The sequence below is a fragment of the Pseudophryne corroboree genome, chromosome 3 (genome assembly GCF_028390025.1).
Source record: "Pseudophryne corroboree isolate aPseCor3 chromosome 3, aPseCor3.hap2, whole genome shotgun sequence".
In the NCBI taxonomy this organism is placed as follows: domain Eukaryota; kingdom Metazoa; phylum Chordata; class Amphibia; order Anura; family Myobatrachidae; genus Pseudophryne; species Pseudophryne corroboree.
Window position 1 is genome coordinate 141,798,589 of NC_086446.1, and position 70,946 is coordinate 141,869,534.

The window sequence follows — 70,946 nt, forward strand, 5'->3', positions numbered from 1 at the left end:
ACGTTTTAGATGAATGCTTATTAGCCTTTGTCAGTATGTACTTTTGCAAAGTGTCTCTGAGGCGCAATCAGTTAGTGTGTACGGCTATAAACCAAAAGGTTGGTGGTTCAATCCCACCCAGGGACGTAATTGACCTTGTTATCAGATTTTGGTGATCTTTAAGTAGACAAGTCAAAATTTCAAACCCCCTCTTATGGTGTAGGGTACCTGGCCTTCTCTGATGTAATCAGAGTTAGATTTGATTCAGTGATTTTATAAAAACAGCTAGGAAGCACAATTTAGCAGTGAGTTGCAGAGAAAAAGAAATATGCTGGCAAAAAAATCCAATTGAGTGATTAAACAGCTCTTAATTTTCTGGCTTTATTTTTATGCTAACAAATTTGTTCTCTGAAAAGTGTCGACAAAGCCAAGTCTCTGATTAACACCTTTGTAGGGATGGTTTTTCACCTATTACTAAATTAAACTTGCTTCATTGGAAAGGCAGCAAGATGCATCCTCATTTCAATGTCTACTGAAATAATACGGGTTGATACCAGGAAACATTAATGCCACTGCATCCTTGCTGATTTCTCATGTGGAAGTCTGTTTAATGTGAAAACAAGGTGATATCTAATTAGCACACAGGTAAGGAATTAAGAAAATCTTTATTTAAGGGTGAAGATGTTTCTCACAAAATCGTTGCCCCAATGCATCATTGAAATTCAAGCTGGAAAGATGATTTTAATATATCACTTGTACATTTTGTATTGCTCTTCTGGTGACAATGTAGTTTGTTTTTGTCAATTACCATTTTAATAATAGGGTAAAGAAAATTAAGTGGCTTTTTAAAAGAAAACAATACTTTCAATATACTATTAAAACAAATTAAAATGGTAAAAGTTATTGTACTTTAATGAAAAATAAAAGAGCAAAAATATCAATCCCAGTTTTGGATTACTTTAATTAACAAAAAAAAATGCATATAGCAGAGGATAGTTTTAATCTGCCTACCTCTGGGTTATGGGCCCAGCATGCTTCCATTGCAGTACTCTGCTGCACATGTAAGTGCAAGAGATCCTGAAGCACTCACTCATCATGGGAAAGTACCAATGTGTTTCTTCGTTGGTGGATGGAAGAAACATCTTACAAAAACTCTCCAGATTACTGACTTTTTAAAGTTTTTCTAGGAAACGTTTTAGATGAATGCTTATTAGCCTTTGTCAGTATCCACTTTTGCAAAGTGTCTCTGTGGTGCAATCAGTTAGTGTGTTTGGCTACTAACCAAAAGGTTGGTGGTTCAATCCCACCCAGGGATGTAAGTGACCTTGTGATCAGGTTTTGGTGATCTTTAAGTGGACAAGTCAAAATTTCAAACCCCCTGTTATGATGTAAGGTACCTGGCCTTCTCTGATGTAATCAGAGTTAGATTTGATTAAGTGATTTTATAAAAAACAGCTAGGAAGCACAATTTAGCAGTGGGTTGCAGAGAAAAAAAATATGCTGGCAGAAAAATCCAATTGAGTGATTAAACAGCTCTTCATTTTCTGGCTTTATTTTTATGCTAACAAATTTGTTCTCTGAAAAGTGTCCACAAAGCCAAGTCTCTGATGAACACCTATGTAAGGATGGTTTTTCACCTATTACTAAATTAAACTTGCTTCATTGGAAAGGCAGCAAGATGCATCCTCATTTCAATGTCTACTGAAATAATACAGGTTGACACCAGGAAACATTAACGCCACTGCATCCTTGCTGCTTTCTCATGTAGAAGTCTGTTTAATGTGAAAACAAGGTGATATCTAATTAGCACACAGGTAAGGAATTAAGAAAATCTTTATTTAAGGGTGAAGATGTTTCTCACAAAATCGTTGCCCCAATGCATCATTGAAATTCAAGCTGGAAAGATGATTTTAATATATCACTTGTACATTTTGTATTGCTCTTCTGGTGACAATGTAGTTTGTTTTTGTCAATTACCATTTTAATAATAGGGTAAAGAAAATTAAGTGGATTTTTGAAAGAAAACAATACTGTCAATATACTATTAAAACAAATTAAAATGGTAAAAGTTATTGTACTTTAAGTAAACATAAAATAGCTAACATCAATCCCAGTTTTGGATTACTTTAATTAACAAAAAAAATGCATATAGCAGAGGATATTTTCAATCTGCCTACCTCTGGGTAATGGGCCCAGCATGCTTCCATTGCAGTACTCTGCTGCACATGTAAGTGCAAGAGATCCTGAAGCACTCACTCATCATGGGAAAGTACCAATGTGTTTCTTCGTTGGTTGATTTAAGAAAATTCTTACAAAAACTCTCCAGATTATTGACTTTTTAAAGTTTTTCTAGGAAACGTTCTAGATGAATGCTTATTAGCCTTTGTCAGTATGTAATTTTTGCAAAGTGTCTCTGTGGCGCAATCGGTTAGTGTGTCTGGCTACTAACCAAAAGGTTGGTGGTTCAATCCCACCCAGGGACATAATTGACCTTGTGATCAGGTTTTGGTGATCTTTAAGTAGACAAGTCAAAATTTCAAACCCCATTTTATGGTGTAGGGTACCTGGCCTTCTCTGATGTAATCAGAGTTAGATTTGATTCAGTGATTTTATAAAAAACAGCTAGGAAGCACAATTTAGCAATGGATTGCAGAGAAAAAAAATATGCTGGCAGAAAAATCCAATTGAGTGATTAAACAGCTCTTCATTTTCTGGCTTTATTTTTATGCTAACAAATTTGTTCTCTAAAAGTGTCCACAAAGCCAAGTCTCTGATTAACACCTTTGTAGGGATGGTTTTTCACCTATAACTAAATTAAACTTGCTTCATTGGAAAGGCAGCAAGATGCATCCTCATTTCAATGTCTACTGAAATAATACAGGTTGACACCAGGAAACATTAACGCCACTGCATCCTTGCTGCTTTCTCATGTAGAAGTCTGTTTAATGTGAAAACAAGGTGATATCTAATTAGCACACAGGTAAGGAATTAAGAAAATCTTTATTTAAGGGTGAAGATGTTTCTCACAAAATTGTTGCCCCAATGCATCATTGAAATTCAAGCTGGAAAGATGATTTTAATATATCACTTGTACATTTTGTATTGCTCTTCTGGTGACAATGTAGTTTGTTTTTGTCAATTACCCTTTTAATAATAGGGTAAAGAAAATTAAGTGGATTTTTTTAAGAAAACTATAATGTCAATACACTATTAAAACAAATTAAAATGGTAAAAGTTATTGTACTTTAAGTAAAAATAAAAGAGCTAAAATATCAATCCCAGTTTTGGATTACTTTAATTAAAAAAAAATGCATATAGCAGAGGATAGTTTTAATCTGCCTACCTCTGGGTTATGGGCCCAGCATGCTTCCATTGCAGTACTCTGCTGCACATGTAAGTGCAAGAGATCCTGAAGCACTCACTCATCATGGGAAAGTACCAATGTGTTTCTTCGTTGGTTGATCTAAGAAACATCTTACAAAAACTCTCCAGATTATTGACTTTTTAAAGTTTTTCTAGGAAACGTTCTAGATGAATGCTTATTAGCCTTTGTCAGTATCCACTTTTGCAAAGTGTCTCTGTGGTGCAATCAGTTAGTGTGTTTGGCTACTAACCAAAAGGTTGGTGGTTCAATCCCACCCAGGGACATAATTGACCTTGTGATCAGGTTTTGGTGATCTTTAAGTAGACAAGTCAAAATTTCAAACCCCCTTTTATGTTGTAGGGTACCTGGCCTTCTCTGATGTAATCAGAGTTAGATTTGATTCAGTGATTTTATAAAAAACAGCTAGGAAGCACAATTTAGCAGTGGGTTGCAGAGAAAAAGAAATATGCTGGCAAAAAAAATCCAATTGAGTGATTAAACAGCTCTTAATTTTCTGGCTTTATTTTTATGCTAACAAATTTGTTCTCTGAAAAGTGTCCACAAAGCCAAGTCTCTGATTAACACCTTTGTATGGATGGTTTTTAACCTATTACTAAATTAAACTTGCTTCATTGGAAAGGCAGCAAGATGCATCCTCATTTCAATGTCTACTGAAATAATACAGGTTGACACCAGGAAACATTAACGCCACTGCATCCTTGCTGCTTTCTCATGTGGAAGTCTGTTTAATGTGAAAACAAGGTGATATCTAATTAGCACACAGGTAAGGAATTAAGAAAATCTTTATTTAAGGGTGAAAATGTTTCTCACAAAATCGTTGCCCCAATGCATCATTGAAATTCAAGCTGGAAAGATGATTTTAATATATCACTTGTACATTTTGTATTGCTCTTCTGGTGACAATGTAGTTTGTTTTTGTCAATTACCATTTTAATAATAGGGTAAAGAAAATTAAGTGGATTTTTGAAAGAAAACTATACTGTCAATATACTATTAAAACAAATTAAAATGGTAAAAGTTATTGTACTTTAAGTAAAAATAAAAGAGCAAAAATATCAATCCCAGTTTTGATTACTTAAATTAACAAAAAAAAATGCATATAGCAAAGGATAGTTTCAATCTGCCTACCTCTGGGTTATGGGCCCAGCATGCTTCCATTGCAGTACTCTGCTGCACATGTAAGTGCAAGAGATCCTGAAGCACTCACTCATCATGGGAAAGTACCAATGTGTTTCTTGGTTGGTTGATGGGAGAAACATCTTACAAAAACTCTCCAGATTATTGACTTTTTAAAGTTTTTCTAGGAAACGTTCTAGATGTATGCTTATTAGCCTTTGTCAGGATGTACTTTTTACAAAGTGTCTCTGTGGCGCAATCGGTTAGTGTGTCTGGCTACTAACCAAAAGGTTGGTGGTTCAATCCCACCCAGGGACGTAATTGACGTTGTTATCAGATTTTGGTGATCTTTAAGTAGACAAGTCAAAATTTCAAACCCCCTGTTATGGTGTAGGGTACCTGGCCTTCTCTGATGTAATCAGAGTTAGATTTGATTCAGTGATTTTATAAAAACAGATAGGAAGCACAATTTAGCAGTGGGTTGCAGAGAAAAAGAAATATGCTGGCAAAAAAAATCCAATTGAGTGATTAAACAGCTCTTCATTTTCTGGCTTTATTTTTATGCTAACAAATTTGTTCTCTGAAAAGTGTCCACAAAGCCAAGTCTCTGATTAACACCTTTGTAGGGATCGTTTTTCACCTATTACTAAATTAAACTTGCTTCATTGGAAAGGCAGCAAGATGCATCCTCATTTCAATTTCTACTGAAATAATACAGGTTGACACCAGGAAACATTAACGCCACTGCATCCTTGCTGCTTTCTCATGTGGAAGTCTGTTTAATGTGAAAACAAGGTGATATCTAATTAGCACACAGGTAAGGAATTAAGAAAATCTTTATTTAAGGGTGAAGATGTTTCTCACAAAATCGTTGCCCCAATGCATCATTGAAATTCAAGCTGGAAAGATGATTTTAATATATCACTTGTACATTTTGTATTGCTCTTCTGGTGACAATGTAGTTTGTTTTTGTCAATTACCCTTTTAATAATAGGGTAAAGAAAATTAAGTGGATTTTTTAAAGAAAACTATACTGTCAATATACTATTCAAACAAATTAAAATGGTAAAAGTTATTGTACTTTAAGTAAAAATAAAAGAGCCAAAATATCAATCCCAGTTTTGGATTACTTTAACAAAAAAAAATGCATATAGCAGAGGATAGTTTCAATCTGCCTACCGTTGGGTTATGGGCCCAGCATGCTTCCATTGCTGTACTCTGCTGCACATGTAAGTGCAAGAGATCCTGAAGCACTCACTCATCATGGGAAAGTACCAATGTGTTTCTTCGTTGGTTGATGGAAGAAACATCTTACAAAAACTCTCCAGATTATTGACTTTTTAAAGTTTTTCTAGGAAACGTTTTAGATGAATGCTTATTAGCCTTTGTCAGTATGGACTTTTGCAAAGTGTCTCTGTGGCGCAATCAGTTAGTGTGCATGGCTATTAACCAAAAGGTTGGTGGTTCAATCCCACCCAGGGACGTATTTGACCTTGTTATCAGATTTTGGTGATCTTTAAGTAGACAAGTCAAAATTTCAAACCCCCTGTTCTGGTGTAGGGTACGTGGCCTTCTCTGATGGAGTTAGATTTGATTCAGTGATTTTAGAAAAACAGCTAGGAAGCACAATTTAGCAGTGGGTTGCAGAGAAAAAGAAATATGCTGGCAAAAAAAATCCAATTGAGTGATTAAACAGCTCTTAATTTTCTGGCTTTATTTTTATGCTAACAAATTTGTTCTCTGAAAAGTGTCCACAAAGCCAAGTCTCTGATTAACACCTTTGTAAGGATGGTTTTTAACCTATTACTAAATTAAACTTGCTTCATTGGAAAGGCAGCAAGATGCATCCTCATTTCAATGTCTACTGAAATAATACAGGTTGACACCAGGAAACATTAACGCCACTGCATCCTTGCTGCTTTCTCATGTGGAAGTCTGTTTAATGTGAAAACAAGGTGATATCTAATTAGCACACAGGTAAGGAATTAAGAAAATCTTTATTTAAGGGTGAAGATGTTTCTCACAAAATCGTTGCCCCAATGCATCATTGAAATTCAAGCTGGAAAGATGATTTTAATATATCACTTGTACATTTTGTATTGCTCTTCTGGTGACAATGTAGTTTGTTTTTGTCAATTACCCTTTTAATAATAGGGTAAAGAAAATTAAGTGGATTTTTTAAAGAAAACTATAATGTCAATACACTATTAAAACAAATTAAAATGGTAAAAGTTATTGTACTTTAAGTAAAAATAAAAGAGCTAAAATATCAATCCCAGTTTTGGATTACTTTAATTAAAAAAAAATGCATATAGCAGAGGATAGTTTTAATCTGCCTACCTCTGGGTTATGGGCCCAGCATGCTTCCATTGCAGTACTCTGCTGCACATGTAAGTGCAAGAGATCCTGAAGCACTCACTCATCATGGGAAAGTACCAATGTGTTTCTTCGTTGGTTGATCTAAGAAACATCTTACAAAAACTCTCCAGATTATTGACTTTTTAAAGTTTTTCTAGGAAACGTTCTAGATGAATGCTTATTAGCCTTTGTCAGTATCCACTTTTGCAAAGTGTCTCTTTGGTGCAATCAGTTAGTGTGTTTGGCTACTAACCAAAAGGTTGGTGGTTCAATCCCACCCAGGGACATAATTGACCTTGTGATCAGGTTTTGGTGATCTTTAAGTAGACAAGTCAAAATTTCAAACCCCCTTTTATGTTGTAGGGTACCTGGCCTTCTCTGATGTAATCAGAGTTAGATTTGATTCAGTGATTTTATAAAAAACAGCTAGGAAGCACAATTTAGCAGTGGGTTGCAGAGAAAAAGAAATATGCTGGCAAAAAAAATCCAATTGAGTGATTAAACAGCTCTTAATTTTCTGGCTTTATTTTTACGCTAACAAATTTGTTCTCTGAAAAGTGTCCACAAAGCCAAGTCTCTGATTAACACCTTTGTATGGATGGTTTTTAACCTATTACTAAATTAAACTTGCTTCATTGGAAAGGCAGCAAGATGCATCCTCATTTCAATGTCTACTGAAATAATACAGGTTGACACCAGGAAACATTAACGCCACTGCATCCTTGCTGCTTTCTCATGTGGAAGTCTGTTTAATGTGAAAACAAGGTGATATCTAATTAGCACACAGGTAAGGAATTAAGAAAATCTTTATTTAAGGGTGAAAATGTTTCTCACAAAATCGTTGCCCCAATGCATCATTGAAATTCAAGCTGGAAAGATGATTTTAATATATCACTTGTACATTTTGTATTGCTCTTCTGGTGACAATGTAGTTTGTTTTTGTCAATTACCATTTTAATAATAGGGTAAAGAAAATTAAGTGGATTTTTGAAAGAAAACTATACTGTCAATATACTATTAAAACAAATTAAAATGGTAAAAGTTATTGTACTTTAAGTAAAAATAAAAGAGCAAAAATATCAATCCCAGTTTTGATTACTTAAATTAACAAAAAAAAATGCATATAGCAAAGGATAGTTTCAATCTGCCTACCTCTGGGTTATGGGCCCAGCATACTTCCATTGCAGTACTCTGCTGCACATGTAAGTGCAAGAGATCCTGAAGCACTCACTCATCATGGGAAAGTACCAATGTGTTTCTTGGTTGGTTGATGGGAGAAACATCTTACAAAAACTCTCCAGATTATTGACTTTTTAAAGTTTTTCTAGGAAACGTTCTAGATGTATGCTTATTAGCCTTTGTCAGGATGTACTTTTTACAAAGTGTCTCTGTGGCGCAATCGGTTAGTGTGTCTGGCTACTAACCAAAAGGTTGGTGGTTCAATCCCACCCAGGGACGTAATTGACATTGTTATCAGATTTTGGTGATCTTTAAGTAGACAAGTCAAAATTTCAAACCCCCTGTTATGGTGTAGGGTACCTGGCCTTCTCTGATGTAATCAGAGTTAGATTTGATTCAGTGATTTTATAAAAACAGATAGGAAGCACAATTTAGCAGTGGGTTGCAGAGAAAAAGAAATATGCTGGCAAAAAAAATCCAATTGAGTGATTAAACAGCTCTTCATTTTCTGGCTTTATTTTTATGCTAACAAATTTGTTCTCTGAAAAGTGTCCACAAAGCCAAGTCTCTGATTAACACCTTTGTAGGGATCGTTTTTCACCTATTACTAAATTAAACTTGCTTCATTGGAAAGGCAGCAAGATGCATCCTCATTTCAATTTCTACTGAAATAATACAGGTTGACACCAGGAAACATTAACGCCACTGCATCCTTGCTGCTTTCTCATGTGGAAGTCTGTTTAATGTGAAAACAAGGTGATATCTAATTAGCACACAGGTAAGGAATTAAGAAAATCTTTATTTAAGGGTGAAGATGTTTCTCACAAAATCGTTGCCCCAATGCATCATTGAAATTCAAGCTGGAAAGATGATTTTAATATATCACTTGTACATTTTGTATTGCTCTTCTGGTGACAATGTAGTTTGTTTTTGTCAATTACCCTTTTAATAATAGGGTAAAGAAAATTAAGTGGATTTTTTAAAGAAAACTATACTGTCAATATACTATTCAAACAAATTAAAATGGTAAAAGTTATTGTACTTCAAGTAAAAATAAAAGCAAAAATATCAATCCCAGTTTTGATTACATAAATTAACAAAAAAAATGCATATAGCAAAGGATAGTTTCAATCTGCCTACCTCTGGGTTATGGGCCCAGCATGCTTCCATTGCAGTACTCTGCTGCACATGTAAGTGCAAGAGATCCTGAAGCACTCACTCATCATGGGAAAGTACCAATGTGTTTCTTCATTGGTTGATGGAAGAAACATCTTACAAAAACTCTCCAGATTATTGACTCTTTAAAGATTTTCTAGGATACGTTCTAGATGTATGCTTATTAGACTTTGTCAGTATGTACTTTTTGCAAAGTGTCTCTGTGGCGCAATCGGTTAGTATGTCCGGCTACTATCAAAAAGGTTGGTGGTTCAATCCCAACCAGGGACATAATTGACCTTGTTATCAGATTTTGGTGATCTTTAAGTAGACAAGTCAAAATTTCAAACCCCCTGTTATGGTGTAGGGTACCTGGCCTTCTCTGATGTAATCAGAGTTAGATTTGATTCAGTGATTTTAGAAAAACAGCTAGGAAGCACAATTTAGCAGTGGGTTGCAGAGAAAAAGAAATATGCTGGCAAAAAAATCCAATTGAGTGATTAAACAGCTCTTAATTTTCTGGCTTTATTTTTATGCTAACAAATTTGTTCTTTGAAAAGTGTCCACAAAGCCAAGTCTCTGATTAACACCTTTGTAGGGATGGTTTTTCACCTATTACTAAATTAAACTTGCTTCATTGGAAAGGCAGCAAGATGCATCCTCATTTCAATGTCTTCTGAAATAATACAGGTTGACACCAGGAAACATTAACGCCACTGTATCCTTGCTGCTTTCTCATGTGGAAGTCTGTTTAATGTGAAAACAAGGTGATATCTAATTAGCACACAGGTAAGGAATTAAGAAAATCTTTATTTAAGGGTGAAGATGTTTCTCACAAAATCGTTGCCCCAATGCATCATTGAAATTCAAGCTGGAAAGATGATTTTAATATATCACTTGTACATTTTGTATTGCTCTTCTGGTGACAATGTAGTTTGTTTTTGTCAATTACCATTTTAATAATAGGGTAAAGAAAATTAAGTGGATTTTTGAAAGAAAACAATACTGTCAATATACTATTAAAACAAATTAAAATGGTAAAAGTTATTGTACTTTAAGTAAAAATAAAAGAGCCAAAATATCAATCCCAGTTTTGGATTACTTTAACAAAAAAAAATGCATATAGCAGAGGATAGTTTCAATCTGCCTACCGTTGGGTTATGGGCCCAGCATGCTTCCATTGCTGTACTCTGCTGCACATGTAAGTGCAAGAGATCCTGAAGCACTCACTCATCATGGGAAAGTACCAATGTGTTTCTTCGTTGGTTGATGGAAGAAACATCTTACAAAAACTCTCCAGATTATTGACTTTTTAAAGTTTTTCTAGGAAACGTTTTAGATGAATGCTTATTAGCCTTTGTCAGTATGGACTTTTGCAAAGTGTCTCTGTGGCGCAATCAGTTAGTGTGCATGGCTATTAACCAAAAGGTTGGTGGTTCAATCCCACCCAGGGACATATTTGACCTTGTTATCAGATTTTGGTGATCTTTAAGTAGACAAGTCAAAATTTCAAACCCCCTGTTCTGGTGTAGGGTACGTGGCCTTCTCTGATGGAGTTAGATTTGATTCAGTGATTTTAGAAAAACAGCTAGGAAGCACAATTTAGCAGTGGGTTGCAGAGAAAAAGAAATATGCTGGCAAAAAAAATCCAATTGAGTGATTAAACAGCTCTTAATTTTCTGGCTTTATTTTTATGCTAACAAATTTGTTCTCTGAAAAGTGTCCACAAAGCCAAGTCTCTGATTAACACCTTTGTAAGGATGGTTTTTAACCTATTACTAAATTAAACTTGCTTCATTGGAAAGGCAGCAAGATGCATCCTCATTTCAATGTCTACTGAAATAATACAGGTTGACACCAGGAAACATTAACGCCACTGCATCCTTGCTGCTTTCTCATGTGGAAGTCTGTTTAATGTGAAAACAAGGTGATATCTAATTAGCACACAGGTAAGGAATTAAGAAAATCTTTATTTAAGGGTGAAGATGTTTCTCACAAAATCGTTGCCCCAATGCATCATTGAAATTCAAGCTGGAAAGATGATTTTAATATATCACTTGTACATTTTGTATTGCTCTTCTGGTGACAATGTAGTTTGTTTTTGTCAATTACCCTTTTAATAATAGGGTAAAGAAAATTAAGTGGATTTTTTAAAGAAAACTATAATGTCAATACACTATTAAAACAAATTAAAATGGTAAAAGTTATTGTACTTTAAGTAAAAATAAAAGAGCTAAAATATCAATCCCAGTTTTGGATTACTTTAATTAAAAAAAAATGCATATAGCAGAGGATAGTTTTAATCTGCCTACCTCTGGGTTATGGGCCCAGCATGCTTCCATTGCAGTACTCTGCTGCACATGTAAGTGCAAGAGATCCTGAAGCACTCACTCATCATGGGAAAGTACCAATGTGTTTCTTCGTTGGTTGATCTAAGAAACATCTTACAAAAACTCTCCAGATTATTGACTTTTTAAAGTTTTTCTAGGAAACGTTCTAGATGAATGCTTATTAGCCTTTGTCAGTATCCACTTTTGCAAAGTGTCTCTGTGGTGCAATCAGTTAGTGTGTTTGGCTACTAACCAAAAGGTTGGTGGTTCAATCCCACCCAGGGACATAATTGACCTTGTGATCAGGTTTTGGTGATCTTTAAGTAGACAAGTCAAAATTTCAAACCCCCTTTTATGTTGTAGGGTACCTGGCCTTCTCTGATGTAATCAGAGTTAGATTTGATTCAGTGATTTTATAAAAAACAGCTAGGAAGCACAATTTAGCAGTGGGTTGCAGAGAAAAAGAAATATGCTGGCAAAAAAAATCCAATTGAGTGATTAAACAGCTCTTAATTTTCTGGCTTTATTTTTATGCTAACAAATTTGTTCTCTGAAAAGTGTCCACAAAGCCAAGTCTCTGATTAACACCTTTGTATGGATGGTTTTTAACCTATTACTAAATTAAACTTGCTTCATTGGAAAGGCAGCAAGATGCATCCTCATTTCAATGTCTACTGAAATAATACAGGTTGACACCAGGAAACATTAACGCCACTGCATCCTTGCTGCTTTCTCATGTGGAAGTCTGTTTAATGTGAAAACAAGGTGATATCTAATTAGCACACAGGTAAGGAATTAAGAAAATCTTTATTTAAGGGTGAAAATGTTTCTCACAAAATCGTTGCCCCAATGCATCATTGAAATTCAAGCTGGAAAGATGATTTTAATATATCACTTGTACATTTTGTATTGCTCTTCTGGTGACAATGTAGTTTGTTTTTGTCAATTACCATTTTAATAATAGGGTAAAGAAAATTAAGTGGATTTTTGAAAGAAAACTATACTGTCAATATACTATTAAAACAAATTAAAATGGTAAAAGTTATTGTACTTTAAGTAAAAATAAAAGAGCAAAAATATCAATCCCAGTTTTGATTACTTAAATTAACAAAAAAAAATGCATATAGCAAAGGATAGTTTCAATCTGCCTACCTCTGGGTTATGGGCCCAGCATGCTTCCATTGCAGTACTCTGCTGCACATGTAAGTGCAAGAGATCCTGAAGCACTCACTCATCATGGGAAAGTACCAATGTGTTTCTTGGTTGGTTGATGGAAGAAACATCTTACAAAAACTCTCCAGATTATTGACTTTTTAAAGTTTTTCTAGGAAACGTTCTAGATGTATGCTTATTAGCCTTTGTCAGGATGTACTTTTTACAAAGTGTCTCTGTGGCGCAATCGGTTAGTGTGTCTGGCTACTAACCAAAAGGTTGGTGGTTCAATCCCACCCAGGGACGTAATTGACATTGTTATCAGATTTTGGTGATCTTTAAGTAGACAAGTCAAAATTTCAAACCCCCTGTTATGGTGTAGGGTACCTGGCCTTCTCTGATGTAATCAGAGTTAGATTTGATTCAGTGATTTTATAAAAACAGATAGGAAGCACAATTTAGCAGTGGGTTGCAGAGAAAAAGAAATATGCTGGCAAAAAAAATCCAATTGAGTGATTAAACAGCTCTTCATTTTCTGGCTTTATTTTTATGCTAACAAATTTGTTCTCTGAAAAGTGTCCACAAAGCCAAGTCTCTGATTAACACCTTTGTAGGGATCGTTTTTCACCTATTACTAAATTAAACTTGCTTCATTGGAAAGGCAGCAAGATGCATCCTCATTTCAATTTCTACTGAAATAATACAGGTTGACACCAGGAAACATTAACGCCACTGCATCCTTGCTGCTTTCTCATGTGGAAGTCTGTTTAATGTGAAAACAAGGTGATATCTAATTAGCACACAGGTAAGGAATTAAGAAAATCTTTATTTAAGGGTGAAGATGTTTCTCACAAAATCGTTGCCCCAATGCATCATTGAAATTCAAGCTGGAAAGATGATTTTAATATATCACTTGTACATTTTGTATTGCTCTTCTGGTGACAATGTAGTTTGTTTTTGTCAATTACCCTTTTAATAATAGGGTAAAGAAAATTAAGTGGATTTTTTAAAGAAAACTATACTGTCAATATACTATTCAAACAAATTAAAATGGTAAAAGTTATTGTACTTTAAGTAAAAATAAAAGAGCTAAAATATCAATCCCAGTTTTGGATTACTTTAATTAAAAAAAAATGCATATAGCAGAGGATAGTTTTAATCTGCCTACCTCTGGGTTATGGGCCCAGCATGCTTCCATTGCAGTACTCTGCTGCACATGTAAGTGCAAGAGATCCTGAAGCACTCACTCATCATGGGAAAGTACCAATGTGTTTCTTGGTTGGTTGATGGAAGAAACATCTTACAAAAACTCTCCAGATTATTGACTTTTTAAAGTTTTTCTAGGAAACGTTCTAGATGTATGCTTATTAGCCTTTGTCAGGATGTACTTTTTACAAAGTGTCTCTGTGGCGCAATCGGTTAGTGTGTCTGGCTACTAACCAAAAGGTTGGTGGTTCAATCCCACCCAGGGACGTAATTGACATTGTTATCAGATTTTGGTGATCTTTAAGTAGACAAGTCAAAATTTCAAACCCCCTGTTATGGTGTAGGGTACCTGGCCTTCTCTGATGTAATCAGAGTTAGATTTGATTCAGTGATTTTATAAAAACAGATAGGAAGCACAATTTAGCAGTGGGTTGCAGAGAAAAAGAAATATGCTGGCAAAAAAAATCCAATTGAGTGATTAAACAGCTCTTCATTTTCTGGCTTTATTTTTATGCTAACAAATTTGTTCTCTGAAAAGTGTCCACAAAGCCAAGTCTCTGATTAACACCTTTGTAGGGATCGTTTTTCACCTATTACTAAATTAAACTTGCTTCATTGGAAAGGCAGCAAGATGCATCCTCATTTCAATTTCTACTGAAATAATACAGGTTGACACCAGGAAACATTAACGCCACTGCATCCTTGCTGCTTTCTCATGTGGAAGTCTGTTTAATGTGAAAACAAGGTGATATCTAATTAGCACACAGGTAAGGAATTAAGAAAATCTTTATTTAAGGGTGAAGATGTTTCTCACAAAATCGTTGCCCCAATGCATCATTGAAATTCAAGCTGGAAAGATGATTTTAATATATCACTTGTACATTTTGTATTGCTCTTCTGGTGACAATGTAGTTTGTTTTTGTCAATTACCCTTTTAATAATAGGGTAAAGAAAATTAAGTGGATTTTTTAAAGAAAACTATACTGTCAATATACTATTCAAACAAATTAAAATGGTAAAAGTTATTGTACTTTAAGTAAAAATAAAAGAGCTAAAATATCAATCCCAGTTTTGGATTACTTTAATTAAAAAAAAATGCATATAGCAGAGGATAGTTTTAATCTGCCTACCTCTGGGTTATGGGCCCAGCATGCTTCCATTGCAGTACTCTGCTGCACATGTAAGTGCAAGAGATCCTGAAGCACTCACTCATCATGGGAAAGTACCAATGTGTTTCTTGGTTGGTTGATGGAAGAAACATCTTACAAAAACTCTCCAGATTATTGACTTTTTAAAGTTTTTCTAGGAAACGTTCTAGATGTATGCTTATTAGCCTTTGTCAGGATGTACTTTTTACAAAGTGTCTCTGTGGCGCAATCGGTTAGTGTGTCTGGCTACTAACCAAAAGGTTGGTGGTTCAATCCCACCCAGGGACGTAATTGACATTGTTATCAGATTTTGGTGATCTTTAAGTAGACAAGTCAAAATTTCAAACCCCCTGTTATGGTGTAGGGTACCTGGCCTTCTCTGATGTAATCAGAGTTAGATTTGATTCAGTGATTTTATAAAAACAGATAGGAAGCACAATTTAGCAGTGGGTTGCAGAGAAAAAGAAATATGCTGGCAAAAAAAATCCAATTGAGTGATTAAACAGCTCTTCATTTTCTGGCTTTATTTTTATGCTAACAAATTTGTTCTCTGAAAAGTGTCCACAAAGCCAAGTCTCTGATTAACACCTTTGTAGGGATCGTTTTTCACCTATTACTAAATTAAACTTGCTTCATTGGAAAGGCAGCAAGATGCATCCTCATTTCAATTTCTACTGAAATAATACAGGTTGACACCAGGAAACATTAACGCCACTGCATCCTTGCTGCTTTCTCATGTGGAAGTCTGTTTAATGTGAAAACAAGGTGATATCTAATTAGCACACAGGTAAGGAATTAAGAAAATCTTTATTTAAGGGTGAAGATGTTTCTCACAAAATCGTTGCCCCAATGCATCATTGAAATTCAAGCTGGAAAGATGATTTTAATATATCACTTGTACATTTTGTATTGCTCTTCTGGTGACAATGTAGTTTGTTTTTGTCAATTACCCTTTTAATAATAGGGTAAAGAAAATTAAGTGGATTTTTTAAAGAAAACTATACTGTCAATATACTATTCAAACAAATTAAAATGGTAAAAGTTATTGTACTTCAAGTAAAAATAAAAGCAAAAATATCAATCCCAGTTTTGATTACTTAAATTAACAAAAAAAATGCATATAGCAAAGGATAGTTTCAATCTGCCTACCTCTGGGTTATGGGCCCAGCATGCTTCCATTGCAGTACTCTGCTGCACATGTAAGTGCAAGAGATCCTGAAGCACTCACTCATCATGGGAAAGTACCAATGTGTTTCTTCATTGGTTGATGGAAGAAACATCTTACAAAAACTCTCCAGATTATTGACTCTTTAAAGATTTTCTAGGATACGTTCTAGATGTATGCTTATTAGACTTTGTCAGTATGTACTTTTTGCAAAGTGTCTCTGTGGCGCAATCGGTTAGTATGTCCGGCTACTATCAAAAAGGTTGGTGGTTCAATCCCAACCAGGGACATAATTGACCTTGTTATCAGATTTTGGTGATCTTTAAGTAGACAAGTCAAAATTTCAAACCCCCTGTTATGGTGTAGGGTACCTGGCCTTCTCTGATGTAATCAGAGTTAGATTTGATTCAGTGATTTTAGAAAAACAGCTAGGAAGCACAATTTAGCAGTGGGTTGCAGAGAAAAAGAAATATGCTGGCAAAAAAAATCCAATTGAGTGATTAAACAGCTCTTAATTTTCTGGCTTTATTTTTATGCTAACAAATTTGTTCTCTGAAAAGTGTCCACAAAGCCAAGTCTCTGATGAACACCTTTGTAAGGATGGTTTTTAACCTATTACTAAATTAAACTTGCTTCATTGGAAAGGCAGCAAGATGCATCCTCATTTCAATGTCTACTGAAATAATACAGGTTGACACCAGGAAACATTAACGCCACTGCATCCTTGCTGCTTTCTCATGTGGAAGTCTGTTTAATGTGAAAACAAGGTGATATCTAATTAGCACACAGGTAAGGAATTAAGAAAATCTTTATTTAAGGGTGAAAATGTTTCTCACAAAATCGTTGCCCCAATGCATCATTGAAATTCAAGCAGGAAAGATGATTTTAATATATCACTTGTACATTTTGTATTGCTCTTCTGGTGACAATGTAGTTTGTTTTTGTCAATTACCATTTTAATAATAGGGTAAAAAAAATTAAGTGGATTTTTGAAAGAAAACAATACTGTCAATATACTATTAAAACAAATTAAAATGGTAAAAGTTATTGTACTGTAAGTAAAAATAAAAGAGCTAAAATATCAATCCCAGTTTTGGATTACTTTAATTAAAAAAAAATACATATAGCAGAGGATAGTTTTAATCTGCCTACCTCTGGGTTATGGGCCCAGCATGCTTCCATTGCAGTACTCTGCTGCACATGTAAGTGCAAGCGATCCTGAAGCACTCACTCATCATGGGAAAGTACCAATGTGTTTCTTCGTTGGTTGATCTAAGAAACATCTTACAAAAACTCTCCAGATTATTGACTTTTTAAAGTTTTTCTAGGAAACGTTCTAGATGAATGCTTATTAGCCTTTGTCAGTATCCACTTTTGCAAAGTGTCTCTGTGGTGCAATCAGTTAGTGTGTTTGGCTACTAACCAAAAGGTTGGTGGTTCAATCCCACCCAGGGATGTAAGTGACCTTGTGGTCAGGTTTTGGTGATCTTTAAGTGGACAAGTCAAAATTTCAAACCCCCTCTTATGATGTAGGGTACCTGGCCTTCTCTGATGTAATCAGAGTTAGATTTGATTAAGTGATTTTATAAAAAACAGCTAGGAAGCACAATTTAGCAGTGGGTTGCAAAGAAAAAAAATATGCTGGCAGAAAAATCCAATTGAGTGATTAAACAGCTCTTCATTTTCTGGCTTTATTTTTATGCTAACAAATGTGTTCTCTGAAAAGTGTCCACAAAGCCAAGTCTCTGATGAACACCTTTGTAAGGATGGTTTTTCACCTATTACTAAATTAAACTTGCTTCATTGGAAAGGCAGCAAGATGCATCCTCATTTCAATGTCTACTGAAATAATACAGGTTGACACCAGGAAACATTAACGCCAATGCATCCTTGCTGCTTTCTCATGTGGAAGTCTGTTTAATGTGAAAACAAGGTGATATCTAATTAGCACACAGGTAAGGAATTAAGAAAATCTTTATTTAAGGGTGAAGATGTTTCTCACAAAATCGTTGCCCCAATGCATCATTGAAATTCAAGCTGGAAAGATGATTTTAATATATCACTTGTACATTTTGTATTGCTCTTCTGGTGACAATGTAGTTTGTTTTTGTCAATTACCCTTTTAATAATAGGGTAAAGAAAATTAAGTGGATTTTTTAAAGAAAACTATAATGTCAATACACTATTAAAACAAATTAAAATGGTAAAAGTTATTGTACTTTAAGTAAAAATAAAAGAGCTAAAATATCAATCCCAGTTTTGGATTACTTTAATTAAAAAAAAATGCATATAGCAGAGGATAGTTTTAATCTGCCTACCTCTGGGTTATGGGCCCAGCATGCTTCCATTGCAGTACTCTGCTGCACATGTAAGTGCAAGAGATCCTGAAGCACTCACTCATCATGGGAAAGTACCAATGTGTTTCTTCGTTGGTTGATCTAAGAAACATCTTACAAAAACTCTCCAGATTATTGACTTTTTAAAGTTTTTCTAGGAAACGTTCTAGATGAATGCTTATTAGCCTTTGTCAGTATCCACTTTTGCAAAGTGTCTCTTTGGTGCAATCAGTTAGTGTGTTTGGCTACTAACCAAAAGGTTGGTGGTTCAATCCCACCCAGGGACATAATTGACCTTGTGATCAGGTTTTGGTGATCTTTAAGTAGACAAGTCAAAATTTCAAACCCCCTTTTATGTTGTAGGGTACCTGGCCTTCTCTGATGTAATCAGAGTTAGATTTGATTCAGTGATTTTATAAAAAACAGCTAGGAAGCACAATTTAGCAGTGGGTTGCAGAGAAAAAGAAATATGCTGGCAAAAAAAATCCAATTGAGTGATTAAACAGCTCTTAATTTTCTGGCTTTATTTTTACGCTAACAAATTTGTTCTCTGAAAAGTGTCCACAAAGCCAAGTCTCTGATTAACACCTTTGTATGGATGGTTTTTAACCTATTACTAAATTAAACTTGCTTCATTGGAAAGGCAGCAAGATGCATCCTCATTTCAATGTCTACTGAAATAATACAGGTTGACACCAGGAAACATTAACGCCACTGCATCCTTGCTGCTTTCTCATGTGGAAGTCTGTTTAATGTGAAAACAAGGTGATATCTAATTAGCACACAGGTAAGGAATTAAGAAAATCTTTATTTAAGGGTGAAAATGTTTCTCACAAAATCGTTGCCCCAATGCATCATTGAAATTCAAGCTGGAAAGATGATTTTAATATATCACTTGTACATTTTGTATTGCTCTTCTGGTGACAATGTAGTTTGTTTTTGTCAATTACCATTTTAATAATAGGGTAAAGAAAATTAAGTGGATTTTTGAAAGAAAACTATACTGTCAATATACTATTAAAACAAATTAAAATGGTAAAAGTTATTGTACTTTAAGTAAAAATAAAAGAGCAAAAATATCAATCCCAGTTTTGATTACTTAAATTAACAAAAAAAAATGCATATAGCAAAGGATAGTTTCAATCTGCCTACCTCTGGGTTATGGGCCCAGCATGCTTCCATTGCAGTACTCTGCTGCACATGTAAGTGCAAGAGATCCTGAAGCACTCACTCATCATGGGAAAGTACCAATGTGTTTCTTGGTTGGTTGATGGGAGAAACATCTTACAAAAACTCTCCAGATTATTGACTTTTTAAAGTTTTTCTAGGAAACGTTCTAGATGTATGCTTATTAGCCTTTGTCAGGATGTACTTTTTACAAAGTGTCTCTGTGGCGCAATCGGTTAGTGTGTCTGGCTACTAACCAAAAGGTTGGTGGTTCAATCCCACCCAGGGACGTAATTGACATTGTTATCAGATTTTGGTGATCTTTAAGTAGACAAGTCAAAATTTCAAACCCCCTGTTATGGTGTAGGGTACCTGGCCTTCTCTGATGTAATCAGAGTTAGATTTGATTCAGTGATTTTATAAAAACAGATAGGAAGCACAATTTAGCAGTGGGTTGCAGAGAAAAAGAAATATGCTGGCAAAAAAAATCCAATTGAGTGATTAAACAGCTCTTCATTTTCTGGCTTTATTTTTATGCTAACAAATTTGTTCTCTGAAAAGTGTCCACAAAGCCAAGTCTCTGATTAACACCTTTGTAGGGATCGTTTTTCACCTATTACTAAATTAAACTTGCTTCATTGGAAAGGCAGCAAGATGCATCCTCATTTCAATTTCTACTGAAATAATACAGGTTGACACCAGGAAACATTAACGCCACTGCATCCTTGCTGCTTTCTCATGTGGAAGTCTGTTTAATGTGAAAACAAGGTGATATCTAATTAGCACACAGGTAAGGAATTAAGAAAATCTTTATTTAAGGGTGAAAATGTTTCTCACAAAATCGTTGCCCCAATGCATCATTGAAATTCAAGCTGGAAAGATGATTTTAATATATCACTTGTACATTTTGTATTGCTCTTCTGGTGACAATGTAGTTTGTTTTTGTAAATTACCATTTTAATAATAGGGTAAAGAAAATTAAGTGGATTTTTGAAAGAAAACAATACTGTCAATATACTATTAAAACAAATTAAAATGGTAAAAGTTATTGTACTGTAAGTAAAAATAAAAGAGCCAACATATCAATCCCAGTTTTGGATTACTTTAATAAAAAAAAAAAATGCATATAGCAGAGGATAGTTTCAATCTGCCTACCTCTGGGTTATGTGCCCAGCATGCTTCCATTGCTGTACTCTGCTGCACATGTAAGTGCAATAGATCCTGAAGCACTCACTCATCCTGGGAAAGTACCAATGTGTTTCTTCGTTGGTTGATGGAAGAAACATCTTACAAAAACTCTCCAGATTATTGACTTTTTAAAGTTTTTCTAGGAAACGTTTTAGATGAATGCTTATTAGCCTTTGTCAGTATGTACTTTTGCAAAGTGTCTCTGTGGCGCAATCAGTTAGTGTGTATGGCTATTAACCAAAAGGTTGGTGGTTCAATCCCACCCAGGGATGTAATTGACCTTGTTATCAGATTTTGGTGATCTTTAAGTAGACAAGTCAAAATTTCAAACCCCCTCTTATGGTGTAGGGTACCTGGCCTTCTCTGATGTAATCAGAGTTAGATTTGATTCAGTGATTTTATAAAAACAGCTAGGAAGCACAATTTAGCAGTGGGTTGCAGAGAAAAAGAAATATGCTGGCAAAAAAATCCAATTGAGTGATTAAACAGCTCTTCATTTTCTGGCTTTATTTTTATGCTAACAAATTTGTTCTCTGAAAAGTGTCCACAAAGCCAAGTCTCTGATTAACACCTTTGTAAGGATGGTTTTTCACCTATTACTAAATTAAACTTGCTTCATTGGAAAGGCAGCAAGATGCATCCTCATTTCAATGTCTACTGAAATAATACAGGTTGACACCAGGAAACATTAACGCCACTGCATCCTTGCTGCTTTCTCATGTGGAAGTCTGTTTAATGTGAAAACAAGGTGATATCTAATTAGTACACAGGTAAGGAATTAAGAAAATCTTTATTTAAGGGTGAAAATGTTTCTCACAAAATCGTTGCCCCAATGCATCATTGAAATTCAAGCTGGAAAGATGATTTTAATATATCACTTGTACATTTTGTATTGCTCTTCTGGTGACAATGTAGTTTGTTTTTGTCAATTACCATTTTAATAATAGGGTAAAGAAAATTAAGTGGATTTTTAAAAGAAAACAATACTTTCAATATACTATTAAAACAAATTAAAATAGTAAAAGTTATTGTACTTTAATGAAAAATAAAAGAGCAAAAATATCAATCCCAGTTTTGATTACTTAAATTAACAAAAAAAATGCATATAGCAAAGGATAGTTTCAATCTGCCTACCTCTGGGTTATGGGCCCAGCATGCTTCCATTGCAGTACTCTGCTGCACATGTAAGTGCAAGAGATCCTGAAGCACTCACTCATCATGGGAAAGTACCAATGTGTTTCTTCGTTGGTGGATGGAAGAAACATCTTACAAAAACTCTCCAGATTATTGACTTTTTAAAGTTTTTCTAGGAAACGTTTTAGATGAATGCTTATTAGCCTTTGTCAGTATGTACTTTTGAAAAGTGTCTCTGTGGTGCAATCAGTTAGTGTGTATGGCTATAAACCAAAAGGTTGGTGGTTCAATCCCACCCAGGGACGTAATTGACCTTGTTATCAGATTTTGGTGATCTTTAAGTAGACAAGTCAAAATTTCAAACCCCCTCTTATGGTGTAGGGTACCTGGCCTTCTCTGATGTAATCAGAGTTAGATTTGATTCAGTGATTTTATAAAAACAGCTAGGAAGCACAATTTAGCAGTGGGTTGCAGAGAAAAAGAAATATGCTGGCAAAAAAATCCAATTGAGTGATTAAACAGCTCTTCATTTTCTGGCTTTATTTTTATGCTAACAAATTTGTTCTTTGAAAAGTGTCCACAAAGCCAAGTCTCTGATTAACACCTTTGTAGGGATGGTTTTTCACCTATTACTAAATTAAATTTGCTTCATTGGAAAGGCAGCAAGATGCATCCTCATTTCAATGTCTACTGAAATAATACGGGTTGACACAAGGAAACATTAACGCCACTGCATCCTTGCTGCTTTCTCATGTGGAAGTCTGTTTAATGTGAAAACAAGGTGATATCTAATTAGCACACAGGTAAGGAATTAAGAAAATCTTTATTTAAGGGTGAAGATGTTTCTCACAAAATCGTTGCCCCAATGCATCATTGAAATTCAAGCTGGAAAGATGATTTTAATATATCACTTGTACATTTTGTATTGCTCTTCTGGTGACAATGTAGTTTGTTTTTGTCAATTACCCTTTTAATAATAGGGTAAAGAAAATTAAGTGGATTTTTTAAAGAAAACTATACTGTCAATATACTATTAAAACAAATTAAAATGGTAAAAGTTATTGTACTTTAAGTAAAAATAAAAGAGCAAAAATATCAATCCCAGTTTTGATTTCTTAAATTAACAAAAAAAAATGCATATAGCAAAGGATAGTTTCAATCTGCCTACCTCTGGGTTATGGGCCCAACATGCTTCCATTGCAGTACTCTGCTGCACATGTAAGTGCAAGAGATCCTGAAGCACTCAGTCATCATGGGAAAGTACCAATGTGTTTCTTCGTTGGTTGATGGAAGAAACATCTTACAAAAACTCTCCAGATTATTGACTTTTTAAAGTTTTTCTAGGAAACGTTTTAGATGAATGCTTATTAGCCTTTGTCAGTATGGACTTTTGCAAAGTGTCTCTGTGGCGCAATCAGTTAGTGTGCACGGCTATTAACCAAAAGGTTGGTGGTTCAATCCCACCCAGGGATGTATTTGACCTTGTTATCAGATTTTGGTGATCTTTAAGTAGACAAGTCAAAATTTCAAACCCCCTCTTATGGTGTAGGGTACCTGGCCTTCTCTGATGTAATCAGAGTTAGATTTGATTCAGTGATTTTATAAAAACAGCTAGGAAGCACAATTTAGCAGTGGGTTGCAGAGAAAAAGAAATATGCTGGCAAAAAAATCCAATTGAGTGATTAAACAGCTCTTCATTTTCTGGCTTTATTTTTATGCTAACAAATTTGTTCTCTGAAAAGTGTCCACAAAGCCAAGTCTCTGATTAACACCTTTGTAAGGATGGTTTTTCACCTATTACTAAATTAAACTTGCTTCATTGGAAAGGCAGCAAGATGCATCCTCATTTCAATGTCTACTGAAATAATACAGGTTGACACCAGGAAACATTAACGCCACTGCATCCTTGCTGCTTTCTCATGTGGAAGTCTGTTTAATGTGAAAACAAGGTGATATCTAATTTGCACACAGGTAAGGAATTAAGAAAATCTTTATTTAAGGGTGAAAATGTTTCTCACAAAATCGTTGCCCCAATGCATCATTGAAATTCAAGCTGGAAAGATGATTTTAATATATCACTTGTACATTTTGTATTGCTCTTCTGATGACAATGTAGTTTGTTTTTGTCAATTACCATTTTAATAATAGGGTAAAGAAAATTAAGTGGATTTTTAAAAGAAAACAATACTTTCAATATACTATTAAAACAAATTAAAATGGTAAAAGTTATTGTACTTTAATGAAAAATAAAAGAGCAAAAATATCAATCCCAGTTTTGGATTACTTTAATTAACAAAAAAAAATGCATATAGCAGAGGATAGTTTTAATCTGCCTACCTCTGGGTTATGGGCCCAGCATGCTTCCATTGCAGTACTCTGCTGCACATGTAAGTGCAAGAGATCCTGAAGCACTCACTCATCATGGGAAAGTACCAATGTGTTTCTTCGTTGGTGGATGGAAGAAACATCTTACAAAAACTCTCCAGATTATTGACTTTTTAAAGTTTTTCTAGGAAACATTTTAGATGAATGCTTATTAGCCTTTGTCAGTATGTACTTTTGCAAAGTGTCTCTGTGGCGCAATCAGTTAGTGTGTACGGCTATAAACCAAAAGGTTGGTGGTTCAATCCCACCCAGGGACGTAATTGACCTTGTTATCAGATTTTGGTGATCTTTAAGTAGACAAGTCAAAATTTCAAACCCCCTCTTATGGTGTAGGGTACCTGGCCTTCTCTGATGTAATCAGAGTTAGATTTGATTCAGTGATTTTATAAAAACAGCTAGGAAGCACAATTTAGCAGTGGGTTGCAGAGAAAAAGAAATATGCTGGCAAAAAAATCCAATTGAGTGATTAAACAGCTCTTAATTTTCTGGCTTTATTTTTATGCTAACAAATTTGTTCTTTGAAAAGTGTCCACAAAGCCAAGTCTCTGATTAACACCTTTGTAGGGATGGTTTTTAACCTATTACTAAATTAAATTTGCTTCATTGGAAAGGCAGCAAGATGCATCCTCATTTCAATGTCTACTGAAATAATACGGGTTGACACAAGGAAACATTAACGCCACTGCATCCTTGCTGCTTTCTCATGTGGAAGTCTGTTTAATGTGAAAACAAGGTGATATCTAATTAGCACACAGGTAAGGAATTAAGAAAATCTTTATTTAAGGGTGAAGATGTTTCTCACAAAATCGTTGCCCCAATGCATCATTGAAAGTCAAGCTGGAAAGATGATTTTAATATATCACTTGTACATTTTGTATTGCTCTTCTGGTGACAATGTAGTTTGTTTTTGTCAATTACCCTTTTAATAATAGGGTAAAGAAAATTAAGTGGATTTTTTAAAGAAAACTATACTGTCAATATACTATTAAAACAAATTAAAATGGTAAAAGTTATTGTACTTTAAGTAAAAATAAAAGAGCAAAAATATCAATCCCAGTTTTGATTACTTAAATTAACAAAAAAATATGCATATAGCAAAGGATAGTTTCATTCTGCCTACCTCTGGGTTATGGGCCCAGCATGCTTCCATTGCAGTACTCTGCTGCACATGTAAGTGCAAGAGATCCTGAAGCACTCAGTCATCATGGGAAAGTACCAATGTGTTTCTTCGTTGGTTGATGGAAGAAACATCTTACAAAAACTCTCCAGATTATTGACTTTTTAAAGTTTTTCTAGGAAACGTTTTAGATGAATGCTTATTAGCCTTTGTCAGTATGTACTTTTGCAAAGTGTCTCTGTGGCGCAATCAGTTAGTGTATATGGCTATTAACCAAAAGGTTGGTGGTTCAATCCCACCCAGGGACGTAATTGACCTTGTTATCAGATTTTGGTGATCTTTAAGTAGACAAGTCAAAATTTCAAACCCCCTCTTATGGTGTAGGGTACCTGGCCTTCTCTGATGTAATCAGAGTTAGATTTGATTCAGTGATTTTATAAAAACAGCTAGGAAGCACAATTTAGCAGTGGGTTGCAGAGAAAAAGAAATATGCTGGCAAAAAAATCCAATTGAGTGATTAAACAGCTCTTCATTTTCTGGCTTTATTTTTATGCTAACAAATTTGTTCTCTGAAAAGTGTCCACAAAGCCAAGTCTCTGATTAACACCTTTGTAAGGATGGTTTTTCACCTATTACTAAATTAAACTTGCTTCATTGGAAAGGCAGCAAGATGCATCCTCATTTCAATGTCTACTGAAATAATACAGGTTGACACCAGGAAACATTAACGCCACTGCATCCTTGCTGCTTTCTCATGTGGAAGTCTGTTTAATGTGAAAACAAGGTGATATCTAATTAGCACACAGGTAAGGAATTAAGAAAATCTTTATTTAAGGGTGAAAATGTTTCTCACAAAATCGTTGCCCCAATGCATCATTGAAATTCAAGCTGGAAAGATGATTTTAATATATCACTTGTACATTTTGTATTGCTCTTCTGATGACAATGTAGTTTGTTTTTGTCAATTACCATTTTAATAATAGGGTAAAGAAAATTAAGTGGATTTTTAAAAGAAAACAATACTTTCAATATACTATTAAAACAAATTAAAATGGTAAAAGTTATTGTACTTTAATGAAAAATAAAAGAGCAAAAATATCAATCCCAGTTTTGGATTACTTTAATTAACAAAAAAAATGCATATAGCAGAGGATAGTTTTAATCTGCCTACCTCAGGGTTATGGGCCCAGCATGCTTCCATTGCAGTACTCTGCTGCACATGTAAGTGCAAGAGATCCTGAAGCACTCACTCATCATGGGAAAGTACCAATGTGTTTCTTCGTTGGTGGATGGAAGAAACATCTTACAAAAACTCTCCAGATTATTGACTTTTTAAAGTTTTTCTAGGAAACGTTTTAGATGAATGCTTATTAGCCTTTGTCAGTATGTACTTTTGCAAAGTGTCTCTGTGGCGCAATCAGTTAGTGTGTACGGCTATAAACCAAAAGGTTGGTGGTTCAATCCCACCCAGGGACGTAATTGACCTTGTTATCAGATTTTGGTGATCTTTAAGTAGACAAGTCAAAATTTCAAACCCCCTCTTATGGTGTAGGGTACCTGGCCTTCTCTGATGTAATCAGAGTTAGATTTGATTCAGTGATTTTATAAAAACAGCTAGGAAGCACAATTTAGCAGTGGGTTGCAGAGAAAAAGAAATATGCTGGCAAAAAAATCCAATTGAGTGATTAAACAGCTCTTAATTTTCTGGATTTATTTTTATGCTAACAAATTTGTTCTTTGAAAAGTGTCCACAAAGCCAAGTCTCTGATTAACACCTTTGTAGGGATGGTTTTTAACCTATTACTAAATTAAATTTGCTTCATTGGAAAGGCAGCAAGATGCATCCTCATTTCAATGTCTACTGAAATAATACGGGTTGACACAAGGAAACATTAACGCCACTGCATCCTTGCTGCTTTCTCATGTGGAAGTCTGTTTAATGTGAAAACAAGGTGATATCTAATTAGCACACAGGTAAGGAATTAAGAAAATCTTTATTTAAGGGTGAAGATGTTTCTCACAAAATCGTTGCCCCAATGCATCATTGAAATTCAAGCTGGAAAGATGATTTTAATTTATCACTTGTACATTTTGTATTGCTCTTCTGGTGACAATGTAGTTTGTTTTTGTCAATTACCCTTTTAATAATAGGGTAAAGAAAATTAAGTGGATTTTTTAAAGAAAACTATACTGTCAATATACTATTAAAACAAATTAAAATGGTAAAAGTTATTGTACTTTAAGTAAAAATAAAAGAGCAAAAATATCAATCCCAGTTTTGATTACTTAAATTAACAAAAAAAAATGCATATAGCAAAGGATAGTTTCAATCTGCCTACCTCTGGGTTATGGGCCCAGCATGCTTCCATTGCAGTACTCTGCTGCACATGTAAGTGCAAGAGATCCTGAAGCACTCAGTCATCATGGGAAAGTACCAATGTGTTTCTTCGTTGGTTGATGGAAGAAACATCTTACAAAAACTCTCCAGATTATTGACTTTTTAAAGTTTTTCTAGGAAACGTTTTAGATGAATGCTTATTAGCCTTTGTCAGTATGTACTTTTGCTAAGTGTCTCTGTGGCGCAATCAGTTAGTGTGCACGGCTATTAACCAAAAGGTTGGTGGTTCAATCCCACCCAGGGACGTAATTGACCTTGTTATCAGATTTTGGTGATCTTTAAGTAGACAAGTCAAAATTTCAAACCCCCTCTTATGGTGTAGGGTACCTGGCCTTCTCTGATGTAATCAGAGTTAGATTTGATTCAGTGATTTTATAAAAACAGCTAGGAAGCACAATTTAGCAGTGGGTTGCAGAGAAAAAGAAATATGCTGGCAAAAAAATCCAATTGAGTGATTAAACAGCTCTTCATTTTCTGGCTTTATTTTTATGCTAACAAATTTGTTCTCTGAAAAGTGTCCACAAAGCCAAGTCTCTGATTAACACCTTTGTAAGGATGGTTTTTCACCTATTACTAAATTAAACTTGCTTCATTGGAAAGGCAGCAAGATGCATCCTCATTTCAATGTCTACTGAAATAATACAGGTTGACACCAGGAAACATTAACGCCACTGCATCCTTGCTGCTTTCTCATGTGGAAGTCTGTTTAATGTGAAAACAAGGTGATATCTAATTAGCACACAGGTAAGGAATTAAGAAAATCTTTATTTAAGGGTGAAAATGTTTCTCACAAAATCGTTGCCCCAATGCATCATTGAAATTCAAGCTGGAAAGATGATTTTAATATATCACTTGTACATTTTGTATTGCTCTTCTGATGACAATGTAGTTTGTTTTTGTCAATTACCATTTTAATAATAGGGTAAAGAAAATTAAGTGGATTTTTAAAAGAAAACAATACTTTCAATATACTATTAAAACAAATTAAAATGGTAAAAGTTATTGTACTTTAATGAAAAATAAAAGAGCAAAAATATCAATCCCAGTTTTGGATTACTTTAATTAACAAAAAAAATGCATATAGCAGAGGATAGTTTTAATCTGCCTACCTCTGGGTTATGGGCCCAGCATGCTTCCATTGCAGTACTCTGCTGCACATGTAAGTGCAAGAGATCCTGAAGCACTCACTCGTCATGGGAAAGTACCAATGTGTTTCTTCGTTGGTGGATGGAAGAAACATCTTACAAAAACTCTCCAGATTATTGACTTTTTAAAGTTTTTCTAGGAAACGTTTTAGATGAATGCTTATTAGCCTTTGTCAGTATGTACTTTTGCAAAGTGTCTCTGTGGCGCAATCAGTTAGTGTGTACGGCTATAAACCAAAAGGTTGGTGGTTCAATCCCACCCAGGGACGTAATTGACCTTGTTATCAGATTTTGGTGATCTTTAAGTAGACAAGTCAAAATTTCAAACCCCCTCTTATGGTGTAGGGTACCTGGCCTTCTCTGATGTAATCAGAGTTAGATTTGATTCAGTGATTTTATAAAAACAGCTAGGAAGCACAATTTAGCAGTGGGTTGCAGAGAAAAAGAAATATGCTGGCAAAAAAAATCCAATTGAGTGATTAAACAGCTCTTAATTTTCTGGCTTTATTTTTATGCTAACAAATTTGTTCTTTGAAAAGTGTCCACAAAGCCAAGTCTCTGATTAACACCTTTGTAGGGATGGTTTTTAACCTATTACTAAATTAAATTTGCTTCATTGGAAAGGCAGCAAGATGCATCCTCATTTCAATGTCTACTGAAATAATACGGGTTGACACAAGGAAACATTAACGCCACTGCATCCTTGCTGCTTTCTCATGTGGAAGTCTGTTTAATGTGAAAACAAGGTGATATCTAATTAGCACACAGGTAAGGAATTAAGAAAATCTTTATTTAAGGGTGAAGATGTTTCTCACAAAATCGTTGCCCCAATGCATCATTGAAAGTCAAGCTGGAAAGATGATTTTAATATATCACTTGTACATTTTGTATTGCTCTTCTGGTGACAATGTAGTTTGTTTTTGTCAATTACCCTTTTAATAATAGGGTAAAGAAAATTTAGAGGATTTTTTAAAGAAAACTATACTGTCAATATACTATTAAAACAAATTAAAATGGTAAAAGTTATTGTACTTTAAGTAAAAATAAAAGAGCAAAAATATCAATCCCAGTTTTGATTACTTAAATTAACAAAAAAATATGCATATAGCAAAGGATAGTTTCATTCTGCCTACCTCTGGGTTATGGGCCCAGCATGCTTCCATTGCAGTACTCTGCTGCACATGTAAGTGCAAGAGATCCTGAAGCACTCAATCATCATGGGAAAGTACCAATGTGTTTCTTCGTTGGTTGATGGAAGAAACATCTTACAAAAACTCTCCAGATTATTGACTTTTTAAAGTTTTTCTAGGAAACGTTTTAGATGAATGCTTATTAGCCTTTGTCAGTATGTACTTTTGCAAAGTGTCTCTGTGGCGCAATCAGTTAGTGTATATGGCTATTAACCAAAAGGTTGGTGGTTCAATCCCACCCAGGGACGTAATTGACCTTGTTATCAGATTTTGGTGATCTTTAAGTAGACAAGTCAAAATTTCAAACCCCCTCTTATGGTGTAGGGTACCTGGCCTTCTCTGATGTAATCAGAGTTAGATTTGATTCAGTGATTTTATAAAAACAGCTAGGAAGCACAATTTAGCAGTGGGTTGCAGAGAAAAAGAAATATGCTGGCAAAAAAATCCAATTGAGTAATTAAACAGCTCTTAATTTTCTGGCTTTATTTTTATGCTAACAAATTTGTTCTTTGAAAAGTGTCCACAAAGCCAAGTCTCTGATTAACACCTTTGTAGGGATGGTTTTTCACCTATTACTAAATTAAATTTGCTTCATTGGAAAGGCAGCAAGATGCATCCTCATTTCAATGTCTACTGAAATAATACGGGTTGACACAAGGAAACATTAACGCCACTGCATCCTTGCTGCTTTCTCATGTAGAAGTCTGTTTAATGTGAAAACAAGGTGATATCTAATTAGCACACAGGTAAGGAATTAAGAAAATCTTTATTTAAGGGTGAAGATGTTTCTCACAAAATCGTTGCCCCAATGCATCATTGAAATTCAAGCTGGAAAGATGATTTTAATATATCACTTGTACATTTTGTATTGCTCTTCTGGTGACAATGTAGTTTGTTTTTGTCAATTACCATTTTAATAATAGGGTAAAGAAAATTAAGTGGATTTTTGAAAGAAAACAATACTGTCAATATACTATTAAAACAAATTAAAATGGTAAAAGTTATTGTACTTTAAGTAAAAATAAAAGAGCCAAAATATCAATCCCAGTTTTGGATTACTTTAATTAACAAAAAAAAATGCATATAGCAGAGGATAGTTTCAATCTGCCTACCGCTGGGTTATGGGCCCAGCATGCTTCCATTGCTGTACTCTGCTGCACATGTAAGTGCAAGAGATCCTGAAGCACTCACTCATCATGGGAAAGTACCAATGTGTTTCTCGTTGGTTGATGGAAGAAACATTTTACAAAAACTCTCCAGATTATTGACTTTTTAAAGTTTTTCTAGGAAACGTTCTAGATGTATGCTTATTAGCCTTTGTCAGTATGTCCTTTTTGCGAAGTGTCTCTGTGGTGCAATCGGTTAGTGTGTCCGGCTACTAACCAAAAGGTTGGTGGTTCAATCCCACCCAGGGACGTAATTGACCTTGTTATCAGATTTTGGTGATCTTTAAGTAGACAAGTCAAAATTTCAAACCCCCTGTTATGGTGTAGGGTACCTGGCCTTTTCTGATGTAATCAGAGTTAGATTTGATTCAGTGATTTAATAAAAACAGCTAGGAAGCACAATTTAGCAGTGGGTTGCAGAGAAAAAGAAATATGCTGGCAAAAAAAATCCAATTGAGTGATTAAACAGCTCCTTATTTTCTGGCTTTATTTTTATGCTAACAAATTTGTTCTCTGAAAAGTGTCCACAAAGCCAAGTCTCTGATTAACACCTTTGTAGGGATGGTTTTTCACCTATTACTAAATTAAATTTGCTTCATTGGAAAGGCAGCAAGATGCATCCTCATTGCAATGTCTACTGAAATAATACGGGTTGACACAAGGAAACATTAACGCCACTGCATCCTTGCTGCTTTCTCATGTGGAAGTCTGTTTAATGTGAAAACAAGGTGATATCTAATTAGCACACAGGTAAGGAATTAAGAAAATCTTTATTTAAGGGTGAAAATGTTTCTCACAAAATCGTTGCCCCAATGCATCATTGAAATTCAAGCTGAAAAGATGATTTTAATATATCACTTGTACATTTTGTATTGCTCTTCTGATGACAATGTAGTTTGTTTTTGTCAATTACCATTTTAATAATAGGGTAAAGAAAATTAAGTGGATTTTTAAAAGAAAACAATACTTTCAATATACTATTAAAACAAATCAAAATGGTAAAAGTTATTGTACTTTAATGAAAAATAAAAGAGCAAAAATATCAATCCCAGTTTTGGATTACTTTAATTAACAAAAAAAATGCATATAGCAGAGGATAGTTTTAATCTGCCTACCTCTGGGTTATGGGCCCAGCATGCTTCCATTGCAGTACTCTGCTGCACATGTAAGTGCAAGAGATCCTGAAGCACTCACTCATCATGGGAAAGTACCAATGTGTTTCTTCGTTGGTGGATGGAAGAAACATCTTACAAAAACTCTCCAGATTATTGACTTTTTAAAGTTTTTCTAGGAAACGTTTTAGATGAATGCTTATTAGCCTTTGTCAGTATGTACTTTTGCAAAGTGTCTCTGTGGCGCAATCAGTTAGTGTGTACGGCTATAAACCAAAAGGTTGGTGGTTCAATCCTACCCAGGGACGTAATTGACCTTGTTATCAGATTTTGGTGATCTTTAAGTAGACAAGTCAAAATTTCAAACCCCCTCTTATGGTGTAGGGTACCTGGCCTTCTCTGATGTAATCAGAGTTAGATTTGATTCAGTGATTTTATAAAAACAGCTAGGAAGCACAATTTAGCAGTGGGTTGCAGAGAAAAAGAAATATGCTGGCAAAAAAAATCCAATTGAGTGATTAAACAGCTCTTAATTTTCTGGCTTTATTTTTATGCTAACAAATTTGTTCTTTGAAAAGTGTCCACAAAGCCAAGTCTCTGATTAACACCTTTGTAGGGATGGTTTTTAACCTATTACTAAATTAAATTTGCTTCATTGGAAAGGCAGCAAGATGCATCCTCATTTCAATGTCTACTGAAATAATACGGGTTGACACAAGGAAACATTAACGCCACTGCATCCTTGCTGCTTTCTCATGTGGAAGTCTGTTTAATGTGAAAACAAGGTGATATCTAATTAGCACACAGGTAAGGAATTAAGAAAATATTTATTTAAGGGTGAAGATGTTTCTCACAAAATCGTTGCCCCAATGCATCATTGAAAGTCAAGCTGGAAAGATGATTTTAATATATCACTTGTACATTTTGTATTGCTCTTCTGGTGACAATGTAGTTTGTTTTTGTCAATTACCCTTTTAATAATAGGGTAAAGAAAATTAAGTGGATTTTTTAAAGAAAACTATACTGTCAATATACTATTAAAACAAATTAAAATGGTAAAAGTTATTGTACTTTAAGTAAAAATAAAAGAGCAAAAATATCAATCCCAGTTTTGATTACTTAAATTAACAAAAAAATATGCATATAGCAAAGGATAGTTTCATTCTGCCTACCTCTGGGTTATGGGCCCAGCATGCTTCCATTGCAGTACTCTGCTGCACATGTAAGTGCAAGAGATCCTGAAGCACTCAGTCATCATGGGAAAGTACCAATGTGTTTCTTCGTTGGTTGATGGAAGAAACATCTTACAAAAACTCTCCAGATTATTGACTTTTTAAAGTTTTTCTAGGAAACGTTTTAGATGAATGCTTATTAGCCTTTGTCAGTATGTACTTTTGCAAAGTGTCTCTGTGGCGCAATCAGTTAGTGTATATGGCTATTAACCAAAAGGTTGGTGGTTCAATCACACCCAGGGACGTAATTGACCTTGTTATCAGATTTTGGTGATCTTTAAGTAGACAAGTCAAAATTTCAAACCCCCTCTTATGGTGTAGGGTACCTGGCCTTCTCTGATGTAATCAGAGTTAGATTTGATTCAGTGATTTTATAAAAACAGCTAGGAAGCACAATTTAGCAGTGGGTTGCAGAGAAAAAGAAATATGCTGGCAAAAAAATCCAATTGAGTGATTAAACAGCTCTTCATTTTCTGGCTTTATTTTTATGCTAACAAATTTGTTCTCTGAAAAGTGTCCACAAAGCCAAGTCTCTGATTAACACCTTTGTAAGGATGGTTTTTCACCTATTACTAAATTAAACTTGCTTCATTGGAAAGGCAGCAAGATGCATCCTCATTTCAATGTCTACTGAAATAATACAGGTTGACACCAGGAAACATTAACGCCACTGCATCCTTGCTGCTTTCTCATGTGGAAGTCTGTTTAATGTGAAAACAAGGTGATATCTAATTAGCACACAGGTAAGGAATTAAGAAAATCTTTATTTAAGGGTGAAAATGTTTCTCACAAAATCGTTGCCCCAATGCATCATTGAAATTCAAGCTGGAAAGATGATTTTAATATATCACTTGTACATTTTGTATTGCTCTTCTGATGACAATGTAGTTTGTTTTTGTCAATTACCATTTTAATAATAGGGTAAAGAAAATTAAGTGGATTTTTAAAAGAAAACAATACTTTCAATATACTATTAAAACAAATTAAAATGGTAAAAGTTATTGTACTTTAATGAAAAATAAAAGAGCAAAAATATCAATCCCAGTTTTGGATTACTTTAATTAACAAAAAAAATGCATATAGCAGAGGATAGTTTTAATCTGCCTACCTCTGGGTTATGGGCCCAGCATGCTTCCATTGCAGTACTCTGCTGCACATGTAAGTGCAAGAGATCCTGAAGCACTCACTCGTCATGGGAAAGTACCAATGTGTTTCTTCGTTGGTGGATGGAAGAAACATCTTACAAAAACTCTCCAGATTATTGACTTTTTAAAGTTTTTCTAGGAAACGTTTTAGATGAATGCTTATTAGCCTTTGTCAGTATGTACTTTTGCAAAGTGTCTCTGTGGCGCAATCAGTTAGTGTGTACGGCTATAAACCAAAAGGTTGGTGGTTCAATCCCACCCAGGGACGTAATTGACCTTGTTATCAGATTTTGGTGATCTTTAAGTAGACAAGTCAAAATTTCAAACCCCCTCTTATGGTGTAGGGTACCTGGCCTTCTCTGATGTAATCAGAGTTAGATTTGATTCAGTGATTTTATAAAAACAGCTAGGAAGCACAATTTAGCAGTGGGTTGCAGAGAAAAAGAAATATGCTGGCAAAAAAAATCCAATTGAGTGATTAAACAGCTCTTAATTTTCTGGCTTTATTTTTATGCTAACAAATTTGTTCTTTGAAAAGTGTCCACAAAGCCAAGTCTCTGATTAACACCTTTGTAGGGATGGTTTTTAACCTATTACTAAATTAAATTTGCTTCATTGGAAAGGCAGCAAGATGCATCCTCATTTCAATGTCTACTGAAATAATACGGGTTGACACAAGGAAACATTAACGCCACTGCATCCTTGCTGCTTTCTCATGTGGAAGTCTGTTTAATGTGAAAACAAGGTGATATCTAATTAGCACACAGGTAAGGAATTAAGAAAATCTTTATTTAAGGGTGAAGATGTTTCTCACAAAATCGTTGCCCCAATGCATCATTGAAAGTCAAGCTGGAAAGATGATTTTAATATATCACTTGTACATTTTGTATTGCTCTTCTGGTGACAATGTAGTTTGTTTTTGTCAATTACCCTTTTAATAATAGGGTAAAGAAAATTAAGAGGATTTTTTAAAGAAAACTATACTGTCAATATACTATTAAAACAAATTAAAATGGTAAAAGTTATTGTACTTTAAGTAAAAATAAAAGAGCAAAAATATCAATCCCAGTTTTGATTACTTAAATTAACAAAAAAATATGCATATAGCAAAGGATAGTTTCATTCTGCCTACCTCTGGGTTATGGGCCCAGCATGCTTCCATTGCAGTACTCTGCTGCACATGTAAGTGCAAGAGATCCTGAAGCACTCAATCATCATGGGAAAGTACCAATGTGTTTCTTCGTTGGTTGATGGAAGAAACATCTTACAAAAACTCTCCAGATTATTGACTTTTTAAAGTTTTTCTAGGAAACGTTTTAGATGAATGCTTATTAGCCTTTGTCAGTATGTACTTTTGCAAAGTGTCTCTGTGGCGCAATCAGTTAGTGTATATGGCTATTAACCAAAAGGTTGGTGGTTCAATCCCACCCAGGGACGTAATTGACCTTGTTATCAGATTTTGGTGATCTTTAAGTAGACAAGTCAAAATTTCAAACCCCCTCTTATGGTGTAGGGTACCTGGCCTTCTCTGATGTAATCAGAGTTAGATTTGATTCAGTGATTTTATAAAAACAGCTAGGAAGCACAATTTAGCAGTGGGTTGCAGAGAAAAAGAAATATGCTGGCAAAAAAATCCAATTGAGTGATTAAACAGCTCTTCATTTTCTGGCTTTATTTTTATGCTAACAAATTTGTTCTCTGAAAAGTGTCCACAAAGCCAAGTCTCTGATTAACACCTTTGTAAGGATGGTTTTTCACCTATTACTAAATTAAACTTGCTTCATTGGAAAGGCAGCAAGATGCATCCTCATTTCAATGTCTACTGAAATAATACAGGTTGACACCAGGAAACATTAACGCCACTGCATCCTTGCTGCTTTCTCATGTGGAAGTCTGTTTAATGTGAAAACAAGGTGATATCTAATTAGCACACAGGTAAGGAATTAAGAAAATCTTTATTTAAGGGTGAAAATGTTTCTCACAAAATCGTTGCCCCAATGCATCATTGAAATTCAAGCTGGAAAGATGATTTTAATATATCACTTGTACATTTTGTATTGCTCTTCTGATGACAATGTAGTTTGTTTTTGTCAATTACCATTTTAATAATAGGGTAAAGAAAATTAAGTGGATTTTTAAAAGAAAACAATACTTTCAATATACTATTAAAACAAATTAAAATGGTAAAAGTTATTGTACTTTAATGAAAAATAAAAGAGCAAAAATATCAATCCCAGTTTTGGATTACTTTAATTAACAAAAAAAATGCATATAGCAGAGGATAGTTTTAATCTGCCTACCTCTGGGTTATGGGCCCAGCATGCTTCCATTGCAGTACTCTGCTGCACATGTAAGTGCAAGAGATCCTGAAGCACTCACTCATCATGGGAAAGTACCAATGTGTTTCTTCGTTGGTGGATGGAAGAAACATCTTACAAAAACTCTCCAGATTATTGACTTTTTAAAGTTTTTCTAGGAAACGTTTTAGATGAATGCTTATTAGCCTTTGTCAGTATGTACTTTTGCAAAGTGTCTCTGTGGCGCAATCAGTTAGTGTGTACGGCTATAAACCAAAAGGTTGGTGGTTCAATCCCACCCAGGGACGTAATTGACCTTGTTATCAGATTTTGGTGATCTTTAAGTAGACAAGTCAAAATTTCAAACCCCCTCTTATGGTGTAGGGTACCTGGCCTTCTCTGATGTAATCAGAGTTAGATTTGATTCAGTGATTTTATAAAAACAGCTAGGAAGCACAATTTAGCAGTGGGTTGCAGAGAAAAAGAAATATGCTGGCAAAAAAAATCCAATTGAGTGATTAAACAGCTCTTAATTTTCTGGATTTATTTTTATGCTAACAAATTTGTTCTTTGAAAAGTGTCCACAAAGCCAAGTCTCTGATTAACACCTTTGTAGGGATGGTTTTTAACCTATTACTAAATTAAATTTGCTTCATTGGAAAGGCAGCAAGATGCATCCTCATTTCAATGTCTACTGAAATAATACGGGTTGACACAAGGAAACATTAACGCCACTGCATCCTTGCTGCTTTCTCATGTGGAAGTCTGTTTAATGTGAAAACAAGGTGATATCTAATTAGCACACAGGTAAGGAATTAAGAAAATCTTTATTTAAGGGTGAAGATGTTTCTCACAAAATCGTTGCCCCAATGCATCATTGAAAGTCAAGCTGGAAAGATGATTTTAATATATCACTTGTACATTTTGTATTGCTCTTCTGGTGACAATGTAGTTTGTTTTTGTCAATTACCCTTTTAATAATAGGGTAAAGAAAATTAAGTGGATTTTTTAAAGAAAACTATACTGTCAATATACTATTAAAACAAATTAAAATGGTAAAAGTTATTGTACTTTAAGTAAAAATAAAAGAGCAAAAATATCAATCCCAGTTTTGATTACTTAAATTAACAAAAAAATATGCATATAGCAAAGGATAGTTTCATTCTGCCTACCTCTGGGTTATGGGCCCAGCATGCTTCCATTGCAGTACTCTGCTGCACATGTAAGTGCAAGAGATCCTGAAGCACTCAGTCATCATGGGAAAGTACCAATGTGTTTCTTCGTTGGTTGATGGAAGAAACATCTTACAAAAACTCTCCAGATTATTGACTTTTTAAAGTTTTTCTAGGAAACGTTTTAGATGAATGCTTATTAGCCTTTGTCAGTATGTACTTTTGCAAAGTGTCTCTGTGGCGCAATCAGTTAGTGTATATGGCTATTAACCAAAAGGTTGGTGGTTCAATCCCACCCAGGGACGTAATTGACCTTGTTATCAGATTTTGGTGATCTTTAAGTAGACAAGTCAAAATTTCAAACCCCCTCTTATGGTGTAGGGTACCTGGCCTTCTCTGATGTAATCAGAGTTAGATTTGATTCAGTGATTTTATAAAAACAGCTAGGAAGCACAGTTTAGCAGTGGGTTGCAGAGAAAAAGAAATATGCTGGCAAAAAAATCCAATTGAGTGATTAAACAGCTCTTCATTTTCTGGCTTTATTTTTATGCTAACAAATTTGTTCTCTGAAAAGTGTCCACAAAGCCAAGTCTCTGATTAACACCTTTGTAAGGATGGTTTTTCACCTATTACTAAATTAAACTTGCTTCATTGGAAAGGCAGCAAGATGCATCCTCATTTCAATGTCTACTGAAATAATACAGGTTGACACCAGGAAACATTAACGCCACTGCATCCTTGCTGCTTTCTCATGTGGAAGTCTGTTTAATGTGAAAACAAGGTGATATCTAATTAGCACACAGGTAAGGAATTAAGAAAATCTTTATTTAAGGGTGAAAATGTTTCTCACAAAATCGTTGCCCCAATGCATCATTGAAATTCAAGCTGGAAAGATGATTTTAATATATCACTTGTACATTTTGTATTGCTCTTCTGATGACAATGTAGTTTGTTTTTGTCAATTACCATTTTAATAATAGGGTAAAGAAAATTAAGTGGATTTTTAAAAGAAAACAATACTTTCAATATACTATTAAAACAAATTAAAATGGTAAAAGTTATTGTACTTTAATGAAAAATAAAAGAGCAAAAATATCAATCCCAGTTTTGGATTACTTTAATTAACAAAAAAAATGCATATAGCAGAGGATAGTTTTAATCTGCCTACCTCTGGGTTATGGGCCCAGCATGCTTCCATTGCAGTACTCTGCTGCACATGTAAGTGCAAGAGATCCTGAAGCACTCACTCATCATGGGAAAGTACCAATGTGTTTCTTCGTTGGTGGATGGAAGAAACATCTTACAAAAACTCTCCAGATTATTGACTTTTTAAAGTTTTTCTAGGAAACGTTTTAGATGAATGCTTATTAGCCTTTGTCAGTATGTACTTTTGCAAAGTGTCTCTGTGGCGCAATCAGTTAGTGTGTACGGCTATAAACCAAAAGGTTGGTGGTTCAATCCCACCCAGGGACGTAATTGACCTTGTTATCAGATTTTGGTGATCTTTAAGTAGACAAGTCAAAATTTCAAACCCCCTCTTATGGTGTAGGGTACCTGGCCTTCTCTGATGTAATCAGAGTTAGATTTGATTCAGTGATTTTATAAAAACAGCTAGGAAGCACAATTTAGCAGTGGGTTGCAGAGAAAAAGAAATATGCTGGCAAAAAAAATCCAATTGAGTGATTAAACAGCTCTTAATTTTCTGGATTTATTTTTATGCTAACAAATTTGTTCTTTGAAAAGTGTCCACAAAGCCAAGTCTCTGATTAACACCTTTGTAGGGATGGTTTTTAACCTATTACTAAATTAAATTTGCTTCATTGGAAAGGCAGCAAGATGCATCCTCATTTCAATGTCTACTGAAATAATACGGGTTGACACAAGGAAACATTAACGCCACTGCATCCTTGCTGCTTTCTCATGTGGAAGTCTGTTTAATGTGAAAACAAGGTGATATCTAATTAGCACACAGGTAAGGAATTAAGAAAATCTTTATTTAAGGGTGAAGATGTTTCTCACAAAATCGTTGCCCCAATGCATCATTGAAAGTCAAGCTGGAAAGATGATTTTAATATATCACTTGTACATTTTGTATTGCTCTTCTGGTGACAATGTAGTTTGTTTTTGTCAATTACCCTTTTAATAATAGGGTAAAGAAAATTAAGTGGATTTTTTAAAGAAAACTATACTGTCAATATACTATTAAAACAAATTAAAATGGTAAAAGTTATTGTACTTTAAGTAAAAATAAAAGAGCAAAAATATCAATCCCAGTTTTGATTACTTAAATTAACAAAAAAATATGCATATAGCAAAGGATAGTTTCATTCTGCCTACCTCTGGGTTATGGGCCCAGCATGCTTCCATTGCAGTACTCTGCTGCACATGTAAGTGCAAGAGATCCTGAAGCACTCAGTCATCATGGGAAAGTACCAATGTGTTTCTTCGTTGGTTGATGGAAGAAACATCTTACAAAAACTCTCCAGATTATTGACTTTTTAAAGTTTTTCTAGGAAACGTTTTAGATGAATGCTTATTAGCCTTTGTCAGTATGTACTTTTGCTAAGTGTCTCTGTGGCGCAATCAGTTAGTGTATATGGCTATTAACCAAAAGGTTGGTGGTTCAATCCCACCCAGGGACGTAATTGACCTTGTTATCAGATTTTGGTGATCTTTAAGTAGACAAGTCAAAATTTCAAACCCCCTCTTATGGTGTAGGGTACCTGGCCTTCTCTGATGTAATCAGAGTTAGATTTGATTCAGTGATTTTATAAAAACAGCTAGGAAGCACAGTTTAGCAGTGGGTTGCAGAGAAAAAGAAATATGCTGGCAAAAAAATCCAATTGAGTGATTAAACAGCTCTTCATTTTCTGGCTTTATTTTTATGCTAACAAATTTGTTCTCTGAAAAGTGTCCACAAAGCCAAGTCTCTGATTAACACCTTTGTAAGGATGGTTTTTCACCTATTACTAAATTAAACTTGCTTCATTGGAAAGGCAGCAAGATGCATCCTCATTTCAATGTCTACTGAAATAATACAGGTTGACACCAGGAAACATTAACGCCACTGCATCCTTGCTGCTTTCTCATGTGGAAGTCTGTTTAATGTGAAAACAAGGTGATATCTAATTAGCACACAGGTAAGGAATTAAGAAAATCTTTATTTAAGGGTGAAAATGTTTCTCACAAAATCGTTGCCCCAATGCATCATTGAAATTCAAGCTGGAAAGATGATTTTAATATATCACTTGTACATTTTGTATTGCTCTTCTGATGACAATGTAGTTTGTTTTTGTCAATTACCATTTTAATAATAGGGTAAAGAAAATTAAGTGGATTTTTAAAAGAAAACAATACTTTCAATATACTATTAAAACAAATTAAAATGGTAAAAGTTATTGTACTTTAATGAAAAATAAAAGAGCAAAAATATCAATCCCAGTTTTGGATTACTTTAATTAACAAAAAAAATGCATATAGCAGAGGATAGTTTTAATCTGCCTACCTCTGGGTTATGGGCCCAGCATGCTTCCATTGCAGTACTCTGCTGCACATGTAAGTGCAAGAGATCCTGAAGCACTCACTCGTCATGGGAAAGTACCAATGTGTTTCTTCGTTGGTGGATGGAAGAAACATCTTACAAAAACTCTCCAGATTATTGACTTTTTAAAGTTTTTCTAGGAAACGTTTTAGATGAATGCTTATTAGCCTTTGTCAGTATGGACTTTTGCAAAGTGTCTCTGTGGCGCAATCAGTTAGTGTGTACGGCTATAAACCAAAAGGTTGGTGGTTCAATCCCACCCAGGGACGTAATTGACCTTGTTATCAGATTTTGGTGATCTTTAAGTAGACAAGTCAAAATTTCAAACCCCCTCTTATGGTGTAGGGTACCTGGCCTTCTCTGATGTAATCAGAGTTAGATTTGATTCAGTGATTTTATAAAAACAGCTAGGAAGCACAATTTAGCAGTGGGTTGCAGAGAAAAAGAAATATGCTGGCAAAAAAAATCCAATTGAGTGATTAAACAGCTCTTAATTTTCTGGCTTTATTTTTATGCTAACAAATTTGTTCTTTGAAAAGTGTCCACAAAGCCAAGTCTCTGATTAACACCTTTGTAGGGATGGTTTTTAACCTATTACTAAATTAAATTTGCTTCATTGGAAAGGCAGCAAGATGCATCCTCATTTCAATGTCTACTGAAATAATACGGGTTGACACAAGGAAACATTAACGCCACTGCATCCTTGCTGCTTTCTCATGTGGAAGTCTGTTTAATGTGAAAACAAGGTGATATCTAATTAGCACACAGGTAAGGAATTAAGAAAATCTTTATTTAAGGGTGAAGATGTTTCTCACAAAATCGTTGCCCCAATGCATCATTGAAAGTCAAGCTGGAAAGATGATTTTAATATATCACTTGTACATTTTGTATTGCTCTTCTGGTGACAATGTAGTTTGTTTTTGTCAATTACCCTTTTAATAATAGGGTAAAGAAAATTAAGAGGATTTTTTAAAGAAAACTATACTGTCAATATACTATTAAAACAAATTAAAATGGTAAAAGTTATTGTACTTTAAGTAAAAATAAAAGAGCAAAAATATCAATCCCAGTTTTGATTACTTAAATTAACAAAAAAATATGCATATAGCAAAGGATAGTTTCATTCTGCCTACCTCTGGGTTATGGGCCCAGCATGCTTCCATTGCAGTACTCTGCTGCACATGTAAGTGCAAGAGATCCTGAAGCACTCAATCATCATGGGAAAGTACCAATGTGTTTCTTCGTTGGTTGATGGAAGAAACATCTTACAAAAACTCTCCAGATTATTGACTTTTTAAAGTTTTTCTAGGAAACGTTTTAGATGAATGCTTATTAGCCTTTGTCAGTATGTACTTTTGCAAAGTGTCTCTGTGGCGCAATCAGTTAGTGTATATGGCTATTAACCAAAAGGTTGGTGGTTCAATCCCACCCAGGGACGTAATTGACCTTGTTATCAGATTTTGGTGATCTTTAAGTAGACAAGTCAAAATTTCAAACCCCCTCTTATGGTGTAGGGTACCTGGCCTTCTCTGATGTAATCAGAGTTAGATTTGATTCAGTGATTTTATAAAAACAGCTAGGAAGCACAATTTAGCAGTGGGTTGCAGAGAAAAAGAAATATGCTGGCAAAAAAATCCAATTGAGTGATTAAACAGCTCTTCATTTTCTGGCTTTATTTTTATGCTAACAAATTTGTTCTCTGAAAAGTGTCCACAAAGCCAAGTCTCTGATTAACACCTTTGTAAGGATGGTTTTTCACCTATTACTAAATTAAACTTGCTTCATTGGAAAGGCAGCAAGATGCATCCTCATTTCAATGTCTACTGAAATAATACAGGTTGACACCAGGAAACATTAACGCCACTGCATCCTTGCTGCTTTCTCATGTGGAAGTCTGTTTAATGTGAAAACAAGGTGATATCTAATTAGCACACAGGTAAGGAATTAAGAAAATCTTTATTTAAGGGTGAAAATGTTTCTCACAAAATCGTTGCCCCAATGCATCATTGAAATTCAAGCTGGAAAGATGATTTTAATATATCACTTGTACATTTTGTATTGCTCTTCTGATGACAATGTAGTTTGTTTTTGTCAATTACCATTTTAATAATAGGGTAAAGAAAATTAAGTGGATTTTTAAAAGAAAACAATACTTTCAATATACTATTAAAACAAATTAAAATGGTAAAAGTTATTGTACTTTAATGAAAAATAAAAGAGCAAAAATATCAATCCCAGTTTTGGATTACTTTAATTAACAAAAAAAATGCATATAGCAGAGGATAGTTTTAATCTGCCTACCTCTGGGTTATGGGCCCAGCATGCTTCCATTGCAGTACTCTGCTGCACATGTAAGTGCAAGAGATCCTGAAGCACTCACTCATCATGGGAAAGTACCAATGTGTTTCTTCGTTGGTGGATGGAAGAAACATCTTACAAAAACTCTCCAGATTATTGACTTTTTAAAGTTTTTCTAGGAAACGTTTTAGATGAATGCTTATTAGCCTTTGTCAGTATGCACTTTTGCAAAGTGTCTCTGTGGCGCAATCAGTTAGTGTGTACGGCTATAAACCAAAAGGTTGGTGGTTCAATCCCACCCAGGGACGTAATTGACCTTGTTATCAGATTTTGGTGATCTTTAAGTAGACAAGTCAAAATTTCAAACCCCCTCTTATGGTGTAGGGTACCTGGCCTTCTCTGATGTAATCAGAGTTAGATTTGATTCAGTGATTTTATAAAAACAGCTAGGAAGCACAATTTAGCAGTGGGTTGCAGAGAAAAAGAAATATGCTGGCAAAAAAAATCCAATTGAGTGATTAAACAGCTCTTAATTTTCTGGATTTATTTTTATGCTAACAAATTTGTTCTTTGAAAAGTGTCCACAAAGCCAAGTCTCTGATTAACACCTTTGTAGGGATGGTTTTTAACCTATTACTAAATTAAATTTGCTTCATTGGAAAGGCAGCAAGATGCATCCTCATTTCAATGTCTACTGAAATAATACGGGTTGACACAAGGAAACATTAACGCCACTGCATCCTTGCTGCTTTCTCATGTGGAAGTCTGTTTAATGTGAAAACAAGGTGATATCTAATTAGCACACAGGTAAGGAATTAAGAAAATCTTTATTTAAGGGTGAAGATGTTTCTCACAAAATCGTTGCCCCAATGCATCATTGAAAGTCAAGCTGGAAAGATGATTTTAATATATCACTTGTACATTTTGTATTGCTCTTCTGGTGACAATGTAGTTTGTTTTTGTCAATTACCCTTTTAATAATAGGGTAAAGAAAATTAAGTGGATTTTTTAAAGAAAACTATACTGTCAATATACTATTAAAACAAATTAAAATGGTAAAAGTTATTGTACTTTAAGTAAAAATAAAAGAGCAAAAATATCAATCCCAGTTTTGATTACTTAAATTAACAAAAAAATATGCATATAGCAAAGGATAGTTTCATTCTGCCTACCTCTGGGTTATGGGCCCAGCATGCTTCCATTGCAGTACTCTGCTGCACATGTAAGTGCAAGAGATCCTGAAGCACTCAGTCATCATGGGAAAGTACCAATGTGTTTCTTCGTTGGTTGATGGAAGAAACATCTTACAAAAACTCTCCAGATTATTGACTTTTTAAAGTTTTTCTAGGAAACGTTTTAGATGAATGCTTATTAGCCTTTGTCAGTATGTACTTTTGCAAAGTGTCTCTGTGGCGCAATCAGTTAGTGTATATGGCTATTAACCAAAAGGTTGGTGGTTCAATCCCACCCAGGGACGTAATTGACCTTGTTATCAGATTTTGGTGATCTTTAAGTAGACAAGTCAAAATTTCAAACCCCCTCTTATGGTGTAGGGTACCTGGCCTTCTCTGATGTAATCAGAGTTAGATTTGATTCAGTGATTTTATAAAAACAGCTAGGAAGCACAGTTTAGCAGTGGGTTGCAGAGAAAAAGAAATATGCTGGCAAAAAAATCCAATTGAGTGATTAAACAGCTCTTCATTTTCTGGCTTTATTTTTATGCTAACAAATTTGTTCTCTGAAAAGTGTCCACAAAGCCAAGTCTCTGATTAACACCTTTGTAAGGATGGTTTTTCACCTATTACTAAATTAAACTTGCTTCATTGGAAAGGCAGCAAGATGCATCCTCATTTCAATGTCTACTGAAATAATACAGGTTGACACCAGGAAACATTAACGCCACTGCATCCTTGCTGCTTTCTCATGTGGAAGTCTGTTTAATGTGAAAACAAGGTGATATCTAATTAGCACACAGGTAAGGAATTAAGAAAATCTTTATTTAAGGGTGAAAATGTTTCTCACAAAATCGTTGCCCCAATGCATCATTGAAATTCAAGCTGGAAAGATGATTTTAATATATCACTTGTACATTTTGTATTGCTCTTCTGATGACAATGTAGTTTGTTTTTGTCAATTACCATTTTAATAATAGGGTAAAGAAAATTAAGTGGATTTTTAAAAGAAAACAATACTTTCAATATACTATTAAAACAAATTAAAATGGTAAAAGTTATTGTACTTTAATGAAAAATAAAAGAGCAAAAATATCAATCCCAGTTTTGGATTACTTTAATTAACAAAAAAAATGCATATAGCAGAGGATAGTTTTAATCTGCCTACCTCTGGGTTATGGGCCCAGCATGCTTCCATTGCAGTACTCTGCTGCACATGTAAGTGCAAGAGATCCTGAAGCACTCACTCATCATGGGAAAGTACCAATGTGTTTCTTCGTTGGTGGATGGAAGAAACATCTTACAAAAACTCTCCAGATTATTGACTTTTTAAAGTTTTTCTAGGAAACGTTTTAGATGAATGCTTATTAGCCTTTGTCAGTATGTACTTTTGCAAAGTGTCTCTGTGGTGCAATCAGTTAGTGTGTACGGCTATAAACCAAAAGGTTGGTGGTTCAATCCCACCCAGGGACGTAATTGACCTTGTTATCAGATTTTGGTGATCTTTAAGTAGACAAGTCAAAATTTCAAACCCCCTCTTATGGTGTAGGGTACCTGGCCTTCTCTGATGTAATCAGAGTTAGATTTGATTCAGTGATTTTATAAAAACAGCTAGGAAGCACAATTTAGCAGTGGGTTGCAGAGAAAAAGAAATATGCTGGCAAAAAAAATCCAATTGAGTGATTAAACAGCTCTTAATTTTCTGGATTTATTTTTATGCTAACAAATTTGTTCTTTTAAAAGTGTCCACAAAGCCAAGTCTCTGATTAACACCTTTGTAGGGATGGTTTTTAACCTATTACTAAATTAAATTTGCTTCATTGGAAAGGCAGCAAGATGCATCCTCATTTCAATGTCTACTGAAATAATACGGGTTGACACAAGGAAACATTAACGCCACTGCATCCTTGCTGCTTTCTCATGTGGAAGTCTGTTTAATGTGAAAACAAGGTGATATCTAATTAGCACACAGGTAAGGAATTAAGAATATCTTTATTTAAGGGTGAAGATGTTTCTCACAAAATCGTTGCCCCAATGCATCATTGAAATTCAAGCTGGAAAGATGATTTTAATTTATCACTTGTACATTTTGTATTGCTCTTCTGGTGACAATGTAGTTTGTTTTTGTCAATTACCCTTTTAATAATAGGGTAAAGAAAATTAAGTGGATTTTTTAAAGAAAACTATACTGTCAATATACTATTAAAACAAATTAAAATGGTAAAAGTTATTGTACTTTAAGTAAAAATAAAAGAGCAAAAATATCAATCCCAGTTTTGATTACTTAAATTAACAAAAAAAAATGCATATAGCAAAGGATAGTTTCAATCTGCCTACCTCTGGGTTATGGGCCCAGCATGCTTCCATTGCAGTACTCTGCTGCACATGTAAGTGCAAGAGATCCTGAAGCACTCAGTCATCATGGGAAAGTACCAATGTGTTTCTTCGTTGGTTGATGGAAGAAAAATCTTACAAAAACTCTCCAGATTATTGACTTTTTAAAGTTTTTCTAGGAAACGTTTTAGATGAATGCTTATTAGCCTTTGTCAGTATGTACTTTTGCTAAGTGTCTCTGTGGCGCAATCAGTTAGTGTATATGGCTATTAACCAAAAGGTTGGTGGTTCAATCCCACCCAGGGACGTAATTGACCTTGTTATCAGATTTTGGTGATCTTTAAGTAGACAAGTCAAAATTTCAAACCCCCTCTTATGGTGTAGGGTACCTGGCCTTCTCTGATGTAATCAGAGTTAGATTTGATTCAGTGATTTTATAAAAACAGCTAGGAAGCACAATTTAGCAGTTGGTTGCAGAGAAAAAGAAATATGCTGGCAAAAAAATCCAATTGAGTGATTAAACAGCTCTTCATTTTCTGGCTTTATTTTTATGCTAACAAATTTGTTCTCTGAAAAGTGTCCACAAAGCCAAGTCTCTGATTAACACCTTTGTAAGGATGGTTTTTCACCTATTACTAAATTAAACTTGCTTCATTGGAAAGGCAGCAAGATGCATCCTCATTTCAATGTCTACTGAAATAATACAGGTTGACACCAGGAAACATTAACGCCACTGCATCCTTGCTGCTTTCTCATGTGGAAGTCTGTTTAATGTGAAAACAAGGTGATATCTAATTAGCACACAGGTAAGGAATTAAGAAAATCTTTATTTAAGGGTGAAAATGTTTCTCACAAAATCGTTGCCCCAATGCATCATTGAAATTCAAGCTGGAAAGATGATTTTAATATATCACTTGTACATTTTGTATTGCTCTTCTGGTGACAATGTAGTTTGTTTTTGTCAATTACCATTTTAATAATAGGGTAAAGAAAATTAAGTGGATTTTTAAAAGAAAACAATACTTTCAATATACTATTAAAACAAATTAAAATGGTAAAAGTTATTGTACTTTAATGAAAAATAAAAGAGCAAAAATATCAATCCCAGTTTTGGATTACTTTAATTAACAAAAAAAATGCATATAGCAGAGGATAGTTTTAATCTGCCTACCTCTGGGTTATGGGCCCAGCATGCTTCCATTGCAGTACTCTGCTGCACATGTAAGTGCAAGAGATCCTGAAGCACTCAGTCATCATGGGAAAGTACCAATGTGTTTCTTCGTTGGTTGATGGAAGAAACATCTTACAAAAACTCTCCAGATTATTGACTTTTTAAAGTTTTTCTAGGAAACGTTTTAGATGAATGCTTATTAGCCTTTGTCAGTATGTACTTTTGCAAAGTGTCTCTGTGGCGCAATCAGTTAGTGTATATGGCTATTAACCAAAAGGTTGGTGGTTCAATCCCACCCAGGGACGTAATTGACCTTGTTATCAGATTTTGGTGATCTTTAAGTAGACAAGTCAAAATTTCAAACCCCCTCTTATGGTGTAGGGTACCTGGCCTTCTCTGATGTAATCAGAGTTAGATTTGATTCAGTGATTTTATAAAAACAGCTAGGAAGCACAGTTTAGCAGTGGGTTGCAGAGAAAAAGAAATATGCTGGCAAAAAAATCCAATTGAGTGATTAAACAGCTCTTCATTTTCTGGCTTTATTTTTATGCTAACAAATTTGTTCTCTGAAAAGTGTCCACAAAGCCAAGTCTCTGATTAACACCTTTGTAAGGATGGTTTTTCACCTATTACTAAATTAAACTTGCTTCATTGGAAAGGCAACAAGATGCATCCTCATTTCAATGTCTACTGAAATAATACAGGTTGACACCAGGAAACATTAACGCCACTGCATCCTTGCTGCTTTCTCATGTGGAAGTCTGTTTAATGTGAAAACAAGGTGATATCTAATTAGCACACAGGTAAGGAATTAAGAAAATCTTTATTTAAGGGTGAAAATGTTTCTCACAAAATCGTTGCCCCAATGCATCATTGAAATTCAAGCTGGAAAGATGATTTTAATATATCACTTGTACATTTTGTATTGCTCTTCTGATGACAATGTAGTTTGTTTTTGTCAATTACCATTTTAATAATAGGGTAAAGAAAATTAAGTGGATTTTTAAAAGAAAACAATACTTTCAATATACTATTAAAACAAATTAAAATGGTAAAAGTTATTGTACTTTAATGAAAAATAAAAGAGCAAAAATATCAATCCCAGTTTTGGATTACTTTAATTAACAAAAAAAATGCATATAGCAGAGGATAGTTTTAATCTGCCTACCTCTGGGTTATGGGCCCAGCATGCTTCCATTGCAGTACTCTGCTGCACATGTAAGTGCAAGAGATCCTGAAGCACTCACTCATCATGGGAAAGTACCAATGTGTTTCTTCGTTGGTGGATGGAAGAAACATCTTACAAAAACTCTCCAGATTATTGACTTTTTAAAGTTTTTCTAGGAAACGTTTTAGATGAATGCTTATTAGCCTTTGTCAGTATGTACTTTTGCAAAGTGTCTCTGTGGTGCAATCAGTTAGTGTGTACGGCTATAAACCAAAAGGTTGGTGGTTCAATCCCACCCAGGGACGTAATTGACCTTGTTATCAGATTTTGGTGATCTTTAAGTAGACAAGTCAAAATTTCAAACCCCCTCTTATGGTGTAGGGTACCTGGCCTTCTCTGATGTAATCAGAGTTAGATTTGATTCAGTGATTTTATAAAAACAGCTAGGAAGCACAATTTAGCAGTGGGTTGCAGAGAAAAAGAAATATGCTGGCAAAAAAAATCCAATTGAGTGATTAAACAGCTCTTAATTTTCTGGATTTATTTTTATGCTAACAAATTTGTTCTTTTAAAAGTGTCCACAAAGCCAAGTCTCTGATTAACACCTTTGTAGGGATAGTTTTTAACCTATTACTAAATTAAATTTGCTTCATTGGAAAGGCAGCAAGATGCATCCTCATTTCAATGTCTACTGAAATAATACGGGTTGACACAAGGAAACATTAACGCCACTGCATCCTTGCTGCTTTCTCATGTGGAAGTCTGTTTAATGTGAAAACAAGGTGATATCTAATTAGCACACAGGTAAGGAATTAAGAATATCTTTATTTAAGGGTGAAGATGTTTCTCACAAAATCGTTGCCCCAATGCATCATTGAAATTCAAGCTGGAAAGATGATTTTAATTTATCACTTGTACATTTTGTATTGCTCTTCTGGTGACAATGTAGTTTGTTTTTGTCAATTACCCTTTTAATAATAGGGTAAAGAAAATTAAGTGGATTTTTTAAAGAAAACTATAATGTCAATATACTATTAAAACAAATTAAAATGGTAAAAGTTATTGTACTTTAAGTAAAAATAAAAGAGCAAAAATATCAATCCCAGTTTTGATTACTTAAATTAACAAAAAAAAATGCATATAGCAAAGGATAGTTTCAATCTGCTTACCTCAGGGTTATGGGCCCAGCATGCTTCCATTGCAGTACTCTGCTGCACATGTAAGTGCAAGAGATCCTGAAGCACTCAGTCATCATGGGAAAGTACCAATGTGTTTCTTCGTTGGTTGATGGAAGAAAAATCTTACAAAAACTCTCCAGATTATTGACTTTTTAAAGTTTTTCTAGGAAACGTTTTAGATGAATGCTTATTAGCCTTTGTCAGTATGTACTTTTGCTAAGTGTCTCTGTGGCGCAATCAGTTAGTGTATATGGCTATTAACCAAAAGGTTGGTGGTTCAATCCCACCCAGGGACGTAATTGACCTTGTTATCAGATTTTGGTGATCTTTAAGTAGACAAGTCAAAATTTCAAACCCCCTCTTATGGTGTAGGGTACCTGGCCTTCTCTGATGTAATCAGAGTTATGGGCCCTACACACTGGCCGATATTTTGAAAGATATGAACGATCTCGTTCATAAATGAACGAGATCTCGTTCATATCTTTCAGTGTGGAGACTTAAGCGATGAACGATGCGCGTCCCCGCGCTCGTTCATCGCTGGTCTCCTGTCGGCTGTGCATGCAGGCCAATATGGACGATCTCGTCCATATTTGCCTGCACGTCTATGGAGCCGGGTGACGGGGGGAGTGAAGAAGCTTCACTCCCCCCGTCACTGCCCCCCCCGCCGCCGGGTCGCTCGTCGGCCGTATCGGCCGTCGGGCACCTCGGCCAGTGAGTAGGGCCCATAAGATTTGATTCAGTGATTTTATAAAAACAGCTAGGAAGCACAATTTAGCAGTGGGTTGCAGAGAAAAAGAAATATGCTGGCAAAAAAATCCAATTGAGTGATTAAACAGCTCTTCATTTTCTGGCTTTATTTTTATGCTAACAAATTTGTTCTCTGAAAAGTGTCCACAAAGCCAAGTCTCTGATTAACACCTTTGTAAGGATGGTTTTTCACCTATTACTAAATTAAACTTGCTTCATTGGAAAGGCAGCAAGATGCATCCTCATTTCAATGTCTACTGAAATAATACAGGTTGACACCAGGAAACATTAACGCCACTGCATCCTTGCTGCTTTCTCATGTGGAAGTCTGTTTAATGTGAAAACAAGGTGATATCTAATTAGCACACAGGTAAGGAATTAAGAAAATCTTTATTTAAGGGTGAAAATGTTTCTCACAAAATCGTTGCCCCAATGCATCATTGAAATTCAAGCTGGAAAGATGATTTTAATATATCACTTGTACATTTTGTATTGCTCTTCTGGTGACAATGTAGTTTGTTTTTGTCAATTACCATTTTAATAATAGGGTAAAGAAAATTAAGTGGATTTTTAAAAGAAAACAATACTTTCAATATACTATTAAAACAAATTAAAATGGTAAAAGTTATTGTACTTTAATGAAAAATAAAAGAGCAAAAATATCAATCCCAGTTTTGGATTACTTTAATTAACAAAAAAAATGCATATAGCAGAGGATAGTTTTAATCTGCCTACCTCTGGGTTATGGGCCCAGCATGCTTCCATTGCAGTACTCTGCTGCACATGTAAGTGCAAGAGATCCTGAAGCACTCAGTCATCATGGGAAAGTACCAATGTGTTTCTTCGTTGGTTGATGGAAGAAACATCTTACAAAAACTCTCCAGATTATTGACTTTTTAAAGTTTTTCTAGGAAACGTTTTAGATGAATGCTTATTAGCCTTTGTCAGTATGTACTTTTGCTAAGTGTCTCTGTGGCGCAATCAGTTAGTGTATATGGCTATTAACCAAAAGGTTGGTGGTTCAATCCCACCCAGGGACGTAATTGACCTTGTTATCAGATTTTGGTGATCTTTAAGTAGACAAGTCAAAATTTCAAACCCCCTCTTATGGTGTAGGGTACCTGGCCTTCTCTGATGTAATCAGAGTTAGATTTGATTCAGTGATTTTATAAAAACAGCTAGGAAGCACAATTTAGCAGTGGGTTTCAGAGAAAAAGAAATATGCTGGCAAAAAAATCCAATTGAGTGATTAAACAGCTCTTCATTTTCTGGCTTTATTTTTATGCTAACAAATTTGTTCTCTGAAAAGTGTCCACAAAGCCAAGTCTCTGATTAACACCTTTGTAAGGATGGTTTTTCACCTATTACTAAATTAAACTTGCTTCATTGGAAAGGCAGCAAGATGCATCCTCATTTCAATGTCTACTGAAATAATACAGGTTGACACCAGGAAACATTAACGCCACTGCATCCTTGCTGCTTTCTCATGTGGAAGTCTGTTTAATGTGAAAACAAGGTGATATCTAATTAGCACACAGGTAAGGAATTAAGAAAATCTTTATTTAAGGGTGAAAATGTTTCTCACAAAATCGTTGCCCCAATGCATCATTGAAAGTCAAGCTGGAAAGATGATTTTAATATATCACTTGTACATTTTGTATTGCTCTTCTGGTGACAATGTAGTTTGTTTTTGTCAATTACCATTTTAATAATAGGGTAAAGAAAATTAAGTGGATTTTTAAAAGAAAACAATACTTTCAATATACTATTAAAACAAATTAAAATGGTAAAAGTTATTGTACTTTAATGAAAAATAAAAGAGCAAAAATATCAATCCCAGTTTTGGATTACTTTAATTAACAAAAAAAATGCATATAGCAGAGGATAGTTTTAATCTGCCTACCTCTGGGTTATGGGCCCAGCATGCTTCCATTGCAGTACTCTGCTGCACATGTAAGTGCAAGAGATCCTGAAGCACTCAGTCATCATGGGAAAGTACCAATGTGTTTCTTCGTTGGTTGATGGAAGAAACATCTTACAAAAACTCTCCAGATTATTGACTTTTTAAAGTTTTTCTAGGAAACGTTTTAGATGAATGCTTATTAGCCTTTGTCAGTATGTACTTTTGCTAAGTGTCTCTGTGGCGCAATCAGTTAGTGTATATGGCTATTAACCAAAAGGTTGGTGGTTCAATCCCACCCAGGGACGTAATTGACCTTGTTATCAGATTTTGGTGATCTTTAAGTAGACAAGTCAAAATTTCAAACCCCCTCTTATGGTGTAGGGTACCTGGCCTTCTCTGATGTAATCAGAGTTAGATTTGATTCAGTGATTTTATAAAAACAGCTAGGAAGCACAATTTAGCAGTGGGTTGCAGAGAAAAAGAAATATGCTGGCAAAAAAATCCAATTGAGTGATTAAACAGCTCTTCATTTTCTGGCTTTATTTTTATGCTAACAAATTTGTTCTCTGAAAAGTGTCCACAAAGCCAAGTCTCTGATTAACACCTTTGTAAGGATGGTTTTTCACCTATTACTAAATTAAACTTGCTTCATTGGAAAGGCAGCAAGATGCATCCTCATTTCAATGTCTACTGAAATAATACAGGTTGACACCAGGAAACATTAACGCCACTGCATCCTTGCTGCTTTCTCATGTGGAAGTCTGTTTAATGTGAAAACAAGGTGATATCTAATTAGCACACAGGTAAGGAATTAAGAAAATCTTTATTTAAGGGTGAAAATGTTTCTCACAAAATCGTTGCCCCAATGCATCATTGAAATTCAAGCTGGAAAGATGATTTTAATATATCACTTGTACATTTTGTATTGCTCTTCTGGTGACAATGTAGTTTGTTTTTGTCAATTACCATTTTAATAATAGGGTAAAGAAAATTAAGTGGATTTTTAAAAGAAAACAATACTTTCAATATACTATTAAAACAAATTAAAATGGTAAAAGTTATTGTACTTTAATGAAAAATAAAAGAGCAAAAATATCAATCCCAGTTTTGGATTACTTTAATTAACAAAAAAAATGCATATAGCAGAGGATAGTTTTAATCTGCCTACCTCTGGGTTATGGGCCCAGCATGCTTCCATTGCAGTACTCTGCTGCACATGTAAGTGCAAGAGATCCTGAAGCACTCAGTCATCATGGGAAAGTACCAATGTGTTTCTTCGTTGGTGGATGGAAGAAACATCTTACAAAAACTCTCCAGATTATTGACTTTTTAAAGTTTTTCTAGGAAACGTTTTAGATGAATGCTTATTAGCCTTTGTCAGTATGTACTTTTGCAAAGTGTCTCTGTGGCGCAATCAGTTAGTGTGTACGGCTATAAACCAAAAGGTTGGTGGTTCAATCCCACCCAGGGACGTAATTGACCTTGTTATCAGATTTTGGTGATCTTTAAGTAGACAAGTCAAAATTTCAAACCCCCTCTTATGGTGTAGGGTACCTGGCCTTCTCTGATGTAATCAGAGTTAGATTTGATTCAGTGATTTTATAAAAACAGCTAGGAAGCACAATTTAGCAGTGGGTTGCAGAGAAAAAGAAATATGCTGGCAAAAAAATCCAATTGAGTGATTAAACAGCTCTTCATTTTCTGGCTTTATTTTTATGCTAACAAATTTGTTCTTTGAAAAGTGTCCACAAAGCCAAGTCTCTGATTAACACCTTTGTAGGGATGGTTTTTCACCTATTACTAAATTAAATTTGCTTCATTGGAAAGGCAGCAAGATGCATCCTCATTTCAATGTCTACTGAAATAATACGGGTTGACACAAGGAAACATTAACGCCACTGCATCCTTGCTGCTTTCTCATGTAGAAGTCTGTTTAATGTGAAAACAAGGTGATATCTAATTAGCACACAGGTAAGGAATTAAGAAAATCTTTATTTAAGGGTGAAGATGTTTCTCACAAAATCGTTGCCCCAATGCATCATTGAAATTCAAGCTGGAAAGATGATTTTAATATATCACTTGTACATTTTGTATTGCTCTTCTGGTGACAATGTAGTTTGTTTTTGTCAATTACCATTTTAATAATAGGGTAAAGAAAATTAAGTGGATTTTTGAAAGAAAACAATACTGTCAATATACTATTAAAACAAATTAAAATGGTAAAAGTTATTGTACTTTAAGTAAAAATAAAAGAGCCAAAATATCAATCCCAGTTTTGGATTACTTTAATTAACAAAAAAAAATGCATATAGCAGAGGATAGTTTCAATCTGCCTACCGCTGGGTTATGGGCCCAGCATGCTTCCATTGCTGTACTCTGCTGCACATGTAAGTGCAAGAGATCCTGAAGCACTCACTCATCATGGGAAAGTACCAATGTGTTTCTCGTTGGTTGATGGAAGAAACATTTTACAAAAACTCTCCAGATTATTGACTTTTTAAAGTTTTTCTAGGAAACGTTCTAGATGTATGCTTATTAGCCTTTGTCAGTATGTCCTTTTTGCGAAGTGTCTCTGTGGTGCAATCGGTTAGTGTGTCCGGCTACTAACCAAAAGGTTGGTGGTTCAATCCCACCCAGGGACGTAATTGACCTTGTTATCAGATTTTGGTGATCTTTAAGTAGACAAGTCAAAATTTCAAACCCCCTGTTATGGTGTAGGGTACCTGGCCTTTTCTGATGTAATCAGAGTTAGATTTGATTCAGTGATTTAATAAAAACAGCTAGGAAGCACAATTTAGCAGTGGGTTGCAGAGAAAAAGAAATATGCTGGCAAAAAAAATCCAATTGAGTGATTAAACAGCTCCTTATTTTCTGGCTTTATTTTTATGCTAACAAATTTGTTCTCTGAAAAGTGTCCACAAAGCCAAGTCTCTGATTAACACCTTTGTAGGGATGGTTTTTCACCTATTACTAAATTAAACTTGCTTCATTGGAAAGGCAGCAAGATGCATCCTCATTTCAATGTCTACTGAAATAATACAGGTTGACACCAGGAAACATTAACACCACTGCATCCTTGCTGCTTTCTCATGTAGAAGTCTGTTTAATGTGAAAACAAGGTGTTATCTAATTAGCACACAGGTAAGGAATTAAGAAAATCTTTATTTAAGGGTGAAGATGTTTCTCACAAAATCGTTGCCCCAATGCATCATTGAAATTCAAGCTGGAAAGATGATTTTAATATATCACTTGTACATTTTGTATTGCTCTTCTGGTGACAATGTAGTTTGTTTTTGTCAATTACCATTTTAATAATAGGGTAAAGAAAATTAAGTGGATTTTTGAAAGAAAACAATACTGTCAATATACTATTAAAACAAATTAAAATGGTAAAAGTTATTGTACTTTAAGTAAAAATAAAAGAGCCAAAATATCAATCCCAGTTTTGGATTACTTTAATTAACAAAAAAAAATGCATATAGCAGAGGATAGTTTCAATCTGCCTACCGCTGGGTTATGGGCCCAGCATGCTTCCATTGCTGTACTCTGCTGCACATGTAAGTGCAAGAGATCCTGAAGCACTCACTCATCATGGGAAAGTACCAATGTGTTTCTTCGTTGGTTGATGGAAGAAACATCTTACAAAAACTCTCCAGATTATTGACTTTTTAAAGTTTTTCTAGGAAACGTTTTAGATGAATGCTTATTAGCCTTTGTCAGTATGTACTTTTGCAAAGTGTCTCTGTGGCGCAATCAGTTAATGTGTATGGCTACTAACCAAAAGGTTGGTGGGTCAATCCCACCCAGGGACGTAATTGACCTTGTTATCAGATTTTGGTGATCTTTAAGTAGACAAGTCAAAATTTCAAACCCCCTCTTATGGTGTAGGGTACCTGGCCTTCTCTGATGTAATCAGAGTTAGATTTGATTCAGTGATTTTATAAAAACAGCTAGGAAGCACAATTTAGCAGTGGGTTGCAGAGAAAAAGAAATATGCTGGCAAAAAAATCCAATTGAGTGATTAAACAGCTCTTCATTTTCTGGCTTTATTTTTATGCTAACAAATTTGTTCTTTGAAAAGTGTCCACAAAGCCAAGTCTCTGATTAACACCTTTGTAGGGATGGTTTTTCACCTATTACTAAATTAAATTTGCTTCATTGGAAAGGCAGCAAGATGCATCCTCATTTCAATGTCTACTGAAATAATACGGGTTGACACCAGGAAACATTAACGCCACTGCATCCTTGCTGCTTTCTCATGTAGAAGTCTGTTTAATGTGAAAACAAGGTGATATCTAATTAGCACACAGGTAAGGAATTAAGAAAATCTTTATTTAAGGGTGAAGATGTTTCTCACAAAATCGTTGCCCCAATGCATCATTGAAATTCAAGCTGGAAAGATGATTTTAATATATCACTTGTACATTTTGTATTGCTCTTCTGGTGACAATGTAGTTTGTTTTTGTCAATTACCCTTTTAATAATAGGGTAAAGAAAATTAAGTGGATTTTTGAAAGAAAACTATACTGTCAATATACTATTAAAACAAATTAAAATGGTAAAAGTTATTGTACTTTAAGTAAAAATAAAAGAGCCAAAATATCAATCCCAGTTTTGATTACTTAAATTAACAAAAAAAAATGCATATAGCAAAGGATAGTTTCAATCTGCCTACCTCTGGGTTATGGGCTCAGCATGCTTCCATTGCAGTACTCTGCTGCACATGTAAGTGCAAGAGATCCTGAAGCACTCAGTCATCATGGGAAAGTACCAATGTGTTTCTTCGTTGGTTGATGGAAGAAACATCTTACAACAACTCTCCAGATTATTGACTTTTTAAAGTTTTTCTAGGAAACGTTCTAGATGTATGCCTTTGTCAGTAGGTACTTTTTGCAAAGTGTCTCTGTGGCGCAATCGGTTAGTGTGTCCAGCTACTAACCAAAAGGTTGGTGGTTCAATCCCACCCAGGGACGTAATTGACCTTGTTATCAGATTTTGGTGATCTTTAAGTAGACAAGTCAAAATTTCAAACCCCTTGTTATGGTGTAGGGTACCTGGCCTTCTCTGATGTAATCAGAGTTAGATTTGATTAATTGATTTTATAAAAACAGCTAGGAAGCACAATTTAGCAGTGGGTTGCAGAGAAAAATAAATATGCTGGCAAAAAAAATCCAATTGAGTGATTAAACAGCTCTTTATTTTCTGGCTTTATTTTTATGCTAACAAATTTGTTCTCTGAAAAGTGTCCACAAAGCCAAGTCTCTGATTAACACCTTTGTAGGGATGGTTTTTCACCTATTACTAAATTAAACTTGCTTCATTGGAAAGGCAGCAAGATGCATCCTCATTTCAATGTCTACTGAAATAACACAGGTTGACACCAGGAAACATTAACGCCACTGCATCCTTGCTGCTTTCTCATGTGGAAGTCTGTTTAATGTGAAAACAAGGTGATATCTAATTAGCACACAGGTAAGGAATTAAGAAAATCTTTATTTAAGGGTGAAGATGTTTCTCACAAAATCGTTGCCCCAATGCATCATTGAAATTCAAGCTGGAAAGATGATTTTAATATATCACTTGTACATTTTGTATTGCTCTTCTGGTGACAATGTAGTTTGTTTTTGTCAATTACCCTTTTAATAAAAGGGTAAAGAAAATTAAGTGGATTTTTTTAAAGAAAACTATACTGTCAATATACTATTCAAACAAATTAAAATGGTAAAAGTTATTGTACTTCAAGTAAAAATAAAAGAGCAAAAATATCAATCCCAGTTTTGATTACTTAAATTAACAAAAAAAATGCATATAGCAAAGGATAGTTTCAATCTGCCTACCTCTGGGTTATGGGCCCAGCATGCTTCCATTGCAGTACTCTGCTGCACATGTAAGTGCAAGAGATCCTGAAGCACTCACTCATCATGGGAAAGTACCAATGTGTTTCTTCGTTGGTTGATGGAAGAAACATTTTACAAAAACTCTCCAGATTATTGACTTTTTAAAGTTTTTCTAGGAAACGTTCTAGATGTATGCTTATTAGCCTTTGTCAGTATGTACTTTTTGCGAAGTGTCTCTGTGGCGCAATCGGTTAGTGTGTCCGGCTACTAACCAAAAGGTTGGTGGTTCAATCCCAACCAGGGACGTAATTGACCTTGTTATCAGATTTTGGTGATCTTTAAGTAGACAAGTCAAAATTTCAAACCCCCTGTTATGGTGTAGGGTACCTGGCCTTCTCTGATGTAATCAGAGTAAGATTTGATTCAGTGATTTTATAAAAACAGCTAGGAAGCACAATTTAGCAGTGGGTTGCAGAGAAAAAGAAATATGCTGCCGAGAAAAAGAAATATGCTGCCAAAAAAAATCCAATTGAGTGATTAAACAGCTCTTCATTTTCTGGCTTTATTTTTATGCTAACAAATTTGTTCTTTGAAAAGTGTCCACAAAGCCAAGTCTCTGATTAACACCTTTGTAGGGATGGTTTTTCACCTATTACTAAATTAAATTTGCTTCATTGGAAAGGCAGCAAGATGCATCCTCATTTCAATGTCTACTGAAATAATACGGGTTGACACCAGGAAACATTAACGCCACTGCATCCTTGCTGCTTTCTCATGTAGAAGTCTGTTTAATGTGAAAACAAGGTGATATCTAATTAGCACACAGGTAAGGAATTAAGAAAATCTTTATTTAAGGGTGAAGATGTTTCTCACAAAATCGTTGCCCCAATGCATCATTGAAATTCAAGCTGGAAAGATGATTTTAATATATCACTTGTACATTTTGTATTGCTCTTCTGGTGACAATGTAGTTTGTTTTTGTCAATTACCCTTTTAATAATAGGGTAAAGAAAATTAAGTGGATTTTTTAAAGAAAACTATACTGTCAATATACTATTAAAACAAATTAAAATGGTAAAAGTTATTGTACTTTAAGTAAAAATAAAAGAGCCAAAATATCAATCCCAGTTTTGATTACTTAAATTAACAAAAAAAAATGCATATAGCAAAGGATAGTTTCAATCTGCCTACCTCTGGGTTATGGGCTCAGCATGCTTCCATTGCAGTACTCTGCTGCACATGTAAGTGCAAGAGATCCTGAAGCACTCAGTCATCATGGGAAAGTACCAATGTGTTTCTTCGTTGGTTGATGGAAGAAACATCTTACAACAACTCTCCAGATTATTGACTTTTTAAAGTTTTTCTAGGAAACGTTCTAGATGTATGCCTTTGTCAGTAGGTACTTTTTGCAAAGTGTCTCTGTGGCGCAATCGGTTAGTGTGTCCAGCTACTAACCAAAAGGTTGGTGGTTCAATCCCACCCAGGGACGTAATTGACCTTGTTATCAGATTTTGGTGATCTTTAAGTAGACAAGTCAAAATTTCAAACCCCCTGTTATGGTGTAGGGTACCTGGCCTTCTCTGATGTAATCAGAGTTAGATTTGATTCATTGATTTTATAAAAACAGCTAGGAAGCACAATTTAGCAGTGGGTTGCAGAGAAAAATAAATATGCTGGCAAAAAAAATCCAATTGAGTGATTAAACAGCTCTTTATTTTCTGGCTTTATTTTTATGCTAACAAATTTGTTCTCTGAAAAGTGTCCACAAAGCCAAGTCTCTGATTAACACCTTTGTAGGGATGGTTTTTCACCTATTACTAAATTAAACTTGCTTCATTGGAAAGGCAGCAAGATGCATCCTCATTTCAATGTCTACTGAAATAACACAGGTTGACACCAGGAAACATTAACGCCACTGCATCCTTGCTGCTTTCTCATGTGGAAGTCTGTTTAATGTGAAAACAAGGTGATATCTAATTAGCACACAGGTAAGGAATTAAGAAAATCTTTATTTAAGGGTGAAGATGTTTCTCACAAAATCGTTGCCCCAATGCATCATTGAAATTCAAGCTGGAAAGATGATTTTAATATATCACTTGTACATTTTGTATTGCTCTTCTGGTGACAATGTAGTTTGTTTTTGTCAATTACCATTTTAATAATAGGGTAAAGAAAATTAAGTGGATTTTTGAAAGAAAACAATACTGTCAATATACTATTAAAACAAATTAAAATGGTAAAAGTTATTGTACTTTAAGTAAAAATAAAAGAGCCGAAATATCAATCCCAGTTTTGGATTACTTTAATTAACAAAAAAAAAATGCATATAGCAAAGGATAGTTTCAATCTGCCTACCGCTGGGTTATGGGCCCAGCATGCTTCCATTGCTGTACTCTGCTGCACATGTAAGTGCAAGAGATCCTGAAGCACTCACTCATCATGGGAAAGTACCAATGTGTTTCTTCGTTGGTGGATGGAAGAAACATCTTACAAAAACTCTCCAGATTATTGACTTTTTAAAGTTTTTCTAGGAAACGTTTTAGATGAATGCTTATTAGCCTTTGTCAGTATGGACTTTTGCAAAGTGTCTCTGTGGCGCAATCAGTTAGTGTGCACGGCTATTAACCAAAAGGTTGGTGGTTCAATCCCACCCAGGGACGTAATTGACCTTGTTATCAGATTTTGGTGATCTTTAAGTAGACAAGTCAAAATTTCAAACCCCCTCTTATGGTGTAGGGTACCTGGCCTTCTCTGATGTAATCAGATTTGATTCAGTGATTTTATAAAAACAGCTAGGAAGCACAATTTAGCAGTGGGTTGAAGAGAAAAAGAAATATGCTGGCAAAAGAATCCAATTGGGAGATTAAACAGCTCTTTATTTTCTGGCTTTATTTTTATGCTAACAAATTTGTTCTCTGAAAAGTGTCCACAAAGCCAAGTCTCTGATTAACACCTTTGTAGGGATGGTTTTTAACCTATTACTAAATTAAACTTGCTTCATTGGAAAGGCAGCAAGATGCATCCTCATTTCAATGTCTACTGAAATAATACGGGTTGACACCAGGAAACATTAACGCCACTGCATCCTTGCTGCTTTCTCATGTAGAAGTCTGTTTAATGTGAAAACAAGGTGATATCTAATTAGCACACAGGTAAGGAATTAAGAAAATCTTTATTTAAGGGTGAAGATGTTTCTCACAAAATCGTTGCCCCAATGCATCATTGAAATTCAAGCTGGAAAGATGATTTTAATATATCACTTGTACATTTTGTATTGCTCTTCTGGTGACAATGTAGTTTGTTTTTGTCAATTACCCTTTTAATAATAGGGTAAAGAAAATTAAGTGGATTTTTTAAAGAAAACTATACTGTCAATATACTATTAAAACAAATTAAAATGGTAAAAGTTATTGTACTTTAAGTAAAAATAAAAGAGCCAAAATATCAATCCCAGTTTTGATTACTTAAATTAACAAAAAAAAATGCATATAGCAAAGGATAGTTTCAATCTGCCTACCTCTGGGTTATGGGCTCAGCATGCTTCCATTGCAGTACTCTGCTGCACATGTAAGTGCAAGAGATCCTGAAGCACTCAGTCATCATGGGAAAGTACCAATGTGTTTCTTCGTTGGTTGATGGAAGAAACATCTTACAAAAACTCTCCAGATTATTGACTTTTTAAAGTTTTTCTAGGAAACGTTCTAGATAAATGCTTATTAGCCTTTGTCAGTATGTACTTTTTGCAAAGTGTCTCTGTGGCGCAATCGGTTAGTGTGTTCGGCTATTAACCAAAAGGTTGGTGGTTCAATCCCACCCAGGGACGTAATTGACCTTGTGATCAGATTTTCCAGCGTGTTTTGTTTGCGCCTTTGCAAATGTCTTACATCGACAAACTTATTTAGTACTATTTTGCAAATAGGGTTAAATTGTTGCAACATTGTGTTCCCTAATTGCTTGATTTTTTAAATGCAACAATTGATAAAGACACCTGATAACTGCTCTGTGGAGTCTTATTTTGCGTCTACTTCTTATCTACATTTAATTCCCTACCTCTAATCAAGGCATTTTTAAATGCTGGGGTCTGCCAGGACGTGAGGCCTACCTAGACTTTAGATCTGAATTTGAATGTACTTGTGAACTAACTTAATTTCCTACTTCTAAATTCATTCCTAAATTCACTACTTACATGAATCCTGTAGTTGGGCATTTTGGGACTTCGATTGTGGGCATTGTTTTGTGTCCAGACCAGCAGCAGGTGGTGTGCATTTGCTGGAAAGGCATCGAAGACCTCCGATATGCTGCATCTCCTGATGTGTGTCTACCTCAAGTGACTGTCAGCAAATGCCTGCTAGATACCCCATTCCAAGCTGATTGTGACATCACGGAACATGCATCATAGAACAGGCATGCTAGAACATGGGTCTTCAACCTGCGACCCTCCAGCTGCTGTGGAACTACACATCCCAGCATGCCCTGCCTCAGTTTTAGCATACCTTAATAGCAAAACTGTGGCAGGGCATGCTGGGATGTGTAGTTTCACAGCAGCTGGAGGGCCACAGGATGAAGACCCATGTGCTAGAGCCAAGCCGCAGGTACATTGAATGCTAGCAAGCTGAATGTTTAAATCCTTTTTGTTCCGCAGCATTCCAATGCGGAAGATTCCATGGAACCAGAGATTATTCCATTGAGAAGGACATGCTGCCTGGATGACTGCACTGTGCAAATTAAGTCACGGAGCCAGTTGGCTTGTGGGTGGCTCTGGTGACTGGGTGGTTGGGTGGGCGGTGTGTCGGAGGTGGAGCACATGCAAATGAATGTGTATCATCCAGCTAGTGAGAGTGAAAACTCATGCAGGAGTGTGCCTGCTTGTCAGTGGGTTATGCACCTTGCCAGACGTCAAATCTACATGGAGCAGCTGGAGGGGACAAGAGCAGGTTTGCAAAATATAGATAGAAGAGCATATATGCTGGCACATTCTCCATGATTGTGTCAGCTTATGTTTTGGTGCACTGCACTTTCCTCCACTAAGTTTTAGCTATTTTGGTTAAACGCAAGTGTAGTTGCTTCTCGCCCTTTTGGCTGTGATCTTGTATCGTGGTTGAAGAGTCTGCTGGAGGGATTGTTTTCTTCATTGGCGAGAGACTGAAGATATTCCAGGATGGAAGGCTTGGGAACACTATCCGTTTTTAAGTTGTGGAAGAGTTGAAAGACCGGATTGGACTACATTCTATAGTAAAGGATATCTTTGTATTTATTGATCCTCCCTTTATATGTGTCTATCTTTCAATAAAGCTTCGGGCTTGTGATTCCCTCACCCTCTTACACTCCACACCCATAGCCTTATTAACTGTTGTATTATTGTATTCCATTGAGAAGGACATGCTGCCTGGATGACTACACTGTGCAAATTAAATCACGGAGCCAGTTGGCTTGTGGGTGGCTCTGGTCACTGGGTGGTTGGGTGGGTGGTGTGTCGGAGGTGGAGCACATGCAAATGATTGTGTATCATCCAGCTAGTGAGAGAGAAAACGCATGCAGGAGTGTGCCTGCTTGTCAGTGGGTTATGCACCTTTCCAGACGTCAAATCTACATGGAGCAGCTGGAGAGGACAAGAGCAGGTTTGCAAAATATAGACAGAAGAGCTCTCCAGCCTAGTTTGCTGTCTGTTTCCACTTCTCTTTTCTTGAGCCGCTCCCTTCTATGCCCTTGCGCACTATCCTGACTTCTCCCATCTGCTTACATTGTGCCTTCCAACGCACAATGCGAACTACAGGTAGTGCTGCAGGGCCCACACCCTTTTACTTGCCATACAGAGCAGCTCTGGAGCTGTTACAGTGCCCAGCTTCTGCAAGAAATCAGCTTGAATGCTTCAGGGGCTGGGGCATAGCCAACATGAGCCCCACACCGAAGGAGGGTGGAGGTGTTTAATGCGAACTAGGGGTCATCCAAGCGCCACAAAAGGCCGCCATGCCCTGCATGCCCCTTTTCTCTTTTCATATGCAGACGAGGGTTGAAGCCAACTTTGACCCACTGCTTGGATGACATCACCATATGCAAATCCATCTGCTGCAGGCCTTCCCCCAGGAATGCTTGCACTAGTTGTTGCATTTGGTTTGTTGTTTGGGGGTGCTTCAGTATTAGGCAGCCTTCTGCCCTCCCATGTTCATCTGAAAATATGTGTTCTCCCTGCAGTTGTTGTCCCCAGATGAGAGTTCCCTTGTGCTGCCTCAGTTGAATCTTCTTTACTTGACAGAGATGTGCCTGAGCAGCGGCCCTCCCTAGCCCTATCCCAAATCATACTTATTTTGCTTAGGAGATATCATGGTAATGAAGACTGTTATCCCAGGGTGAGGTTCATTCATTGCATTCTGGGTATGCTGACCCCTGTGATTTCCCCAAATGTGGGAAACTCGACTTCATTATTTGTGGTAGTGGGGGACTGTGTTTGTGCTTTCCTCTGGTCAGCTCTGGTAAAAGTCAGATTTATTTGTCTCAGATCTTCCTCTAGCCTTGTTCTTCTTTCGAGAGTTCCCTTGTGCTGACTCAGTTGGATCTCCTTCACTTGACAGGGAAGTGCCCGAGCAGCGACCCTACCCAGCTCTAGCCCAACTCCTACTTACCTGCCAGGTGAGATACTATGATCATGAAGGTGCTTCTCCCAGGGCAAGGCTCACCCATTGCACTCTGGGTGTGCTGCTCTTGCGATTTCCCCAAATGTGGGAAACTTGACTGCATAATTTGTGTTTCCCCTGGTCGGCTCTCGTATAATTCAGATCTCTTTGTCTCAGGTCTCTCTCCAGCCTAGTTTGCTGTCTGTTTCCACTTCTCTTTTCTTGAGCCGCTCCCTTCTATGCCCTTGTGCACTATCCCAGGATAATTATTGTAGCTGGTCTGCGGGTAACAGCTCTCAGATCCACTTCTAGAAAAAATGCAACAATGTAATTTGAGTGACAAACTGCAGAGATGAACCCTTTCTGTGACTGCTGCACAGGGATCACACAAACTCTATTCATAGGGCTGACTTCACTTAGGGGAGATGTTCTCGCCCCGCAAAGAAGTGCGAGTATATACCGCACTTACGGTACCATTGGATTTACAGATATTTTCTTGCAATACACTATGGGGGTCATTCTGAGTTGATTGCTCGCTAGCAGTTTTTAGCAGCCTTAAAACGGTGGAGTTAACATATCTCACGTGGAAGGTGGTCATGTTATTAGCCTTGGCTTCGGCTAGGCGAGTGTCGGAATTAGCGGCTTTGTCACATAAAAGCCCATATTTGGTGTTCCATGTGGATAGAGCGGAATTGCGGACCCATCCTCAATTCCTACCAAAAGTGGTCTCATCTTTTCATATGAACCAACCTATTGTGGTGCCTTTGGCTACGCGTGACTTGGAGGATTCCGAGTTACTTGATGTGGTCAGGGCTTTGAAAATTTACGTGGCCAGGACGGCTAGAGTCAGGAAAACTGAAGCGCTGTTTGTCCTGTATGCAACCAACAAGATTGGTGCCCCTGCTTCAAAGCAGGCTATTGCTCGCTGGATTTGTAACACGATTCAGCAAGCGCATTCTATGGCTGGATTGCAGTTACCGAAATCGGTCTAGGCCCATTCCACGAGGAAAGTGGGCTCTTCTTGGGCGGCTGCCCGAGGGGTCTCGGCACTACAGCTGTGTCAAGCTGCTACTTGGTCAGGTTCAAACACCTTTTCAAAATACTATAAGTTTGATACCCTGGCTGAGGAGGAACTCATGTTTGCTCAATCGGTGCTGCAGAGTCATCCGCACTCTCCCGCCCATTTTGGAGCTTTGGTATAATCCCCATGTTCCTTACGGAGTCCCCAGCATCCTCTAGGACGTTAGAGAAAATAAGATTTTAAACCTACCGGTAAATCTTTTTCTCGTAGTCCGTAGAGGATGCTGGGCGCCCGTCCCAACTGCGGACTACTTCTGCAATACTTGTATATAGTTATTGCTTCAATAAGGGTTATGTTATAGTTGCATCGGTCCTGCACTGATGCTGCAGTATGTTGTTTTTTCGTACTTATAACTGGGTAGTTTATCACAAGTTATACGGTGTGATTGGTGTGGCTGGTATGAATCTTGCCCTGGATTAACAAAATCCTTTCCTCATACTGTCAGTCTCCTCTGGGCACAGTTTCTCTAACTGTGGCATAGAGGCGCATAGAGGGAGGAGCCAGTGCACACCCAGAACTAAAGTCTTTCTTAAAGTGCCCATGTCTCCTGCGGAGCCCGTCTATCCCCATGGTCCTTACGGAGTCCCCAGCACCCTCTACGGACTACGAGAAAAAGATTTACCGTAGGTTTAAAATCTTATTTTCTACTTTATTCTTTTCTATCCTAGTTTATTACGACCAACTCTCATCCAAGGAGTTTGATATTCTACTACCTGCATGCAATTTAAATTGCTTAAATTGTTTATATGGTTGATTTGTCCTTCACAACCCATAATCTGCAACTTGGATGTACTTGTGTCATTGAAAATCTTATAATAAAAATGTTTATATATTGAAAAAAAAAGTTATAAGACATATGCATTCAATATTTGAAGAAACAAAATAAAATAAAGCTATGTATTGGGTTTCACTAACAAGCACATTGGAAGACTTGACTACTGTTAAAAGACATGTATTACATGGTATAGAGCCACAAACCACAATGTAGTAAAATAAAAACAAACTTACATGTGTATCAAACCTATGTGAGGCTTACATTGATAGTGCAAGATCAACACTCTATCAACTGTGCAAACTAGACTGCACATAAATGCCATAAAATTTATCTGAGATTTTAGTAAATAAGGCCCGTTGCTGTCCGGGTCACACAGCCGTCACGCCCCGCCCCCATACGGTCCGGTCATGTCTGCGTTGTCCTGACTGTGCCCCCAAAATGGCGGCACAACGCCGCTGGCCCGACTCCTCCTGTCCAGTGACCGCCTCTGCCTGTCAATCAGGCAGAGGCGCTCACAGGGCAGAGATGCTGATCGCATCCTGGCATGTGCCGGTGCACTGTGGCACCAGCACACACGCACTTCAGACCTGATCTCCTGTTGTGTGAATATGCACAGCAGGGATCAGGTCTTAATTAGGCCCTATATACAGCTGTCAGTGAAGCAGTAATGTGCTGATGTCAGTGAAGCAGTGATGTGCTGCTGTCAGCGAGGCAGTGATGTGCTGCTGTCAGCGAGGCAGGGATGTGCTGCTATAAGTGAGGCAGGGATGTGCTGCCGTCAATGAGGCAGGGATGTGCTGCCGTCAATGTTGCAGGGATGTGTTGCTGTCAACGTTGCAGGGATGTGCTGCTGTCAGTGAAGCAGGAATGTGCTGCTGCAGTGAGGCAGAGATATGCTGCCCACTATCTCCCTATCACCCCTGCCTGAGTCACACACTTTCCCTGTCACCCCTGCCTCAGTTACCCACTATCTCCCAGTCACCGCTGCCTCAGTCAACCACTATACCTGCGACCCCTGCCTCAGTCACCCACTATCCCTGTCACCCCTGCCTCAGTCACCCACTGTCACCCTATCACCCCTGCTTCAGTCACCCACTATCCCTGTCAACCCTGCCTCAGTCTCTTACTGTCCCTGTCACCCCTGCCACAGTCATCCACTATCTCCCTATCATCCCTGCCTTATTCATTTATTATCCCTGTCACCCACTTTCTTCCCATACTTACCCAACCCCTTCCTATCACCCCTCCCTCAGTAACCCACTATCTCCCTGTCACCCCTGCCTCAGTCAACCACTATCACTGTCACCCCTGCATCAGTCACCCACTATCTCCCAGTCACCCCGGCTTCAGTCACCCACTATCTCCCACTCATACATGCTTCAGTCACCCACTATCTCCCAGTCATCCCTGCCTCAGTCACCTACTGACACCAGTGCAGATATTTCTGCTGCAGCCTCTCCACTCTCCAGCGTGAACGTCCTGACGACTGAGGAAATCCGCTTCCCAGTTGAGGACTCCGGGAATGAACACTGCCGATATTGCTGGCAGATGACGTTCTACCCAACTGAGGATTTTTGATACTTCCAGCTTTGCCATGCAGTTTCGAGTGCCGACTTGATGATTTGTGTACACTACCGTGGTGGCGTTGTCCGATTGTACTTGAACAGGCCTGTTCTGTACTAGAGGCAGGGCCAGTATCAATGAATTGAACACTGCCCACAATTCCAGAATGTTTATCGGGAGGAGAGATTCCTCCCTGGTCCACCGATGGTGAAGGGTCGTCATCACGGCCATGACCTTGGTGAATTTCTGAGGTGCCGTGGCCAAACCAGAAGGCAGGACCTGAAATCCAAAAACTAACCAGGCACAACACTGCTTAGCTTCCAACATCAGATGAGATTGGACATATCCAGTGTGATGCGGCTGTAGATGATTTTTGCTGTTTCTAACTTCTACATCAATGAATAAGTTTCAAAATAGAATGCATCAAGAGAACGGTGTTGGTAGTATAAAACTACCTACAGCACCTGGTATTCCTAGGTGGTCTCACATCCAAGAACAAACCAGGCCTAAGATCAGGTGATATTGGGCATATACAGTGTGGTGTGGCTGTAGATGAGCTTAGTGGTTTCTGTTAGAGTTCTTCTACTTCTAACTACTAGTACATAAATGAATAAGCGGCCGATTTATTAAACCCGGTGAAATTATAATTTGCATGGTGATAAAGTACCAGCCAATCAGCTCCTAATTGCCATGTCACAGGCTGGGTTTGAAAAATGACAGTTAGGAGCTGACTGGCTGGTACTTTATCACCTTGCACTTTATCAGTTCACCAGGCTTAATAGATCTGCCCCAATGTTTCAAAATGGAATGCATCAAGAGAACGGTGTTGGTATTGTAAAAATACACACAGCTCCTGGTATTTCCTGGTGGTCTCCCATCCAAGTACTAAAACCAGGACCAATACTGCTCAGCTTCCATGATCAGGAGAGATTGGGCAAATCCAGTGTGCTGTGGCTGTAGATGAGCTGGTGGTTTCTGTTAGAGCTTTTCTACTTCTAACTTCTGGTACATAAAAGAATACGTGTAAAAATTAAATGTACCAAGAAAAGGGTGTTGGTAGTTTAAAAACACCTAAAGAATCTGATAATACATGGATGGGAGACTGCTTGGTAGTAACAAAGTCCAATACTGCTTTGCTTCAAAGATCAAATGAGATTGGGCATATCCAGTGTGGTGTGGCTTTAGATAAGCTTTGTGGTTTCTGTTAGAG

General features: G+C 36.0%; 11 non-coding genes across 11 annotated transcripts; all 11 read left to right on the forward strand.

Moving 5' to 3' along the window:
• The first annotated feature begins 2,388 nt into the window (after nucleotides 1–2,388).
• Nucleotides 2,389–2,462, forward strand: TRNAS-ACU (transfer RNA serine (anticodon ACU)). The gene has a single exon. It is a non-coding gene; the product is annotated as a tRNA-Ser (tRNA).
• A 1,091-nt stretch (nucleotides 2,463–3,553) lies between these two features.
• On the forward strand, nucleotides 3,554–3,627 carry TRNAS-ACU (transfer RNA serine (anticodon ACU)). The gene has a single exon. It is a non-coding gene; the product is annotated as a tRNA-Ser (tRNA).
• A 1,097-nt stretch (nucleotides 3,628–4,724) lies between these two features.
• TRNAS-ACU (transfer RNA serine (anticodon ACU)) lies at nucleotides 4,725–4,798 on the forward strand. Its single transcript has one exon. It is a non-coding gene; the product is annotated as a tRNA-Ser (tRNA).
• Nucleotides 4,799–8,222: 3,424 nt separating this feature from the next.
• On the forward strand, nucleotides 8,223–8,296 carry TRNAS-ACU (transfer RNA serine (anticodon ACU)). The gene has a single exon. It is a non-coding gene; the product is annotated as a tRNA-Ser (tRNA).
• Nucleotides 8,297–11,715: 3,419 nt separating this feature from the next.
• TRNAS-ACU (transfer RNA serine (anticodon ACU)) lies at nucleotides 11,716–11,789 on the forward strand. Its single transcript has one exon. It is a non-coding gene; the product is annotated as a tRNA-Ser (tRNA).
• A 1,097-nt stretch (nucleotides 11,790–12,886) lies between these two features.
• Nucleotides 12,887–12,960, forward strand: TRNAS-ACU (transfer RNA serine (anticodon ACU)). The gene has a single exon. It is a non-coding gene; the product is annotated as a tRNA-Ser (tRNA).
• A 1,094-nt stretch (nucleotides 12,961–14,054) lies between these two features.
• On the forward strand, nucleotides 14,055–14,128 carry TRNAS-ACU (transfer RNA serine (anticodon ACU)). Its single transcript has one exon. It is a non-coding gene; the product is annotated as a tRNA-Ser (tRNA).
• A 1,094-nt stretch (nucleotides 14,129–15,222) lies between these two features.
• On the forward strand, nucleotides 15,223–15,296 carry TRNAS-ACU (transfer RNA serine (anticodon ACU)). The gene has a single exon. It is a non-coding gene; the product is annotated as a tRNA-Ser (tRNA).
• Nucleotides 15,297–19,893: 4,597 nt separating this feature from the next.
• On the forward strand, nucleotides 19,894–19,967 carry TRNAS-ACU (transfer RNA serine (anticodon ACU)). The gene has a single exon. It is a non-coding gene; the product is annotated as a tRNA-Ser (tRNA).
• A 46,035-nt stretch (nucleotides 19,968–66,002) lies between these two features.
• On the forward strand, nucleotides 66,003–66,166 carry LOC134899198 (U1 spliceosomal RNA). The gene has a single exon (XR_010172879.1). It is a non-coding gene; the product is annotated as a U1 spliceosomal RNA (small nuclear RNA).
• A 152-nt stretch (nucleotides 66,167–66,318) lies between these two features.
• On the forward strand, nucleotides 66,319–66,481 carry LOC134899293 (U1 spliceosomal RNA). Its single transcript, XR_010172973.1, has one exon. It is a non-coding gene; the product is annotated as a U1 spliceosomal RNA (small nuclear RNA).
• The last annotated feature ends 4,465 nt before the right edge of the window (nucleotides 66,482–70,946 follow it).